Source organism: Camponotus floridanus, unplaced genomic scaffold (assembly GCF_003227725.1).
Source record: "Camponotus floridanus strain SB8 unplaced genomic scaffold, Cflo_v7.5 scaffold158, whole genome shotgun sequence".
Classification (NCBI taxonomy): domain Eukaryota; kingdom Metazoa; phylum Arthropoda; class Insecta; order Hymenoptera; family Formicidae; genus Camponotus; species Camponotus floridanus.
The window spans coordinates 7,046-65,403 of NW_020229279.1; the positions used below are offsets into that span (position 1 = coordinate 7,046).

The 58,358-nt window shown below is 38.8% G+C and overlaps 2 protein-coding genes across 2 annotated transcripts; both read left to right on the forward strand.

Moving 5' to 3' along the window:
• Positions 1-35,654: 35,654 nt before the first annotated feature.
• Positions 35,655-47,253, forward strand: LOC112637357. Its single transcript, XM_025406840.1, has 3 exons — positions 35,655-36,097; positions 36,185-36,407; positions 47,125-47,253. The coding sequence occupies exons 1-3, from the start codon at positions 35,655-35,657 to the stop codon at positions 47,251-47,253; spliced, it is 795 nt and encodes a 264-aa protein (XP_025262625.1).
• A 22-nt stretch (positions 47,254-47,275) lies between these two features.
• On the forward strand, positions 47,276-48,763 carry LOC105253965 (protein ANTAGONIST OF LIKE HETEROCHROMATIN PROTEIN 1-like). Its single transcript, XM_025406841.1, has 5 exons — positions 47,276-47,380; positions 47,484-47,581; positions 47,734-47,946; positions 48,182-48,418; positions 48,511-48,763. Exons 1-5 carry the CDS (start codon positions 47,276-47,278, stop codon positions 48,761-48,763), a joined length of 906 nt encoding a protein of 301 aa, XP_025262626.1.
• Positions 48,764-58,358: the final 9,595 nt, after the last annotated feature.

The following is a 58,358-nucleotide window of genomic DNA, read 5'->3' on the forward strand; positions in this document are numbered from 1 at the left end:
TAGCGTACACGAAGGAACAAAATTCACTCCTTTCGAACTAGTATATGGTAGAATAGCTCGTTTACCTTCGCAATTAGAATCAAATGATTCTTTAGAAACATACAACGACTATGTAACCGAACTCGTTGACAAATTAACAGAATTAAGAAACCTAGCCGTTTCAAATCTTACAAACGCGAAAGATCAATATAAACATTATTACGATAAGAAATTAAAAATACAAGATTATAAAATCGGCGACTTTGTATATTTATTAAAAATGACTAAGAAACATAAGTTTGACAATGAGTATACTGGACCATACAAATAGAATTATTAGACAATAAGAATTATAAGACAATAATATAAAAAATTTTAATTACGCAAAATAAGACAAAAATAACACATAAATCGAACAAAACCTGCTCAAATTACAGACCTGGGATGACCAAGAACGAATACACTATAACGCCGTTAAGAGATAACCCTGGAATATTCTACGAAACCATTGGTGAATTATGCACGACTGAAATCTATTGGAAAATGATTACTTATATAGAATAACTGATATTTTTGGCATCTTAGGAAAAATTCAGAAGAAAATAGAATTAGCCATACAACAATGCGATAATATTTCAGAAATATGCATAGCACAAAAACAACTCGTCCTACTACTTGCGAAATTACATAAAATCGTTCAATATCAAAACCACATTCGCGAGCTTATCGGGGACCATCGAATAAAAAGAACACCTTTTGAATTTATTGGACAAATAAGTAAAATATTATTTGGGACAATGACAATCGAAGACGCTTATCATATCAATTCTGCCATACAGCATATAGAAAACAAAACTAATGATCTTGCTTCATTGATGATTAATCAAACATCTGCAACGCGAATTCATTTCGGAGAACTATACGAAGCTACTTCAAAGATACAAATGAGATTATCTAACCTTAGTCAATATGTAAGGGACAATATCAGCAGCATAAAAGAACAACTCATTCAAAACAATATCCACTGGCAATTCGAAGAAATAATCGAAAGCATTGACCATGCTTTAATAGAACACGAAATAGATTTAAATATTTTAATAGATGGCATCCTTTTTGGAAAACAAGGACTAATACACCCAAGAATGCTATCCCCACAATAATTAATTCAAAATCTCAAACTCATAAGAGAACAAATACCATATGCGGAATTTTCTATCTCAATCGACGAAAGAGAAATAGATAAATTAATAAAAATATCACATTTACAAGTCGCTTATGCTCACAATCGTTTAATTTATATTTTACACATACCATTGCTTACATCAGAAAAATATACTTTATACAAACCGATACCATTACCTGTAAAACAAGAATTTGATGCAACAAAATTCGCTATCATTGAACCTAACACAGAATATATCGGGTTGAACGAAAACGCTGATAATTTTTATCTATTTCAAAGAAAAGAGCTAGAAGAATGCATCATACATGACGCAATATTTATCTGCCCAACAACCTTCCCTTTAAATAAATTACGAGAAACGCCTAATTGCAACATAGAACTTCTTTTAAATCATCAAATAAAGCCGAATTATTGTAAAATAATAATGAAAGAATTAAGAAGCATTTATTGGAAAACTCTTACAACCACCGAATCCTGAATTTATTCAACTCCGACGAAAGAAATTATATCAATAAAATGTTCGAATTATGCAAAGCAAGCCATGATCAGTAATTCTGGAATCATTACACTACAACGTGGCTGTAGAATTAATACGAGGACCACTATTATAACTTATCCATCCGTACAAGAAACAAAAGTCTTGCAATATTATACACCTATCAGCAATCTCAACATATTAAAATTAAATCAATCTACATATGAAAAATATAATGTCGAATTGAAAGAAGCTGCACATGAATTATGGCAATTTAATCATAGTCAAATAGAAGCAACGTTCAACGACATCATTAAGGAAGCTGAACAAATAAAAATTAGAAAAACGCAACGATGGAGAACTACTGTTCATTATACTTTATTTTATGCTACTGGACTTCTTAGTACTTTCTTTATTATCGCTTATTTCTTCCTAGTAAGTCCTTGATGCACGCGTATCACAGAACAGTTGTGCAACAGTTGTGCAAAAGACAAGGGAATAGCTCACCTATGAGGAATCTACGACAAAGAGATATGCACCCTATAAAAACTAGCGAAGACCTGCCCCACGTTCAGTCAAATACGGTCAGCGTTTACGAAAGTAGCTCCATAGACAACAGTAAGAATTTAGTAATTCATATGGGTGAATTTCAATCACGACAGAGACTTGTACGACTCATACAAGCCTCAATGGATACGGCAGAAGGTATTTATGATGGAATATCTTTAATATCCCCTATATTAAGATATCCCTCATGAATTCAGATTTAGACACCACCGAGCCAACGGATCCCGAAGTCTACAATAGATCCGAGCAACCATTCAGGCAAAGAGAACCTATCTACGATTGTCCAAGGCCAACTCCTCATCCCGTGCCTGCGCCGGACGATATCAGAGAAATATTAGATGATCTCGTGGCATACGAGCAACAGAGGCTACGCGATAACAATGCACGGATCACATCACTCTACGACACATTTGGCACGCAACAACAACAACGACAACGGCAACAACCAATATAACGGGTGATCCACTAACAACTGCAAGTGAATCAACCCGCACAGTCACTTCGCAATTTCCATCACCGCCAGCAGCATCAATCCCATCAACAGCATCCGTGCCCGAATCACAAATTCCGGGGACACACCAGCACAGTAACGTAGGAATAGCAGCACCAATTCCCCAAGGTTCACCCCCTGTAACGCTCTTACGAAGTGTGCGACCTCCTCCATATTATCGAGATTATTTAAATCTAGACGTGGCACAAGCGTATCATTTTATTTGTCAATCCGCGTGGTATATCCAAGTGAGTGCAACCACAATCTATTGTGATAGTTGTGCTACAGCTGAACATATCTTTTGCGAACGACAAGTATCACCAGTTTGGCGACATTTACATATAATTTCTCGACACTTTCAAAATACGACATTACACTGCGGGCGATGTTATAATTTATTACTCCGTACTCGTAGAGCCATCGATTGTTTCCATTGCAGACAACATATCATGGACAATATCCATCGTGTAAATCATTTAATAACACAAATTTTGTGCAATGTAACAATTTTCCCATAACTATATATATATATATATATATATATATATATATCCATATACTTTATATACTGCATATTTTATATTCTTTATATGTCTTATTATTATGTATTCTACATATTCTACACATATGATATACTCTATAAACTTTTATTACCTTGCGACTACGATATAACTATATATATATATATATATATATATATATATATATATATATATATATATACAGCGTGTGTCAAAAGTTCCGGGACGGCTGGATAATTTGAAAAATACGCATCACAGAGGAAAATGACCTAGACAAAAGTTGTAGGATTTTTCCTGGGCAATCTGACGGTGACCTTAGATTTGACCTTGGATAGTCATTTGAAGGTCACATAAAGATTACCTTCAATTTCTTAAATGGAACCCCCTATTTTTCATTGCATATTCTTGTAGCTTATCTCGAGAGCTTTCCAAAACACTATAATTAAGTACCTTTTTATTAAGTACTTTTTGAGTTAAGGCTTGAAATAATTTCTTAATTTTACATAAACCATAAAATATCTAGTAAACTATTCATTTTTCGATTATCTTACCTTCATACTTTTATGTACAAAATAATGAGAGGAATCAATTGGTGTAAAGAAAACATACAGTTGTTTTTAAGAAAAAATATGGAATTGTTAATTGCAAATTACATATTTTTTCTTAGAAACAACTGTATGTTTTCTTTACACCAATTGATTCCTCTCATTATTTTGTACATAAAAGTATTAAAGCAAGATAATCGAAAAATGAATTGTAACGGGCTTATTTCCGCGGATAACGGCAGTCGTAGTGATCGGGTTCGATTAGGCAGGCGTAGAAATAAGTGTAACGCGGTGTTCGATTAACAAAACAAAAAAAAGAAAATATATTTAAAAAATAGAGTTTGTACAGATACAGTTGCGTGCGTGTGCGAGTAATTATCGCAAACGAAACTCGGCGCGTATATACAATTGCGTTCGTGTTGATATCGCAAGAACTCGATGCGTTCGAGATATGCCGCGGGCGTTCGTTCGTGGGCTCGCGGCTCGTGTCGGAAATGCGCTAATAATTGCAACGTGTTTTAGCGTGGTTGCAATCGGTGCTTGTGCTTGATGTTGCACGGTCGGATGCACCACGAGTTCGCGCAGCGGGTCGTGAAGACCGGGTGCCGATGCAACGCCGCGTTCGCGAGTAATAAAGAGTTTAAATCGATCAGCTGTTTAATCGTCGGTCGATGGATGCGTGACGTCACGGCGCGCGCCGGCGTTTTTCGACCGCTTTTTCTTACGATGCGAGATTGCTCGTAAAACCGCGTATTTTCGTGGAAATGAAATGACGGGATTTCCCTTCGGGAAGACCGTGCTAGCGAGAACGTCCCGCCGGGGGTAGCTCTCCTCTCTACCTCCGGATGCACTGGTCGGAAAGGTGACGGAAGCGGGTTTCGTGCGTCTGCCGAGAACTCCCGGAGAGATCGGGGAACGCCCCAATTTCTAAATGCACTTTTTTAGAAAGGATTGCGCCTTTGCAAATCCTGAGAGTTCCCAGGTGTGGCGGGGTACTCCCCACCGCTGATTTTGCTGTTTTCGGCGTCTTAGGTGAGTTTGCTCTGGCGACTGGTGCGCTGGAGAAACTCGGAAAAGAGTGAGTCTTCTTCGCTCGACAGGCCCTTTTTATACGGGACTAATTAGCCCGCGCCGGCGTAAAAACAACGTTACCAACGGCCGCAAAACGTGACGGCTCCGTTCGTGGCGCGCGGTGGAGCCGGGCGCGAGGGGACTTAACCCGATCGTTCGGGTTTCGTCGGCCGTTTTTGGCGCGCTTCGTTATTTCGAAGCTCAACCGTACGGCTTCGTTTTTAATGTTTAAAAATGTGGCGCTCGGCGCCCTTGCACGGCGGTTCTTATGCCGGGCGGCAGCTTCCAGCGATCGCCTGCTGGGAATCAGGGGTGCATGGGTGCATTGTTATAGAATATTTTACTAGATATATTACGGTTTATGTTAAATTAAGAAATGATTTCAAGCCTCATAACTCGAAAAGTACTCAATAAAAAAATATTTTATTATAATGTTTTGGAAAGCTCTCGAGATAAGCTATAAGAATATGTAATGAGAAAATGTAGGTTCCATTTATGAAATTGAAGGTAACCTTCATGTTACCTTCAAATAACTCTTCAAGGTCAAACCAATGGTACCATCTTATGTCCCCCTAGAAACCATACAACTTTTGTCTGAAACATTTTTTTGATTTTTCGTTATTTTCCGAAATATTTGGCTGGGGAAGTTAAAATGGGCAACCCTGTATATGTGTGTATATGAATCATCTATACGAGCGAGATAGACTTATGTGTAATACTTAGGAAAGATAAAGACCGATATAAGGAAGTTCTTTTAAATATAAGCTTCTTTTATATAAATATATTATAAGACATGTCCAAAAGATTAGAGAGAATCTATTTATGTAAAAATCATGATAAATGACCAATATTTTAAATAATCAAATAATTATTGTAATTCTTTGAAAAGGGTCATTTATCGTAATTTATGTAAGACACGACCTTGCAAGCAATGCATTCAGAGAATCAACTAATATGTATTCTTAGAAAAACTTTCTCTTAAGGACCACCCAAGAAGTTCGCAAAAATCCGTTTCATAGCTAAAAAATTTGTTCTTAAAACTCCATCATAAATTACCCCTACTATTCAATTTTAAAAGAGTATAAAAACTCTTCCAACAACGGAAGAAGAGCTCTGTTCAACCTCATTCTTGCTCAGTTTTAGATCTGTCAGTCAGTCAGTTCAGATTCACTCTGGACTTAAATCCACTCAGATTCTTATTCGTACTGTAAACTGCTAGAGCAATTCAAGTCAGAATAAAGGGTTTAAATTTTAAACAAAAGTATATTTCTTTAATCATCGTCAGTAAAGAAAACCTAATTCAAAGCAGTTAATTATCCTGAGGTTTCACCCCCTTAACCGCAAGAAAAAGAATCCACAACTAAGACGTTCTGTCGAACTCGGAAAACTGTTGGAAAAGTCTGCCTCACGGAACCAACGGATCGACGTTACCAGAACGTCACAACAAAAATTTGGTGGCAGCGGTGGGATATCTAAAATACGCTGATTCCTTCGAATAAATCGGACTGAGACCTGGATCCTGTCTACATTTCAAGAAAAGAGGAATACCTTGTCCAGAAGGAACACGACAGCGGGGATAAGACTGCAAATAAGGAATCAAGTCTTCATGGATTTGCGTATTCTCATACTTTTCTTCACTGCGTGCTATATGTAAGTGCTACGAGTATCGTACATCATAAAGATACATATGAAAGATACCCCTCTAACAAAAATCTGGACCCTACTGTTTCTTATGCAGTACATATGGCTAGAAAATTCGCGACATGGATAGTCAGCCGACGTACCTCGGATAAAATATCCATTCTTGAGAATAGAGCTCTCGAAGAAAACGTTACTGTGTCATTTGTAAACTTGGGGGAGTTCAGTCGGTTGCAAGTACCTTTGTTTCTCAATTCCTTTATATTTTATTGTATAATATTAGATCCCAATATTATAATATAATATCCCAACTTCCTACGTAATATATATACGTATTACAATGAAATCTTAGAATCTAGTGGCAAGAATGCTTATGATGTTCTATTGAAAAACCTAATTCGTTGTGGCCATTTAAGGATGCTCACCTCTTTACTAAGGGGTCCTGTTGGTGCTTTGGGCGCTGCGAGTGATTATAGAGTCCTACTACATAATATCCTAACCAACTTATGTGACAATATGCGTGAGATATTCCAAACAGCTTATTTGATAACCCCTGAGGACACCTATCTCACACTGCAAGAGCTATGATATCCTGGTTATATGTGTATGATATACAATGTAATATTGAGCCACATGACACAGAGGCCATTATAAACGAGAAACTAAACACACAGTATTCAGGATATCCTCAATTAAAACCTCTTTGCGTTTTATCAGAAGAGGAGGCTATTGCCAATATGAGGGCAATAGATCCAATTACCTTGTCCGTAAAGCAGGGTAGAATATTTACGGTCCATTACCCTCGTTTAAATCCTGAAAGGATCATGTCACCCTGCTTATACAGAAGAGCCACCCACTTTATTGAAAACGATGCATACGCTACAGCTTTAGCAGAGATCAGCCGGGAGAAGACTTTTCTTGACAGAGTACAAGGTAGGAGATTAATAACCTTAAATGATAAACATGGATTGTATTATGCGGTACTTCAACACAGCTGGATGTTTACAGCTGGGTACACTCATTATGCCGAATGCCAGGATTGGACTGCAGATCCCTCATGTATAGCAGGGGTCGAGTGTGGCATACCTTGGTCCAAAGAAGATTATTTGTGTAATGGCCCACGCAAGCGACCACTCATTAAACCTGACGATTTGGCGGTGAGTCCTCTCAGTTGTGTGCCGGAGAATGTTGATTGTCTTTTATTAGTGTGCGCTACTAAAGTATTACCCTATTATCCTATAGAGATATACCGTTGTTATGCTCGTGATGCGGCAAACGAAATTTGGATTTTGTGCAATCCATCGAGGAGACTAACTATAACTGTAGACTATCCTTTAGCTGCTTCTAGCCCTCTTCTGGAAAGTCGTTTGTTCTTGTTACAATCTACAAGAACACAACTCATTGAAGAATTACATAAGCCTAGTTGTTTTTCACCTTACTCGGAAATTGTGCGTACATTGGAATGTTTGCCAAAAACTCCTAATGAACTTATGATAACCTTAAGGACAAGAATAAGACAATTAACCACCATAGCTCTAGGACCCCACCGCATTGAAGAATTTTATCATCGTATCACATTATCAACGTGTGCAATACATTTTATCGAGGAATTTTCAACCACGAATCAATTTTTGTAAAGGTACTGTCCATTAATTTTTTACATTTACGATATATTCAGCGTATAGTAAATGGCATTTTGAATAATTTTTAAATTGAGAGTGGAATAGGCCTATGGGGGAAACCACTATAAAAAAAACGCACCATGCTATCTACCGCAAGATGGTGTGGAAATGATAGCGCATCATTTTCTCGCCATGAAAAGGGAGGACGGGTCATTTTTCGGCGCGGTATTGCGATATATCGCAAACCACCATCATGTCTCGGAGAGCGATCCGCCCACCGTTCGCCGCGTTCGTAGTATCGGATTACGGTGGGACGACTCCCGCGCGCTTTTACTCACGCAGATTGGCCGATCTTTTTTATTTAATATTTCGTTAATTATTGCGACAATCTCAAAGCAATACCGGTCATTTCTTGTTAATTCGAGCCAATCTACTTATTTATTTCATTAAGGTCGAAAATCGACGGACACCCTGTATATATATTCCTATTGTAAAATTTATTGTAATAATAATGGCCTAATGCATCAGAATTTATTAAAATATTATTCATAGACTTATATAATTGAAATTCAACTTTAAAATTTCAAGATACATAAATATAACATTACAAAAATTTCTGATTGTTAAAGCCATTATTAAATGAGTAAAATATATATTGTAAAATGATAAACTTCGACAACTAATCCTACGATAATTATTAAATTTAGATACACTATAGGAAATTATGTGTAATACGCCAGCTTAGGCCATATGAGTGAATTTTAAAGAATAATTCATTAAAATACTACCATTATTAATATGTCTTATAAAAGCAAGGTCAATAGAAAGAATGCGATGAGCAAATCTTAGAATGACATCCAGCATAGCTATTCTTAGAAAAGAGATAAGCCGTCTTCGTATCCGTTGTTTTAAGGCCTGCGAAAGAAAAATCTTTTATAGCAATCCAAGCGCTAAAATCTTCATTATTAATTATTACTAACTTTAACTATATATATATATATATATATATATATATATATATATATAAATAAATATACTAAAAATATATATATATATATATATATATATCATTGTAAAATTATTGTAATAATAATGTTTAATGGTTTAATATAACAGAATTTATCGAAATGTCACTTAGAATTTATACAACTGTTATAACTCGAACTTAAAATTTCAAATGATATAAATATGACATTGTAAAAATTCTGATTGTTAAAAATCATTATTAAAAAAATCTTCTTATAAAATAAGTTAATAAGTCTAAGACCCAAGACTTGTAGTCCCCACCACAGGACTCTCACCACATCGCAATGCCCATAGCAGAGAGGGACAGCTCCAGTAGCTGACCCACCAATCACCGAAGAGGCCCGCCTCTTCTTACCACCACTGAATGTCGAACCAGAGGAGGAGACCGAAGGCACCTCAGGCGTCGAGTCTCAGTCCTCCGAGCCATTAGATCTCCAGCTCTTGAAGAGAAAAAACCTAGAAGCTTACCGGACGTATTAGTATATTCGAAAAAATAACTTAGTCGCAATTTCGACTTTCTTCTTTCGAGACTTAGTCTCAGTTTGTATTGAGAGAGTTGTATCATCACCAACACTTCAATAAAGTGTATCCATCTTGCAACCTCCGAGTCTTTGGCCATTTTCTGCGCTGCCTTGCCACTTCTTCAGGTTCTCACCGAGGTCGAGCAATCCAGAAAAGGAGCAGCGGTGCCTTCATCCACCAACGAATCCCGTCAGCCGATAAGAAAATAATTAAACAACAATTATTTTTAATTAACTTTGACAACAACCTTGTATATTAACTTAATTTATTTTCGATATATTGACAATTTTCCTAGAATCTTACCTGTCTATGTACAGACTTTTAATTTTTCTGAGTTGAATAATTTAAATTTCAACCGATCCTCTGAGAACGCTTGTGGCGTATCCTAGAGCGTAGCGTCGTTCGAGTCAGTCACTCGATGTGCATTGGGTAGCAAATCCTACTCCTCCGCTTTCACGGAGAGCTTCTCTGGAAGAATTTCTCCGTGGACTCTGTGCCGCTGTGACGTGACGTCTTGCACATCGATACTAGACTCTGAATTTAAGACTCGCTCCTAGAGGACCTGTCGAAATAATAGATCTTATGCACTGGCTTATAAATTAATTATCGAAAACACTTAACGAATTTTATACTTACCTGATATAAGCCAGCCGTTTTTTATTCGTATCCAAGTCTGTATTCCTGTACCTCTTATCCTCTCAGTGTCTCCGAATATTCCTGGAGATTCAAAACATAATAAATAAATTGTTATTCGTTATACATTAACAACCTTTATATCACTGAGCCTTTCGGCCATTATATGTGAATGATAGAGACATACTATCATCATCATCATTCATTATATTCTGGCAACACTACCCTCGATTCTTCCTGTTCACAACATCCTATTAACTTGTACCGTCGGTCTTAACTCTACGAATCACATTGTTGTGAATACGTTTACCTCATATGACCATTCATCTTGACAGGTGCCTTTCTACGCATCATCGTAAGTAAAACCCCCTTTTGTCTTAATTTAATTGCATTACACATACTAAATGGTCATATTCCCTCGGTAGATGGTTAATTCCCGCCGAACTTCTTCCGTCGGACGCGAAATTCCCCTCCGTGCCGCGGGTATACGTCGACGTGCCCCCCGGTCGGCGTCTAGGCTTCCGGTGGCCCGTCGATTGTTCGCCGACGAGAACAGTTTAACGAACAGAGTAGTGAGATACTCCGATACCGCCGAGTTTCGCTGTCCCCCGCGTACCCCCTCTTTACCGCCCTCCTCAGAACCCTCGAGCGATTCTCCGCGAAGAACAATTACCAGGAACCAGGCCGCCATCGCCCAATTATTCCCCCGTCCAGGACTCATCCAACCCCAGCTATTCGCCGGTTCGGATACCCGAAAATCTGCCTCCTATACCTGAAGAGCAAGGATCCGTAGAGGAAGGGATCTGGAGCTGGGCTGCGCCATCCAACCAAGGTCAGGCCCAAAATCGTCCTGAACCCCAGGCCAGGAACCCGATTTCTCTCCAGCCGGGGAACCAGAGGGCCTGGTTTTACCAAATAATTTCCAACCCCTTGGAGGATTGACGGACGAAGACTTTAATGAAATATACGAATATTTACAACGAGACAGTTTTTTCAACAATCTCCCCTGAAGGGAACAATATTACGACATTGTAACGAATAATAATCACATTCAAACATTATCTTTGATTTACAAATACACGAAATGTTATAGAGGAAACATTATATACACGCACACACACACACATATATATATATATATATATATATATATATATATATATCAATATACGTTACATATACCTGCCAGATGATAACAATAACAATATTTGTAAAGTTTAATGAAGAAATATAATAAAAGAAAGAAGATTGAAAGAGCAAATCGAGTCAGGTTCAATGCACCTAAAGTTTATTTCCCGTCATTAATCCTTCTCCTGAAAGAAGCGTGAAAGATTCTTAGTCTCTCGGCGTCCCAGGGTATAGCCGGCCTAGCAGGTTGCCCTGAAAAAGAAATAGAGAGAGTAGTTACGATCGAGACGTAACAAGAAAATACATTATTAATTTTTGGTGGCAGCGATGGGATTTGCCTAAAGAATCTAAGCTTCGTGGAGAGGTGTTGACGAATAGAAATAAACTAAAGCATTTTGAAGACATCATGCAGACTCAATCAGGCTCAGCAAGCTCCGTAGCCACTGGTGCTACTAGAAAACAATATACGGCAGAAGAAACCGAAATTTTAATGCAAAAATTAAATGAAAAAGAAAGACAAATGAGAGAACAAGCTGAGTCTCTGCAAGCTCAAAACGAGCATTTGACAAAGATGCAAGAAGAAATGAATCGCAAAGAAAGAGCTGAAGCTCAGGAACAACCCGCTATAGAACAATTAATGGCTTCAATGCAGACAATAACTAGTTGCGTTGAGAGAATTAACTCAAGACTTGCAAATTTAGAACTTGCTCAAAGGGAAGAGAGATATGCCCCACGCGAAGAACGATCATTTTCTCAACAAACTTCCCAACTTCACGACCCTGTAGACCAACCCTCCCCGATACGTCTCAAAGACGTCATCGATACCGTACCAAAATTCGACGGACATAAAATGTCAGTCTTTCACTTTAGCAAAATTTGCGAACGTGCTCTCGACTTGATACCAGTATACCATGAATATCATCTCGTGCAACTTATTATAAATAAATTACAGGGACATGCTTATTCCGCCATAGAAGGAGTAGAATGTCACACCGTACTAGAATTAACCAAACGATTAAAACTCATTTTCGGACCTAACAAATCGGTCGATCAATATAGAGGAGAATTAGCTAACATTTATATGAAGCAGAATGAAAATATTTTTGATTATATTGCGAAAATACAAGAGTTACGCACCGCCATTATAGACGGAGAATCCGATCTATCCGGAAATATCGGCGAACGAAATAAAGATGCTATAGAAGCAACAACAATGAACAGTTTTATTACTGGGCTTCCCTCCGATTTATTAGTACGCATAAAGCTAGAGCGCCCAAGAACCTTTGAGGAAGGAATTAGCACAGCTATACAACTATCCAAAACTATCGAAGCGGAGAATATTTGTAAGCGAACGCTCTTCCGCCCAAATTTCCAACCACGCGCTGACCTTCCTAATAATGCTAATAATCTTGCCCGACGAAATCCTGTAAACAGTAAATGTTAATAATAACACTAACAACGGATATCGACCCGCATATCGTCCTAATAATGGTCAAACGAACTCTCAACCCCCGTACCCCGCCACGCCAGCCAAGGCAATAGTCACTGCACAACCTCAACATAATTATCAAACTAAGATCTGTCGATATTGTAAAACCCCTGGACATCTTATAGAAGAATGTCGTAAGCTTGCCTATAGACGAGCTCAAGAAGCGAATCAACGTAGCACATCGGGAAACGGACAGGGCGTTCCGATGAGAATCGACGTCCGCCGGAACGACCTACAACCAGGACATCCTGCCTATCTTATTCAAAAAAAGATCGACACGACGATCTCCCCGGAAGAGCCCGAACAAACCTCAGAATCTGCCAAATAAATGATACAAGACATTCCATGGAATTACCTACTATTACTCTAACTTCTCCTGATTTAATGAATTATTGTAAATTTATGGTTGACTCCGGATCAGGGCTCAATCTCATTAAACAAAAATGTTTGGGACCACATGTCATTCTTGATAAAACCAACTCCTTGTCCCTACAAGAAATAGCATCTGAAATCATTATCACTTTGGGAGCAGTTTCAATATTTATACTCGGAGAGCTAACTGAATTTTATGTCATATCCGATTTAATCGGATTCGCTCAAGATGGAATCCTAGGTAACAGATTCCTGAGGGAACGATCTGTTATACTAAATTATAAAGACAATTGTCTACAGTACGAGGAAGCAAGAATTCCTTTTTCCAACGTAAATACCATATGTTTAAAGAAAAGAACGGTTACCCCCTGCTCCTTCTATATCTCAAATCCTGAAAAACAAAATGGATACGTACCCCGACATGACCTCGCCAAAGGCATATATTTTGGCGAAGCCCTCGTCACTAATAACAATGGAAAGGCTTATATGCTTGTTTTTGATACTTCTGAGGAAGAAATAATTCTCAACATTCCATCTATAGAATTACAAGACTTCGATATTTGTAATACAAATAATAATTCCTCCGGAACCTTAGGGTCTTCCGAAGGATCTATTCAAACTCTTAATCTCAATAATTCTATTTCTCTATATCAGCCCTTAGGGGACCTTCCTAAAAATATAAATAATCCTCTATATTTCAATCAAATACAATTCTCATATATTGATAGAACATCAGATATTTTACAACTTCTCCGCTTCGAGCATCTGAATTCCGAGGAATCAGAGAATGTTCGATTATTAGTTCTTAAACACTCCGATAGATTTCACCTTCCCAGTGAAATCCTTCAAGCAACTAACGCCGCTCAACATTTCATTCCCACTCTTAATGACATATCCGTTCACACAAAACAGTACAGGTTCCCCCCTGTACACAAAGAAGAAATTAATAGACAAGTGAACGAATTATTGTCTTCAAATTTAATCGAACCATCAACATCTCCTTATAATTCACCATTGTGGATAGTTTCAAAGAAACCAGACTCCCTGGGGAATAAAAGATGGCGAATAGTAATCGACTACCGAAATCTTAATGAAAAAACAATAGGAGATGCCTACCCCTTACCTAATATAACTGACATATTGGACCAACTTGGATCCGCTAAATATTTTTCTATACTGGATTTAGCTTCTGGTTTTCATCAAATACCCATGGCAGTTAAAGACGCCCATAAAACCGCTTTTTCTACACCATACGGGCACTATCAGTTCAAAAGAATGCCATTCGGACTGAAGAATGCCCCAGCGACCTTTCAAAGATTGATGGATAATGTCCTCTCCGAACTCCAAGGAAACGAATTGTTCGTTTATATGGATGAAATTGTCATATATGCGAGATCCCTGAAAGAACACGAAATTAAATTTGAAAGACTAATGCAGAGATTAAAAGCCGCGAATTTGAAATTACAGCCAGACAAATGCGAATTCTTAAGACGTGAAGTAATGTACCTGGGACATATAATTGGATCAGGTGGAGTAAACCTGACCCCGCTAAAGTAAAAGCGATCATGAATTTTCCCACTCCAAGGAATCCAAAAAACATTAAACAATTTTTAGGATTAGTCGGATATTACAGAAGATTTATACCCAATTTTTCAAAAGTCGCAAAACCACTAACGGATCTTTTGAAGAAAGACCGGAAATTTGAATGGACTATAAAGCAAGTAGAAGCCTTTGACATCCTAAGGAATTCGCTATGTTCTGAACCTATTTTACAATATCCTGACTTTACCAAACCATTTATATTGACCACTGACGCATTCGGATATGCAGTAGGAGGAGTCCTCAGCCAAGGATCGATAAAGATCTTCCCGTTGCCTATACTTCCCGCATCCTGAATCCTGCCGAGCAAAATTATTCGACAATAGAAAAGGAATGCCTAGCCATTATTTATTGTGTAACTCATTTTCGACCATATCTGTACGGAAGATTATTCACCATAGTGACCGATCATAAACCATTAGTTTGGTTACATTCTGTTAAAGATACTTCGTCCAGACTATGGAAATAAAGAACAAAGATATCAGAATATCAATATGAGATACAATATAAGAAGGAAACATTAAATAATAATGCTGATGCATTATCTAGAAACCCACCTGTTAATCCAGCTGCTCCATTATTCCTTATCGACGACGTTGAATATTCATCTGACGTATTATATACTAACAAAAATCCAATCACCTCTAAATAATTAAACATGATAATTAAATATTTTAACATTGTTAATAATCTAATAATGTAAGATTAAGGAGTATAAAGTTAAAAGACGCTTTACAACAGTACTATTAAAAATGCTCATATAATCAAAAGTCATTATAATACCGATGTCCTAATAAAATACATATATATATATCGAAAATATGTAGTAAAACAACCCCTATAATTTTTGACATAGAAATGTTGATCCATCGACCCTCTTCTCTCCCATGTATATGTATACGCATACGCTTCCCTCCGGTAACCCGTAAAAGAAATAAAACAATTAACAAAAAATAAGATTAATAAACTTAGTACAAACTTTACCAAAATAATTCATTAATCAAATAAAAAAGTCAACAACAAAATTTCTAATAACTTTCTAGTAACTTTCTAGTAACTTTTCTAGTGACAAAATTTTGAATGCAAATTTATGAATAGAAAGTCAAAATATTTGTAACTAAAATTTAGTAACAAAAAATTTAGTGACAAATTTTTAGTAATAATTTTTTCAATAACAAACTCGATAAATAATTGGAAAAATCTCGACTAAATCGATCAAAATAATTAATATAAATAATATATGATATAAAATCCTCAATACGCAATGGTCAAATCAATATAATACACTCGTCCACAAAAAAAACGCATCACTTAAATAAAAAAATAGCCTAAATTCAAAAGTGCAAAACTTCAAGAAGAATGATCCGATCAAAGCGTTCTTGGTCTCATTTTAACGCTTGAAATCACTAGTTTAAGATGCTTCGATGCCGATATCCGTGCATTTCCCCCCGTCCCGGGATTCTGAAGAAAACGGACATGCCTCAAGCATCAAAAAAATTGGTCGAGTTTGACAATGCCCACGGACTGAGATAAATTTTTTCAGCATGTCTCATGTCAGCCATGTTAAACCTTGCACTTTTCCCTACAAAATGAAAAAAAAAAGAAGTCGCTACGATTTTTTCACGCCGAGTTACCCGGCCGTTTGAAAAAAAAGTTGCATTTTCGCTTTATTGTCGCATAACTCAGTCAAATGTCATCTGATCGAAGCGTTTCTTTTTTCATTTTAAAGCTTGAAATCTGTACTTTAGGAAGCATTAGAAACATTTTATTCATCGGTTCATCCCAATTTATTGCAATTGTTTAACAAACATGATGTTTTTAAAGAAAACATGCCAAACTTTTCATGACCCCATGGCATGCAGAACAATTTTTTTGCTTAACCTCGTCCACAGCACTTTAAAATACGCATTCTTCCGAACAAAATGAGAAAAAAAACATATTTGTACGATTTTTTTTAGCGAAGTTACAGCTGTTTAAATTCAACGTGATTTTCTCACATTACTCCAGTATGCACGAAATGAAACTGAAAAATGCGAAAAACGGTGTTAACTTTAAAAAGCTGTAACTTGGCCAAAAATGTTCCGATTAAGATGTTTTTTTTTCATTTTGAAGCTCCGAATGTGTACTTTAAGATGCATTTAAGACATTTTCAACACATCCTTTGTTCTGTCCGCCTTTTTTATGAAACGAAGGTCAGAATTGTAGAAACTTTGCATTACTCTACGACATGCAATAATTTTTTTTCGCTGAACCACGTCTGCAGCGTTGCAATGCACGCACTTTTTCGTACAAAATGAACGAATAACGATCTTCCTACATTTTTTACATCTAAATTTAAATAAAGTCACTAGGATTCTTTCTGACAAATTTGCGGCACATCAACGATATGTATGCATTTTGTTCATTTACCGCCAGCATTAGAATTACCCGGTACGCACCGCGAGGAGGTTGCTGGTCGGATTTTGCGTACCATTTCGCCCTGAAAAGGGCGGATTTTGCGTACCATTTCGCCTTGAAAAGGGCGCGCAATATCCGGCCGGCGAAGGCAAGATAAGCGCGCGGCTCATCCGGCCAGTGAAGGCAAGATGAGCGCGCGATTGATCCGGCCGGTGAAGGCAAGATTAGCTCTTAATAACGCGTATTACCGCCACGTCTACGAGTCACTTCTCGCAGACGGTTCGACATGCTGTTAACGCAAGCTCGAATAAGATCTTGCGGTATCTCGCGCCAAAGCCTTCGCAGAGTTTCTACCAATTCCTGCATGTTTCTGGGAGGCCTTTGTAATCTCCGAAGTCTTCTTCCCATGAAGTCCCACACGTGTTCTATTGGATTCAAGTCGGGACTTATTGCTGGATGTTGAAGAACTTCAATGTCATTATCCCGTAAAAAATTGCGCGTAATTACGGCAGAATGAGCGCGAGCGTTATCTTGTATTAGTACGAATCTTGGTCCCATGAGTTGACGCATCGGCAACACTTCGGGAATCAAACACTTATTTATGTAGCGTTCTGCTGTTAGGCCGCCTCTATTGCCTCGATTGTCGGGAAGACGTTAAACAATTGCAATAAATTGGGATCAACCGATGAATAAAATGTTTCTAATGCTTCCTAAAGTACAGATTTCAAGCTTTAAAATGAAAAAAGAAACGCTTCGATCAGATGACATTTGACTGAGTTATGCGACAATAAAGCGAAAATGCAACTTTTTTTTCAAACGGCCGTAACTCGGCGTGAAAAAATCGTAGCGACTTCTTTTTTTTTTCATTTTGTAGGGAAAAGTGCAAGGTTTAACATGGCTGACATGAGACATGCTGAAAAAATTTATCTCAGTCCGTGGGCATTGTCAAACTCGACCAATTTTTTTGATGCTTGAGGCATGTCCGTTTTCTTGAGGATCCCGGGACGGGGGGAAATGCACGGATATCGGCATCGAAGCATCTTAAACTAGAGGTTTCAAGCGTTAAAATGAGACCAAGAACGCTTTGATCGGATCATTCTTCTTGAAGTTTTGCACTTTTGAATTTAGGCTATTTTTTTATTTAAGTGATGCGTTTTTTTTGTGGACGAGTGTATTATATTATACCGCGCTGAGTTGCATGGGACCGGGTGTACTTTTGTCTTACGACGCGTTTTTGGCATGGTGATAATGCAGCATCTCTACTATAAAACCTCGTGCCGGGACCTCGTTGCCGCTTCATAAAGTTCTAACTGGTGCGCGAGTAAAGGTGAAAGCAAGTTGGAATACATATAAAAATGGAATATATCTACGAAAATTGCCCGGGGTGGAAGCAGGCTTTCTCGGACCTGCTTGCGGTCCTGCTAGTGAAGCTGACCTTCCATTGGAACGTGAGTATTGATTTTGCGAATATTTTATAAATTATTTTATATTTATATTTGTATTACTTATATTTTTTATATTTTTTATTTTCTAGTCCCTATCTGAAGTTGAAATACCAGGATTTGTAAATATAGAACATCGACAATGGGTGCGGGCAGAGTGGCGGGGGAGGAGAAACGAGCTCTCCTTCATGTGGGGCGACGCCCCGGAGAGTCCTCCAGATGAGGAGGACGTTTTCGACCTTCCGCGGCTCTTCCGAGAAGAGCCCTATATGGAGGAGGAGATTTGGGTGCCCGGGGAGATTCGGGCACCCAATGGTGTACAGAATGGGGAACACAGATGTAAGTATTTTTATAAATATTGTAACTATAGTATTTTATAAATATTGTAACTATAGTTTTATATTAACGCGCATCTTTTTTTTGTTACAGGAGCGGCCCCCTCACCTGGCTCCCCTGCCCCCCCCCGCACCCTTAATTATATTTTAAATTTTATTATTATTTCTTATATTTTATTATTCTTATTATATTCTTAATTTTAAGTACATACACACACACACAATTGTAAATACACACATTTTTAATAAATTTATATTTTATATTTTGATTTAAAACAAAAAAAAATCTAATTATTTATATGCCTCTCCATGCGTTCCCATCCTTGCGTCTCTCTTGCGTCTCTTTCGCGCTAATTTTAAGTATCGCTATATCTATCATACTCGTTAGTCTCGCGATATTATCGTTCTCTCTTGCACGCGTTGTCTTCGCGCTATCGTTCTCTCTCGCCCGCGCTAGTTGTAAGTCTTCGCGCTATTATCGTTCTCTCTCTTGTACACGTCGTCTTGGCGCTATCGTTCTCTCTTTCATATGCGTTCTCTCTCACTCGCATTGTTCTTGCGCTATTGTTCTCTCTCGCACGCGTTATTCTCGATATTATCGTTCTCTCTCTTTCGCTTAGAATATACTCGTTGTTCACTTACCTTTGCGTCGTCCTTCTCCCACCTATACGTCGTCCTTGTCCCACGTTAACGCCATCCTTGTCGCACTGTCCTCTTCACACTTTGCACTGTCCTTTTCCCATACGTACCGCTGTCCTTCTCACACCACCATCCATCGGTCGCGCCGCGGATCCCCCTTCACCGCGCGGACCCCCTCACCCATCGCTCGCGCCGCGGATCCCCCTTCACCGCGCGGACCCCCTCGTCCATCGCTCGCGCCGCGGATCCCCCTTCCCCGCGCAGACCCCCTCGTCCATCGCTCGCGCCGCGGATCCCCCTTCACCGCGTGGACCCCTCGTCCATCGCTCGCGCCGCGGATCCCCCTTCACCTCGCGGACCCCATTGTCCATCGCTCGCGCCGCGGATCCCCTTTCCTCGCGGATGACGTCACCCACCGCGCGTCGCGGTTCCTCCTTCCCCGCGCGTGACGTCACTTCCCCCCGCACCGCAGTTTCCCTCGCGCCTCACCCCCCGTGAGAGGTCCTGGGTTAGAACTGACATAGTCCTCCTACTAATATCCAATAGTGCTCCGCGTCAATCACAGTACGATAAAGAGCGAAATCAAATGCGCCTACAGAATAAACTTTACCAAACCCGACAATGTAGGATCCTTGCTTGGATTCTCGTCGAATCGTATATTGCAACCTCGCAAGTGATATGAATCGGACGAACCTGATAATATTATAAACGTAAATATTATTCGTATAGAATGCAACGTGACTACTGGTGCGTACAGCAACGACATGCGCGTACACACGATACATGAATTTTCACCGAGCATACCGCCAGGATATAAGATATCGGAAACGCCGGCAGATTGCATATACGGCGGCGACAAACATAGTATGCTTGTACTGAACGAAACAGAGCACGCGAGAGACAATACTTTTACGCGGGACAATACTATTGCAGTAAGGCGAGCGGTATCGGGTGACAATAATAAGATTGCCGTTAAAAAGAAGCTAAGCGCGTTGAATCGTGAATTTTTGAAATCATTGGGATTCATCGTATGAAAAGAATGATTGATATTTTGAATATCGGAGGTGAGCCAGTCTTTGACGATCGCATCATCAAGATTGAGACTCATACGTACAATCCGTACGCCAATACGACGCTTGGATACAGCGATGAGATATGAATACCTATACAACATCAGGATTTGTACACGTTACCGTGCGAAAGTTTTCTTTACATCGAGGGAAGGTTTAATGTGCGTAAAGCGAATGATGAAATGAAAGTCGTATTGGGAAACAATTGCGTCGCATTCATGTTTGATGAGCTTCGATACGAACTCGACGGAATAGAGATTGATCGCAACAGAAATGTTGGAATAACATCGACGCTCAAAAATTATGTCTCTCTAACGCACCAGAAAAGTATAAACTTGAAGAATGCATCGTGGGATTTGACGTACAACGGTGACAAAAATTATTTCAACTTTTGCGTGCCGCTCAACATGTTGCTGGGATTTTGCGAAGATTATAAACGCGTTGTGATTAACGCTTGTCACGAATTGATTTTGATACGTTCGCGCAACGATAATAATTGTCTATTCGGACATCCGTCATCGGAAGCTGAGATTGAATTACTCAAGATACAGTGGCGTATGCCTCATGTAATATTGAACGGGATTAATAAATTATCAATGTTGCGAATGTTGGAAAGCGGACGATATTTGAATTGAACATGAGTTTCCGATCTTGGGATTTGTACGAATTTCCTCTGCTACATAGCACGACCAAACATTCGTGGACCGTGAAAGTCGCCTCCCAGCTAGAGAAACCGCGATACGTGATCTTTGCACTGCAAATTGGTAAAAAGAATTCGGTGCCGCAAGATGTTACATTGTTCGATAACTGCAAATTGACCAACGTTAAACTCTATTTAAACTCGGAATTTTATCTCTACGATGATTTAAATTTAGATTTTGAAAAAAATAGATTCGCCGTCCTATTCGACATGTACTCTCGTTTTCGCAAATCTTATTACGGATGCGATAACAGCATCGCGCTATTAACCATTCCAAATTTCTACATTGCGGTCCTCTAGCGGTCATTGATTGCTCGCGACAAAACGAGTCTGTCAAAACTGCTACGTGGACGTGAGAATAGTTTGAGTGCAGGGAAAATATACCGGCGAATACTACCGCCTATTGTCTCATCTTGCGATCGGGTTGTCGAATATAATCTATTGACTAATGTAGTCCGCAAAATTACATAGGTCAGCAAATATCCCCTCCATTGCACATGAAGAAAAATATAAAAGATTGAGATGTTTGACGATCAACATCAGTCTGCGATCGGATATCATCATGGCTGCGCCAACGTTTGTGGATCTGCAAGGATTTATCGTTGGGAAAAATTTTGTCGTGAAGGAAGCTGCGGTTTTGAGAAAAGGATCCGTACTTTCTCATTACATTTTTACATGCCCGGTACCATGGTACATGCTCACAAAATCTGAGAGATGCCAGGTTTTATGGCTGATTAAAAACCACCATGGATTATCGTGGAATGATGGACACGTTTCATATTGGAAGTCGAAACGCTTAATCACGACGGTGGTGATGAGTGCAACGAAGGAGGATGATGCGTCACCTCTCGTGTACGTTAAAGGACACGAAAAACGGCAATGGCTAGCCGATATACTGGACAATGATGCGAGGAACGATGTCATTATCGAAACTTTGGATGCAGACTATGAGGATGTAGCTTCTTTAAATAAGTTAGATGTTAAGAATACTATGCGTTGTGAAAAACGGCAATGGCTAGCCGATATACTGGACAATGATGCGAGGAACGATGTCATTATCGAAACTTTGGATGCAGACTATGAGGATGTAGCTTCTTTAAATAAGTTAGATGTTAAGAATACTATGCGTTGTGAAAATCATGTAAAAAATTGCACTTTACAAAATGTATTTAAGATTTATAATTGGTGGTTGAAACATCATGATGATGATTCTTCGAATCCATACTTATAATAAATTGATGATGCGATATATTTTTATTGTCTTTCTTATTCTCTCCTTTCTTTCCTCATCCCTATCTATGTACGTGCGCAGTATCGTGTTTCCGTACGTGACATAGCTGTTACAGATATTGTATTTCGATACTACATGGTGATACATTGTAATACATTTAAATAATTGAATATAGTTTTGCGTTTGATTTTCGTTTAACGGGTGTTGATTTACGTTCGTTTCCGTTCGTTTCCGTTCAATTACCTTTCATTTCCGTTCGATAACCGTTCAACGGACGTTCGATGACCGTTCGATGATCATTCGATGACCGTTTATTTTTGTTCGATGACCGTTTATTACCGTTCGATGACCGTTCGATGGGCGTTCATTTCCGTTTAATGGGCGTTTCCGTTCGACGGGCGTTTGACGACCGTTCGACGAGCGTTCGTTTCCGTTCAATTACCATTTGATCAGGGTTGACACATTTGATCAGGGTTGACACATTATATCGTGCTAATTTGCATGGAAACATGCATATTTTTGTCTTACGACGCATTTTTGGTAAAGCGATAATGATATGTCCCTATTCTAAAGTTTCGTACCGTTTGTCTGCTCGCAAAGTCGCGATATGATAATATTATATTATACCGCGCTGAGTTGCGTGGGACCGCGCGTACTTTTGTCTTACGACGTGTTTTTGACATGGTGATAATGTGGCATCTCTATTATAAAATCCCGTACTGAGACCTCGTTGCCGCATCAGAAAGTTTCAGAGAGTCAAGAGTATAGTCGAGAAGAGAGTAGATAAAATCAGAAAAATGGACAGTATTCTTGAAAATTGTGCCGAGTGGAAAAAAAACTTCTACGATCTATACTGTGCGTCCTATTAGTGAAGCTGGCCTTCCATTGGGAGGTATGTATCGATTTTGTTAATATTTTATAAAAATTGTATATCTATATTAATTATATTTTTTATATTTTTATACAGTCCCAGAACGATATAGAAATTCCCGGATTCATTAATATACGTCGCCGGTAGTGGGTGCGGGCAGAGCGGCGGTGGAGGAGGGAAAATCTCTCCTTCATGTGGGATGACGCTCCGGAGAGTCCGCAAGACGAGGAGGACATCTTCGACCTGCGGCGGCTCTTCGGGGAAAAGCCCTACATGGAGGAGGAGATTTGGATGCCCGGGGAGATTTGGGCACCCAATGACATGTGGTGAGCACAAATGTAAGTTTTTTTTTATAAATCTTAACTCTCTAACTACGCTTGTATTAATCCAATATTTTTTTTCTGTTATAGGAGCGGCCATCCCCCTGACCCGGCTCCCCCCTGACTCCCCACTCCCGCACCCCCGCGCTATTTTTATACTTTATATTTTATATTTTATATATTTTAAATTTTATTTTATTATAATCTTAATTTTAAATACATACACACACACACACTCACAAAATTGTATAAAACACACTTAATAAATTTATATTATATATTTTAATTTAAAAAAATCTACTTATTTGCATGCCTCCCCTCGCGTTCCCATCCTTGCGCTAGTTATAAGTATCGTTCTCTCTCTATCGTGCGTTAATCTTAAGTCTATCTATTTCTCTCGTGCTTAGAATGAGTAATCTCTCTCGCTATGACACAGAAAAAATGTATATATTTTTAATAAATAAATGTTATGTTTCAATTAAAAAAAGAATGTGATTATTTACGCGCCTCTCCTTGCGTCTCCATCCCTACATCTCTCTTACGATAGTTATAAATATTGCGTTAATCTCGATATTATCGTTCCCTCTTTCGCGCGCGCTAATTGTAAGTCTCGCGGTATTATCGTTCTCTCTCGCACGCGTTGTTCTTGCGCTATCGTTCTCTCTTTCGCGCGCGCTAATTGTATGTCACGCGGTATTATCGTTCTCTCTCTCGCACGCGTTGTCTTTGCGCTATTCTCTCTCTTTCATATACTCGTTGCTCACTTACATTTGCGTCGTCCTTCTCCCACCTATGCGTCGTCCTTGTCCCACTCGTAGCGCTGTCCTTCTCATACCACCGTCTTCTTTTCGCGGATCCCCCTTCACTACGCGAACCCCCTCGTCCATCGGTCGCGCCGCGGATCCCCCCTCACTGCGCGGACTCCCTCGTCCATCGCTCGCGCCGCGGTTCCCCCTTCACCTCGCGGGTGACGTCACCCACCGCGCGCTGCAATTCCTCCTTCCCCGCGCATGACGTCACTCCACCGCACCGCGGTTCCCCTCGCACCTCACCCCCCTGAGAGGACCTGGATTAGAACTGACATAGTATATCTACTATCGTTGATCATCCATTTAAATTCCAGCATTCGTCGCGGCTGTGTCCGGATTTTTTGCAATATTTGCAAAATTTATTTATAGTATTTATTCGCATAGATTTTTCCGGTTTTGGTAATGTATATTTATTATTGCTACAATCGTGTCCGTAGTGTCCAGATTTTCCGCATTTATAACATTGTATGTTGGTGTCTCGAGTTGGTCGCGTGTGTTTAGCGTCGAATTTATTTTTATTAGAGAAGCCGGATGCTCTTGTTACGGACGGTCCGATGAGCTTCTCCTCCGCGCTCGCGCCGTTTATCTCTTCTTGGAGCGAAGTATATCGTTGTGATCGCACGAGAATTTTTAGTTCATCGCGTAATCCAATTTAAAAATTTATTAGAGCTTGTTTTTTAATGGTTTCTTGTATGCTTGTTTAAATTAAGGAGATCGTTCTTCCCCTTCCACCATGGACTCATACAGTTTCATAACTAGTATCGACACGTTGGCTGAATGCATGGACGGTTTCGCTCGATTTTTGTTTTAAAGAATTAAATTCTATCTGTAAGTGTGTTGTGCTTTGTTTTGCTTGATAGCACGTTTCGAGCGGCTGCTTTAAATCTTCGAACGTTTGTATATTGCGCGTCTCGAAGTCTTACATGGCTTTACCCTTTAATTTAGTATATAGGATCGCTTGCATTCTTCGTCTGCGGAATTAATATTTTGTACCGCATATGTACTTGCGTTTAAAAATTTTTGTAATTTTTGTCGCGATGTTCCGTCAAATTCGGGAATCATTGTTCGCGCTTCTTTTAAAGGTAGATAGTGCGGGGCTGTACGACTGTTTCTAATATCGCGTTCGGGACGTCCGTACGTCACGTCCTGTGGATCATCGTTTATATTTGTTCGTGACTCATTAGAGTTTCCTTGCTTAATATGTACGTTTCGCACTTGTTCTTGTAAATCTCGTATTTCATCTTGCATTTCTCGGAAACTATGTATGAGTTCGGCTAATAATATGTTACTGGTGCTTTAGACCGGGCGGCCGGCGTCCTCATAGTTCGCGACTACATTTTGTCCGGCCTGTTGTTCTCTCGCAAATATTCGATTTCTCTATCGACGGCTTCGTTCCATATTTATTTGCGGCTCGAATAAACTAATATCAACGGATATCGGCGAATAATTTCTTCTGTAACGCGACTTGTTCTGTCTTGTACTGAATTATCGTTATTATTCGGTTCGTGTCCCTCGGATGAATCGGAACTTGAATAATGTTCTTCTAAATTTTTTCGCACGTTTCCACGAATATCGCGAGCTGCTTCTTCTGCTACTCGTATCGAAGTTACAAGTCCGAATCTATTTGCCAATCGCGCTGGCACGCTCAGAAATCGCGGACTTTTAAATTTTACTTGTTTTAACGGTGCTGACATTTAAATAAAGTTCGACTTACAGTAATAGTACGGTGATTCGCATGGTCGCTTATCAGGTCGCTTATCGGATCGTTCGATTGCTGACGCTGCTGGGTCATTGTCCCGCGTTGGTGCGTTGTCTGTCGGCGAAACGTTGTCCGTTGGCGATGCATTATCCGTTTGCGTTGCGTTGCCTTGGCGAAGGTCATGGATGGACGTTGGTCCTTGAGCGCTGGTGTTTCCTTTCGGCTTTCAGCTGCTTGACCATGATTTCCTTATCGCTGTCGTCCGTATGGGTTGCGTGTGGATGTGTTTGAATCCGTCTGCTTCAATATAGCACTTGTTCATCCAATTTATTAATTTTATATTTTCTTTTTGTTGCAGACGTTAAAGGTCCAGGATTTTCAGGTCCTTGATCGCGACTATCTCACCGCTGCCACCAATAATGTTGTGCCAGGCGCGGCATAGGGTGTGGGGTAGCCGGGAGATTCCAACTCAAACCTTTGGACCGTGTTGTCTGTAACTTCTTTGTTATTTTTGTATGATCCTTTTTCTTACAAATATATTCACTTGTTCCATTGTAATCGGTTTCTTTCAAGCTCTCTCTCTCTCTCTCTCCCCCCCCCTTAATATCGTTTTCTCTTGAATCGCCTTGTAATTAAATTACAAGTGTTAACAATTTTTTCGGATGATTTAGTGTAACTTATAACGGTTAACCCTCGGTTTCGCACTATTTATCGATTGATTTATAATTAACTGTCCGCCGTGGATTCGCGGTGGACGATTTTTATTCCCTCGATTTTGGGAGTGTTTTGGAGGGAATCGCCTAGCGACATGACCATGTATGGTCATGGAAATTTTCGTGGCGTCCAAAATCCAAGTGCAAGCGAAGGAGGTTCAAAGTCAAATCCCTTCGTTACCGTTTTCGCGTTTCCGGCGAACGTTCTTGCGCGTGGTTCACTGAGGTAGCGGCACTTTTGCGTGGTTCACGAATGTTCTATTATCAGTAAAATAAAATAATAAGTTATAGTCTCTTGGACTACAACAATGAAGATAAAAATCATCAACATAATCCTATTATTATAGGAGCACTGAATGAAAACAAAGAAGAAATTAAAAATAAAAGCAACAACGAGAGGAAAAATAAAGAAAACAGATTCAAAAATCCTAGAAGAGGCACGTTATCAAACCTCTCCAAAGGACATTAATCCTAGAATTTCAGAGGGAAATTTCCAAACTTCGACAGAAAATCCTAGCTCCGTCAATTGTGAGGAGGGAAGTTACCAAACCTTGCTACACAATTCGACACCTTTTTATTTTAAAAAGGGGAACGATTCCTTATCCCCCTTAGATATCGAATTCTCAGAAATTGAATTGTTTTCAAAACCTAACGACGATGGATTACAAATTTCTTTAAAAAATCTCTTCAATAAAGCTCCAAAACGGATTCGAAAAAACAAAAAATTAAAAATTAAAGGTCTTAAAAAATACAGACCGTCTTCAAAAATTTCCACATCCTTATTAAACAGATTTCAAGAGATCATAGATAAACTTATGCGAAAACATAAATCAAAACATGAAAGAATTCAGCAAATTAACGTTGCAAATTCTAAATATCTGATGGTCACTGATAGAAAAATGAATGATCGACTCGTTGAAATAATAGATGCTTTACGACTAGAACATCTGAATGGAACGGAGAGAGACAGCATAATAAAATTAATAACAAGTAGTCAGGACCGATTTCATATTCCCGGAGAAAAACTGACCGCGACAAACGTATTATTACATCAAATTCCGACTACAGATGACCATCCAATAAATACTCGACAATATCGTTTCCCGCAAATACACAAAGACGAAATAAATAGACAAATAGAAGAACTGCTGAAAGGAGGAATCGTGAAACATTCACAATCACCTTACAATACGCCTATATGGATTATGCTGAAAAAAGAAGATTCGAAGGGTAATAAACGAGAATGGTCTTAGATTTTCGCGCGTTGAATGAAAAAACTATAAGAGATGCATATCCTCTCCCGAATATCGTCGATATTTTAGATCAATTAAGAGGAGCTTGTTATTTTTCAGTATGCGATTTAGCATCCGGTTTTCACCAAATAAAAATGGATCCTGCGGATAGTCATAAAACCGCGTTTACAACGCCTTTTAGACATTATGAATTTGAGCGAATGCCTTTCGGTCTTAAGAACGCTCCAGCAACCTTTCAGCGTCTGATGGATTTAGTGCTGACTAGATTACAAAGTGAAGAATTATTTGTTTACATTTGGATATCGTCATTTACGCATCTTCGTTAGAAGAACACGAAAGGAAATACAATGCATTAACTGAACGCCTTCGCAAGGCTAATCTGAAATTACAACTTGACAAATGTGAGTTCTTAAAATCTGAAGTGACATATCTGGGACATGTAATCGGCAAAGATGGAGTAAAACCGGATCCGAAAAAATTAGAAACAGTGCAACATTTTCCAAGACCGAAAACGCCAAGAAATATTAAATAATTTTTGGGACTTGCCGGATATTATAGAAGATTCATACCAAACTTTTCTAAATTAGCAAAACCGCTAACATTATTACTAAAGAACGATGTACGATTTGAGTGGACGACCACTCAACAAGAGTCATTCGAAATATGCGAAGAACCAGTATACTTAGATTTCTCTAAATCATTTATTTTAACTACTGATGCTTCTGGCATAGCCGTAGGAGGAATTCTATCGCAAGGACAAGTAAACAAAGATAGACCGATAGCTTACGCTTCACGAACTCTGACTGACAATGAATTAAAATATGATACCCACGAAAAGGAAGCGCTTGCAATAGTATATTGCGTTAAGCATTTCCGACCATACTTGTATGGAAGAAAATTCACTTTAGTCACAGATCATAAACCATTAATGTGGTTTAAACATGCTCAAGATGCAAATATGCGAATATTAAGATGCAGATTGAAATTAGCCGAGTATGATTACGAAATAGTGTACAAGGTAGGAAAAACTAATGTAAATGCGGATGCATTATCTAGGAATCCCGCAAATACCGAAGAAGGTGATTGCGAGATTATAAGAAGTAAAAGACCTCTAAACCCTGATAATCCCGAAGATGCACAAGTAATATCTGAAATGTTAGAAGAAACTGAAGAAGATAAGGAAGAAGAAAAAAGCGACTATTTTCATTTACATCTCTCCGACAGCGAAGATAATGAGGAAATAATAACGGAAGATAATCCTTCACTTCCATTTACGTTAGAAGAATTAAATGAACCGGTTGAGACACAGATAACGGAGAAAACATTAATACATGATCCTCCTAAATAGAACAGAATATTAACAAGAAGTCAGACAGCTAAATTAAAAATTGATACCGAGAAAACTAATGAACGAAACGATCCTCCTGACAAAATTCATAAGACAATAAATAAATCAAAAACGGAAGAAGAGAAAGAAGAGGAAGAAAAAATAGAGGAAGAAGATACAGAAGATGAAGATACGGAAGAAGATGACATTAATAAAAATCTGAAATCCAGAAAAATAAAACCCTTTATAATTAGAGATAAATTCTTAAAAAATAATATTGTCGACTCACGTGAACTACTATTTTTACGAAAAAACAATATTTTGTTGATACAGAAGGAAATCCTCTAGACTCTGGATCTAAAAAATTATTTGAGCAAAATAAATTACCTCATCTAAATTCTCTTGTGTTGGGTAAAGCTAACGCCATAAAATATAAGAACTATTACAACGTGGCACTGCCTGTCAGCGAGGGACAACGAAAAGGTCCTACAGTAATTCTTAACCAAATCGTTACAGTGTTAAAAGATTTACGAGACATACTTGAAACTTTGAAATTATAAACACTTAGCATAACAAAAACTGATTACGTTAACAACGTTCCTTGGGATAATATTAAAATACAGCTTCGACTAATACTCCTCGATGTACCCACTAAAATAATATGTAATGGATTAATTAAATATCCTCCTAAAGATTTACGCCCTGTTATAATTGGCGAGAGGCATTGTGCACCAACAGGGAGGCATCGTGGCGTTACTAAAACATACCATAGAATAAAACATAATTATTATTGGGAGAATTTAAAAACTGATATTCAAAAATATATACAATAATGTTTACGATATCAATTAAAAAAATTAATCAGAGTAAAAACTAAACAACCCATGATAATCACTGACACTCCAAGATCTACCTTCGATAAGGTAGCAATGGATATCGTTGGACTCGATTTACCAAGGACCGAGAGAGGCATGAATATATATTAACGATGCAAGATCAATTAACAAAATTCTGCATGGGAATACCATTACCAGACCAGACCTCTGAAACAATTGCAGAAGTATTCGTAGACCGTTTTATTTGCGTACTTGGATCCCCCAAAGCTATATTAAGAGATCAAGGCAGAAATTTTATTAGCGATCTAATGAAGAAAATAACTAAATTATTTAAAATTCGTAAATTTTGTACTACCGCCTTCTATCCACAATCGAACGGATCTTTAGAAAGATCACATCATGCACTAGAAGAATATCTTAAACAATATGCTAGTGAACAAAAACAATGGGACCGATGGATAGGACTTGCAATGTTTAATTACAACACAAACGTGCATGAAGCAACGAAACACACTCCATATGAGCTAGTATTTGGGAAAATAGCAAGAGTTCCTTCGAGTGAATTCCCAGCGCCAGAAGACAGATTAGCGAATTATGACGAATATCTGATAAATCTTGTAACGCAACTACATACCATTCAGGGAAATGCAAGAAAAAATGTAATCGACGCTAAACATAAACCAAAGAAATATTATGATAGAAAAATCAATCCTCAGACATTTAAACCTGGAGATCAGGTATTTTTTATTAAAGAGCCCGAAACCGGGAAAGTTCGGCGATTATTACATAGACCTTCATAAAATCTTGGAAATTTTAAATAAAAATAATGTAAGAATAAAAATAAAAAAGAACAACCGAATACTACATCCAAATCGGTTGCGAATTTCTTATATTAAATCCATGGATAAATCATTGAATCATCAAGAGGATAAAGTAATAATACAATATCAATAGTCATATTACCAACAACAACCCTCAATAAAAAAGGGGGGGAGAGAGAAAGAGTACATATATGTGTATGCATGAAATATTCCGTTGTTAAGTAAAAACTAAATAATAAATATAACAGCTAAGTTAGCGATGTAAATAAATGATAAATAGATAGGTTAGTTATATCAATACATATATAAGGAAAAATTTCAGATGGATCCCAAGGGAATAGCTACGTTAATATTCTTCTTTGTGGATTTATGATTCACCCATGGAATAATAGGCTACGATTGCGATTTAGTGTCTGCTAATCTCATCACTTTATCGTTATTAAACATCAAAGAATGCGATATTCCCCAGAAAAGTGTGAATTCAAGCCGAATTTATATTCAACTGCTCCAAATTAACGAATTTGACTCCGTAAAAGTGATACAATGTAAAATCGAAGTCGACAGATTAATTAAGAAATGCGGGATATTTTCTCACACCATGAATGTCTTCAACGGCAAAAATATTTTTTTATACAAGAAACCACTCGTGAAGCATGCCGTCGTATGCACACTTATGGCACTTATGAATTAGCAGGAACTTATATAACTGGATTAAAATCAAATCAAATTCTGACACGTCCTATAATGTTAGCAGGTCACGTTGACTCAGAAGGATCGTGCTCCGGAGGCGCGTATTCTGATCCATATGGAACATGGATGGACGTCATTGTAATGGATAGTATTAAAATTATAAGATTATATCGATGATGTAAAAATAAACACTAACAAGGTATATCTCAGATCAGGAGTGGTGTGTGAGCTTAGCGCTACAAGTTGCTTAAATATTGAAGGAGGAGATACTTTCTGGGATCCCGTACCAGCTGATACTTGCAAATTTTCTAGCTATGGCGTATTGTATGAAGGATATGCTGACAGAATAATTGATAGCATGAATCAGCAGTCACAAGTAGCTTATTCGTTAACTGCACAAAACACTATATTCACATTAACCAGCAACGGAAAATATATTACTTGTGGATATACTTTAACTTGTACTGAACATTCGAAATTAATAATATTTGAAACATCACCCGGCGTTGAAATCTTCAAAAAACAATCTAAAGTATCAAATCTGGATATTTTCACATACATGAATTCTAAATTCGTGTATGTAGAAAAACATATACGCAAATAAGTGAACTATACAGAAATATATTTTTACAACAATGTAATTTGGAGCAATAATTATTGCATAACGCCTTAGCCATAGCAACACAATCACCTGATATATTCGCGTATTATTTGATGAAAGGACCAGGATATATGGCGCTGTTAGCCGACGAGGTAATTCACATAGTAAAATGCGTACCTGTCGAGGTGAGAATAGCACAAACGGAACATTGTTACAATCAACTCCCTGTATTGAGGGAAAATCGAACATTCTTTTTGACACTACAGACGCATGTACTATTACGTCAGGGGATACAAACTGTATGCAATGCATTTGCACCTGCTGGGAGACTCCTGGTATAAACTTATGCCTAAACCAGTAGATACAGTACCCTCTGCCATTATGAAACCTTTAACCAAGCCCACCTGGAAGTATGTCAGCCTTGGATCGCTAGCCACCAGTGGCATATATAGCGAAAACGATCTAGAAGATCTAAAGGATCATATTATGTTCCCTGTCGAAAGGCCTGCGGTACTTAACACCATCGCCAGGGGAATAATGGGAAGACCTATATCTCTACAGGGAGGTTCAATTACGAATCTTTTAGACAAAGACGCAAAAGAAAAAAATCGCCGTCTCTCCCTGGGAAAAATTTTGGAACAGATTTTTAATTTTCGGTAACATCAGCGCCGAAATAATGGGAATATATCTATCTATCAGAATTTTTTAATTAATATTAGATACTCTAGTTCATGGCTACGCCTTACATACAGTGTACGGATGGTCCATATACCTGCTAGGAGCTATCTGGGATTCCCTTACTCAACTTTTGTTACATCTGAAACTGAAACAACCGTCTATTAACCAGCCAATCACACCAACCGCTGAAGATTCACACAAAAATAAACATCCTATTGATACCGAAGTCTATACAGGAGTCTCTGACCGCGTTTACCCATCTCTCTCTCAAAAAGAGAATTGTAATTTCACGCTACAATTTAAGGAGTAAAGGTTCAAGCATACCGCTAGAAACCTCTTCCCACTCCCTCTCTTCAATTTTCTGCCGTCGTTTTATCCTTCTTCAAAGACAATTAAATAAGGACAACTAACTTTTTTTATAGAAAAATGGAACCAGCGCCTATCAATACAGAAGATCTTACGCGTTCTCGTCTGGAGGTCTTTATCCTCCGGATCGTGTCCCTCTTGCTATTTTGGGTCCGATTAAAAAATGGCGACCAGGCCCTGCAAGAAATGAAGGAGGAACTTGCTTTCCGTATGTCACGGAAGAACGCGTTCTTAATCTGTTACTCGAACGACATGACATTACACATGGATGTCGCTGTCAAGGAGGATAATGGCTGGCGACGAGGATGGATGGAAAAAATCAGTCGACCATCCGGCATGGTTGAAGTACGCTTAGGAGATCATGGCTGGTCAATCTGGCGACCAATGAATAAGATCTACCGCAGTAAGATATATAGGAGAGTTCTAACCCAGGTCCTCTCAGGGGGGGGTGAGGCGTGCGGGGGATTACGATGGCGCGGGAGAATGACGTCACGCGGGACGGAAGGGATTTCGGCGGCGGCGCGTGTTAGATGTTTTATCGCAATATTATATTACATGCCCGACTGATAAACAGTATTGCGTACGAACATGTTCAGTTCATAAATAATATAAATAATATAATATAAATAATATAAATAATATAAACATCAGCATTTCTTTGAATTGAGATTATGATCGTATAATAGAGATGTGGCATTATCGCCATATCGTCGTAAACGCCTCGTAAAAAGTATGCGCGGTCCCATATATTTATCAAAAGTATAAGCAATATTATCGCATGCCTGGTTGATAAACAATATAAACAAATAGTACCTCAGAATCATCTTTCACGATTTTTTTCTCGGAAGAATTTTTTAACGTATCAGCGCCGATGTTTGGCTGCTTTGTACCCTTGCTTCCACCGTTCGTATATCAGCGCTTTCGCGGTACACCCCTCACCCCCGATATAAGTAATTCTAGATTTTTTCCGTTCGACGTATCCTTATCTCTCTCATTGAATTACACAGCACGTGAATTTATAAACAATATAAACAAACGGCACCTCCCAGAATCGTCTTTCACGATTTTTTCTCGGAAGAATTTTTAACGTATCAGCGCCGATGTTTGGCTGCTTTGTTTTCTCCTTCATATAAGGATTGAAGCGCATCAAATCATCATAGTATGTGATTTGAACGCCCATCGACGCGTCGGTTGTAAAAAAGTATAGCGGTGTCCCATTAGAAAGATTTTGCGCCTATTTCACGTTCAAGATAGCGAACGGTATTGTTTATCGCGTGCAAAAGTCATCCGTAGAAAACTGTGACATAGTGTTTTAAAAGTGTGAATGTGAAAAAGACAGGAAAATGGAAAACATCGAGCAGACCGAACGCGATCTGGTGGACGGATCTCGCCAAATTGCCACCTTGGGCGAGTATTTCGCGTGGTTGCAGCGTTGCGAGGAATTGATCAAAGAGCTCGAAGAACGCAGTCGTGCCAAGCGTCCGCGGCTCTCGATCGGAAATAGACAATCTCTGGTGGCTAAAATCGCGCGACTAGAAAGTGCGAAGACTCGATTGCAGAGACGGTTTATTCTCAGTGATGATGATTACAGCGGTGACAATAACGCGGAAAGACTTGGCGAGAGATCGATACCGCGTTCGACAGCCGTATTCTGACCGGTGCCGTGATTAACGCAAACTATATCGAACCTCGTCAATTTCTCGAGGATGCCGAAGACATTGTGCTCGAGCAAGTGCAAGACGTTCTAAAAAGACACAACAGTGTAAAAGTAAATACTATATTCAACGGTGAATTTGTGTCGGGTGATAAGCGCGCGAATGAAAGTATAAATACGAGAAACTGTGAACTCTTTCGCACATCGGATTTACGCGAGTGGTTCGAGCGCTGCGTTATCGAGCCCACTTTAGCGTCTCTGGAAGAGTTTCAGGAACGCGATAGTGGCTGGGCATTGTCGCGAATACAGAATTTGACTGTTAATGTAATTAAATATAATCCAATGCGCGCGGGATGCCACATTAAATTGTCGCGGGAGATTATGATGAAAAGAGCGGTGATTAACGTACAGTCTAAAGACAATGCGTGTTTCGCGTGGGCAGTGGTCGCCGCTCTATATCCCGCAGAAAGAAAGGTGGAACGAGAATCATCGTACCCGCATTACGCGACAGTGCTGAATCTCCTAGATATTGAGTTTCCTGTAACTTTAAATCAAATTAAAAAGTTTGAACTCGCAAACAATATCTCGATCAACGTGTACGGCATCGAAGACAAGAACAGTATTGTCTCGATATGTCTTTCGGAGCAAAAGCGAGATAAGCATGTGAATCTGCTATACGTGGAAGACGGCAACGGCGTCGGACATTTCGCGTGGATAAAAAATTTATCCAGGCTCGTGAGCTCGCAACTGAGCAAACACACCGGTGAAAGATATATCTGCGATCGGTATGTATATATTAATATAAAATAATTATATCAAATAATTTATATAAAAATTGTACTAATTTTAATTAAAAAATTTTTCTTTTACAGATGCCTGCATTATTTTAGTTCAGACGTCAAGTTGCAGTTACATGCCGTCGACTGCGGGGAGATGAACGACTGCGCTATCCGGTTGCCGAGCGATAAGGACAAGTGGCTCGAGTTCAACAATTACAATAGGAAAGAGCGGCTTCCATTCGTCGTGTATGCCGATCTGGAATGCGTTCTGACCAAAACGGAGGAAGAACAACAAAAATTGTATCAACATCACCAAGTATTTAGCATAGCTTACTATGTACATTGTTCGTACGACGAATCTTTATCGGCGTATCATTCGCGTCGTAGCGCCGATTGTATAGCATGGTTCGTCGAAGATCTTAAAAATTTAGCGATTCGCGTTAAGAATATTTTAACGATGTCCCTATGGTAAATTTAACATCGAAAGAGTGTGAAAAATTTTACAACGCCACTCAATGTCACATATGCGAAAAACCGTTCGCGGAAGACGATACACGCGTTCGCGATCATTGTCATTTGACCGAGCGGTACAGAGGCCCCGCGCATTCAAATTGTAATTTAAATTACAAATAATCTTTTTGTATTCCGATAGTTTTCCAAAATTTATCCGGTTACGATTCGCATTTTATTATCGAGGAAATAGCCACAGCATTCGAAGGGAGAGTCGAGTTACTTCCGATAACGAAAGAGAAATATATTTCTTTTACAAAAAATGTCGACCTTAAGGAAGGCGATTGGAAACATCATGTAAAATTACGCTTCATCGATTTGTACAAATTTCTTACATCGAGTCCCGACAAATTGGCATCTTATCTAGACAGAGATAAGCTCAAAATTTTAAAATCGGAATTTCAAAATTTATCCGCGGAAAATTTCAATTTATTAACACGGAAAGGCGTCTTTCCGTACGAATACGTCGACTCGATAGGTTGCGAGATACGCGTTTACCACCGCGCGAATCGTTTTACAGTTCCTTGACCGGTGCAACTATATCCGAGAGTGATTACGCGCACGCCGAGAACATCTAGACGCGATTCTCCATTCGAACGCTGGGCGAATATAGCGACATGTATCTCAAAATCGACGTCTTGTTATTAGCAGATATTTTCGAAAATTTTCGCGATAGCTGCATCAAAAGTTACGGATTCGACCCCGCGTATTACTATACTCTCCCCGGATACACGTGGGACGCCATGTTAAAGCATACAAAGATCACGTTCGAATTGCTTACAGATATCGACATGGTCATGTTTATAGAACGCGGTATACGCGGTGATCTGAGTCAATGTTCCAACAGATACGCGCGCGCTAATAACAAGTACATGCGATAATCGTACGATCCATCGAAACCATCGTCGTACTTGATGTATTTTGACGTTAATAATTTATACGGATGGGCAATGTGTCAACCGTTGCCTTACGCCGATTTTCGATGGGTCGACGACACGTCGAATTTTAACGTATCATCTATAGCGTTAGATTCGCCTACGGGATATATCCTCGAAGTCGATCTCGAATACCCGCAACATCTTCACGATACGCACACCGACCTACCGTTTTGCCCGACACGCGACAAGCCGCCCGGTAAGCGAGAATTCAAATTGCTTGCAACGTTATACGATAAGAAGCGTTACGTGATACACTACCATAACCTACAGCAGTGTACGCGTCACGGCCTTCATGTGACAAAAATACATAGAATTTTACAGTTTTCTCAATCTCCGTGGCTTCGAAATTACATAGAATTAAATACACATTTCAGAACACTCGCGAAAAACGATTTCGAGAAAAATTTATACAAATTAATGAATAATACTGTGTTTGGCAAAACGATGGAAAATGTGCGGAATCGTGTCGATGTAAAATTATTAACAAAATGGGACGGTCGGTTCGGCGCGGAAGCGATGATCGCGAAACCGAATTTCCACAGCAGAAGCGTTTTTTCGGAAAATCTGATTGCGGTAGAATTGCATAAACTCGAGGTGAAATTTTACAAACCGATTTACGTGGATATGTGCATACTTGACATATCCAAGACGTGTCTGTACGAATTTCATCATGAGTGCATATTTCCTCTGTATCGCGACAAATGTAAGATCATGTACACCGATACGGACAGTCTCGTATATCACATTGAGTGCGCGGATGTCTATGAGAACATGAAGCGCGATATCGCCAGATTTGACACGAGCGATTATGCGATGGACAATGCGTACGATATACCGCTTGTAAATAAAAAAGTGCAGGGTTTGATGAAGGATGAAAATAACGGCGCGATAATGACCGAATTCGTCGGACTCAGGGCAAAGATGTACGCGTTACGAGTGAACGGAAAGAAAGACACGAAGAAAGTTAAAGGCGTCAAAAGTAATGTCGTAGCGCGTAATATAACCTTCGAAGATTACACGCGGTGTTTAAACGAAGAGATCGAAATGACGCGACAGTAGTCGTGTATAAGATCGAAATTGCACAAAGTGTATACCGTCCGCGAGAGGAAAATTGCTCTGAGTCCGTACGATGACAAGCGATATATCGTACCTGATTCGACTGACACGTTACCATGGGGACATTATAGGATACCTTTGTAAATAGATGTATATATTTTATTTATTACTGTATATATTTTGTACTTCATATAGTTTTATATAATACACATCTTACACATTTATATTTCATATATTTTATGTAACGCATATCTTACATACTTATATTAAGAATATATATATATAGTATTATTGAAAGAAATATTAATAAACACTGTATAAATTAAATCATATTGTCCTTATGTATCCAAGAGTTGTGCGAATTGTCAAATCCCAACCATTTCACGTAAACCTCGTCACCTCTCCTGCGCAGCACTTTCTCCACGAGATACACATCAGGATAATTCGCGCGATGCAACTCGTGCTCGTAGAACGCTCCAGCGATAGGTTTTTTGCGATAATTCTCGAGTAGATAACTTACGGGATTAGTATGCTGCACTTTTACAATTTTAAACACCTCGGTTGTCCAATTTGGCGTGTAACCCTTCTCGAAAACTGTCTTGTACTTGCTAACGCGTACCGAGTCACCTACTTTGAATTTCGCCGGACCCGCGATATTTACACGGTTGTATACAGTAGCCAAGAGTCTTTCGGCGATCGCGGGGGTAACGTCGACGGGTCGCATACCGATCATTCGATGCTTGCGCGCGTTGTAATCCGATACGAGTCCCGGCAACGCGTTAACCCACTTGTAAGATCCGTTCAGCGTAAACATCTTCCACATGTCGTCTTTTAGCGTGCGATTGAATCGCTCGACGATCGATGCCTTCAATACCGAATAATGATTTATGCCGTGTTTTCGCATGAGCCGTTGCACGTCGGCGTTATAAAATTCCTTCCCCATGTCGGTCTATATGTTTTTCGGACACCTCTCGCTATCTCGAATTATCTCGGCGATAGCGTCAGCTGTCTCGCTTCCGCCTTTACTCTTGAGCGGTACGGCCCACGCGTGCTTGCTCAACGCATCGATGACTGTGAGTATGTAGTTGTAACCTCTGTTGAAACGAGAGTACGGACGCATCTCGACAATGTCGGCTTGCCACAGATCATCGTATCCCCGCACTATTACGTGTCTTCGGGAGAAATTTTTTCTCGCCGGTGCGTGCAGTTCGTTCATCAACTGCCGTTTCTCTAAACTATGTTGTTTCTTCGCTTCCTCGGTTATTCCCGATCATCGACTCGTCGTTGTTTCGATTCGTCGATCGAATGATGCGTGTATCACCGTGCGTTTTATTATTCGTTGTCACTCTTTAGCCGTTGCTGACCCGTTCGATTGCCGTTTATAGCCGTTCAATAGCCGTTCGATTGGCATTGCTGACCCGTTCGATTGCCGTTTATAGCCGTTCAATAGCCGTTCGATTGGCATTGCTGACCCGTTCGATTGCCGTTTATAGCCGTTCAATAGCCGTTCGTAGCTGTTGCTGATCCGTTCGATTGTCGTTCCTTAGCCGTTCAATAGCCGTTCCCTAGCTGTTCACTGCCGTTCTTGATCCCTTTGTTGACGTGATTGACCCTGTTGATAGTCGTTTTTAAGTAGTCCGTAGCCTCGTTTGTAGTCGTTTCTGACCCGTTCGTAGCCTCTTTGACAATCGTTTTTGACTCGTTCGTAGCCGTTCCGGACTTGTATACCGCTTCGTATGTAGCCGTTCCTGACGTGTTCATAGCCTTGTTCGCAGCCGTCCTTGAGGTGCCCGTAGCCTCGTTCGCAGCTGTTCTTGAATTGTTCGTAGCCTCGTTTGAGACCGTTTCCTCTTCGATCACTGCCACTCATTATAGCTCGATAATCGTCGGATAATCGTTCGTAGCCGTTCGGTAAACTTTTCTAGATGTTTAATAATTGTACAATAGCCGCTCCTAAGCCGTTCACTACAGCACATTACAGGTTGATAGCCGTTTCTGAATTAGTATTAATCATACGACGAAGCTCGTTTATCGCAATCTGTAAAGCTCGCACGTCCTTCTCAAACGCAGTCAGCTTCTCGTCTGATTCTTTCTGTCGATTCTTCAACGTTTTAACGCATTCTTCCACGTACAGTTTGTTGACTGCATCGGTATCAGCCACAGGTTGCGCTACACGGCGAATCTTGCGCGACCTCGCGTCATAGTCCGTTGCGACGTGACACAGAGCGTTTTGACGCAAGTAACTCATCACCAATTTACCCCAATGATCGCTCGTGCTGATTTCTTCGTTTCTCCGTTCGAATAATCCAAATTTGTTGATAGGCATTGTTTCTCGATGCTAGTGACGTCGATCGACTGATTAGTTTCGTCGAGACACCGTTTAATTTATAATAAGGTCGGCTTCGCGAAGTTCCTCTATGATCGACATGATCTCGTTGTCGTGAGCGTTGTGGCCAGCTCGACGCGAAGCGTCAAGCAATCGTAGGCGATCCACTAGCTCGTTGGGATCATGCACGTAATCGATCTTATTGTCGGTTAGCGTCATCGCGCGAGGCGTGAATACTCCCGTTCCCGTTTTTTTCTTTTTCGATTCGATCGACATCAACGGCGCGATTATTTGTTTATACTTGTATCCCTTGTTGCTCTTTAATTGGCCTTGCGCATCATATTGACGTTTATGCGCACTCGTCGCCATCAATATGCTCTTATATTTTTGCACATCGTTCTCAGTGTATACGACGTCGTCGGGAATTCTCTTGAAGATCAACTCGTATAATCCTGGTGTACCAATGTATCTCACATTGTCTATGATTATAGAGTCATCTTTGTCAATGTCGAATCGTTACCCAGACGCATTCCATTCTCGTCGAAATAGACGCCGTACACGTGATCGATCGCGTTTTTTCTTTCGTCGCCGCTAAGAAGAGCACCCATGTATTTTTGTCCCAGTGATCCCAAGTGCTCTCGTAACACTTCTTGACCTTCCGACGTTTGTAATCTGTTTCGAACGGATGTTTCGAGCGGGTTGCCCGTGGTTTCGAAAACTTCCGTTTGAAACAGGTTTTTTTGGGATTTTTCGAGAACTTCTTCGATCTCATCAAGTAATTTGGGTATCCTGGATTGTACAGTTCTCGTTATCCCGGACGGTGTAGAGGTTATCAGCGGTGTAGAGGTTAGCAGTTCATCCAATGTACGCGGCGTCAATAAACGTTTAGCCTTCAATCGTTTCCTCTTTTTCGGTGTCGCATCCTCTTCCTCCTCCTCCTCCTCCTCCTCCTTCTCCTCTTTCTCCTTATACTGCTTGATGGGTAACGTTTTAATTATAGCGTCACCGTTACTCTCCGGCTCTTTTTTCACCGCGATTGCGCTAGAGTTGTCGACGATCTTTTGCAGTGGCTCGATAATAGGTCTAAAATGAGTTGTGACCGCGATATCTTCATCGATCTTACCGATCTTCAAAGCGCGATGTTTCTTGCGGATCGATTCGCTCGTTTTCTCAATCTCCCGCGCAATCTTTTCACACTCGCGAATATTATCGTTTCCAGCCATGTTGACGGAACGTTGAGCGTTTCACCCTTCTCGACGGAATGTCGACAGCGACTAATCGTTTCGCGGTATCGCGAACACGTTAAATCCTTTTCTGTATCGCCCGTTCGTAAGCGCGCTGTCCTTATCAATCACTAGGAATCCATACTTTTACTGCCAACAAGTACGGCATAATTCACTGAAATCCTCGTATGACATGTCGGTATTTACGTGATCGTTGTACACGTGTTTCAAATTTGTACCGGCCTGTTTGAACAAGATCAGCAGGTTCGCGTTGTCGCGTATAAGATGTTTTGGTATTCTCGCGTACGTCTGACAAAGATAGAAGCAGTCGACGTTCGAGTGACGACCCATTGAGAAGTACTCTCTTATCGTATCTTGCTTGTCGCACGCCACGTCATCGAAGACAAAAATCGAGTTTGGACGTGCCTCGCTCGGTGGAATGACATCACTGTTATTCGAGAACGTAAAGTAGCCGATTTCGTCGATCGGCGTCAATAAATTCTCCAGATATCGATATTTCGACTGTTGCAGCGACTTCGAGTACACGTACATGTTCTCGAAACGTACACCGTGTGGACTTTCCAGTAGACTTATCAAAACGTTGGTTTTACCACAATTCGAGGGACCGCAAACGATCGCGCGAATAGTAGTCGGTAGCATCGTACCGTGTCTGCGCATCTCCGCGTTGTCCCCCATTGATCGTAATCTGTCGTCGTAATTCGTCACGCGTATCGTCAAAGGCTTTCATACGAACCGCATGTTTTCTGTTTTGAAGACGTTGTCTTCGCTCTGCAGACAGGTCGGAAGAATTTCATGTCTAAGGATGCGAGTGAATTCGACCACTGCAAATTGATCAACGTTAAACTTTATCTGAATTCGGAATATTATCCGTACGACGATATGAATCTGGATTTCGATAAAAACAGATATTCTATTCTGTACGACACGTATATGCGCTTCTGCAAGAATTATTACGGATACGAGTATCTCGAGCCAAGTCTCTCCATCGGGATGTTTCAACTTTACGGTCCGTTCGTGATTATCGATTGTTCTCGACAAAACGAATCGGTCAAGAGCGCAACCGTGGATGTGAGATTGGAATTCGAGTGTAAGGAGAACGTACCGCCGAATACCACTGCGTACTGTCTCATCATACACGATCGCGTGATCCAGTACAATCCGTTGACCAACGTTGTACGCAAAATCACCTAAGTGTTTGCGACAACATCGACGCAAGAGAGAGGGAGAAGAGGAGCATGATATAAATCAAAGTCTTGCGAGATGGTTTTAGAGTTTTGTCGTTCCTCTCGACTGGCGTATCGAAGAGAGAGAGAGATCTCGTCATGTCCGTACCAACATTTGTGGATCTGCAAGGATTTATCGTTGGGAAAAATTTTGTCGTGAAGGAAGCGGCAGTCTTGAGAAAGGGATACGTTCTATCGCATTACTTTTTCGCAAGTCCCGTACCGTGGAGCGTGCTTACAAAATCTGAGCGATGTCAAGTCTCATGGTTGATTAGAAATCATCACGGATTACAATGGGAAGACGGAAACGTTCCGTATGGCTTGGCTCAGTGTGCGATTACAACAGCTGTCGTTGGTTCGATACACGAAGAAGAAGAAGAAGAATCATCTCTCGTGTACGTCAAAGGACTTGAAAAGCGAAAATGGCTGGCCGATATACTAGACGATGCGGGGAACGGCTATATTATTGAAACCTTGGATGCGGATTACGAAGATATCGATGCTCTAAATAAATTAGATGATACGAATAGTATGCGATGCGGAAAACATGTTAAGAATTGCGCATTACAAAATGTATTCAAAATATTTAACTGGTGGTCGCGACGCCAGAAAGAATTGCGAGAAAAATAAAATATGTAAACATTAATATGCGTTATCTCTTATTTCCCCACCCTAATCTTTTACTTGCGTTTCTAAGAATTCTTTTGTTCGAGCGCCGCCTCCCTCTTATCCTAAATTCCTAAATTCCAATGCGTTAGAAGCATTGATCCCCCACCACTACATTATACTTTTAGTAGATGAGCATCGGATATAACCGATTAATTCCTGTACGACCAGTGTCGCGTTAACCGCTCGTGGATTCACTTTTCATAACCTCCCAGAGAAATGTACTACGTTGAAAGAAGCAGCAGCGGCATCGGAAGACACGTGAATAATTACGTGCCGAGTCGTGATAAAACTCCATCGTTTGAGAACAAATACGACGAGTAAGTTTCGTTTAACATTTTTTTTTCTATTTTTCTATTTTTCTATTTTTACAAATTGTATTATTAGTATTACTTAAAATTAATATAATAACTTTATGTCGCTAGTCAGATAATCACAAGGATCGTTGAAAAAAATGTAGTCGACCAATCTAGCCAGAAATTTGTTTATTAATACGACGTTTCGACCATATGGTTGTGGTCCTTATCAAGTATATATTGGAAAGATTTATAAATAAATAAATTAATTAATTAAACAATTAATTTACGGTTTGAATAATATAACAAGCACAACGAAATAAAGTGTGATCAATTTTACCGATGCAATAATAATCAGGAAACAGGCATATACGATAATCTTGCAAAACTTCACAAGTCATATTCATATTAACAAAAAACGTTATTTAACTGGATTTGAATTTGAGAGAAAACTGATGCGTCCGTTTGAGATTTCGTCAAAAAACTAAACACAACCAGAGGAAAAACGAAACTACGTGACCTTTATTATTTTGTCATAAATGTTGTTTAAATTATCCGTGTCTTTCTGTAAGTTGATTAGGTTATTAAATCTCTTGATAAAGAACATCTCAGCGATCTCTCTCTTTCGAACATACTTTTCGCTATGCAAAATATTGGGTTTCGACCAGTCAAAATCATGTCCCGATTCTAATCTATGTTTGCTAATGACTGAATGATTAGTTTCATGTAACTTTATATTATTGCAATGTTCTTTCATTCGCATACGTAAATGTCTTTTTGTTTGCCCAATGTATGATAAGTTACAATCTTTACAATTTAATTTGTATACAACACTTGTCTTGTCATTATTATGTAAGCTATCTTTACCGCGTCTAATTAAATTATTTAGTTTTTTTGTTATTTTGTAGACGACGTTAAAACCACTATTTCGTAAAAGACGGTGCAGATCATGACTCGTATTCTCTACGTATGATATTGTAATAAAATGAGTCTTGTTTAAATGAGTAGGATTCACATCAATAGTATCATTGTGATCGCGATTATTTAAAAAATTAATTCTTTTTTGAATATGCCTATGGATGATATGTTCTGGAAAACAGTTATTGATTAAAGTGTCATATACTAGCTTAATGTTTTCTTGTTTGAAGCAGTCATTAGATAATAAAATAGCAGTATTACTTAATTTTAATTTTTCCTGTAGCATTTCGTCGGAGCGTCGTGCGGTTCGTATGCTAGGCAGACGATACGCATTGACAGCTACGGAAAAAAAAATTCTTCGAAATCGGTATCAACGGGGGTCCGCCGAGTTACGTGGAGATTGTCATAGGAGATCATCGGGGAAAGGGACTGATATTATCTCTCGAAACGTGGAAGGGACTCTGCGAGCAACGTCGCAATATTCTAAATCTCCTTCGGAACGACATGTATAATTTTATAAGCGTTGGACCGCTAACAGTGCGAGTTCGTACGATTAACGATGCCAAACTCATAAGTCTCGAATCTTCGAACGTATGCATGATGATGGTAGAATCGACGTTATATCGTATGTTCGATCTCGATGATTGCATAGATGTAACTTTTGATCGATTGAATAAAGTGACCGAGACAGTCGAATGACAGACCGAACATGTCAAATTTACGCAATTCTCTAATATCGCGTCCACTGTAACGGATCCTAAAGAAGTATCAAATGTAATACGCGCGAGTGACGCTTTCAACAAGCATCAACTCGTCGATTGTGAGCTGGCGGCTTTAGCTTTTAGCCCATATAATATGTAAGACAAAAAAATATATAAAAACTTGAATAAAGAGTTTTAAGTTTACTATATCATGGTGTACTTTCTTTGCGTTTGACCATCCCAGCTTTCATGCATAGGTCCTTGCGAGAGAGTTATCATGAGAGAGCAAACACTAGGAAAAAAAGAGAGATAAGGATACGTCGAACGAAAAAATCTAGAATTACTTATATCGGGGGTGAGGGGTGTACCGCGAAAGCGCTGATATACGAGCGGTGGAAGCAAGAGTACAAAGCAGCCAAACATCGGCGCTGATACGTTAAAAAATTCTTCCGAGAAAAAAATCGTGAAAGATCATTCTGAGGTACTATTTGTTTATATTGTTTATCAACCAGGCATGCGATACAATATTGCTTATACTTTCGATAAATATATGGGACCGCGCATACTTTTTACGAGGCGTTTACAACGATATGGCGATAATGCCACATCTCTATTATACAATCATAATCTCAATTCAAAGAAATGCTGATGTTTATATTATTTATAAACCGAACATGTTCGTACGCAATACTGTTTATCAGCCGGGCATGTAATATAATATTGCGATAAAACATCTAACACGCGCCGCCGCCGAAATCCCTTCCGTCCCGCGTGACGTCATTACCCCGCGCCACCGTAATCCCCCGCGCGCCTCACCCCCCCCCCTGAGAGGACCTGGGTTAGAACTCTCCTATATATCCTACTTACCGCCTAGAAGACCGATTTCGAGAACTCTCGTGGCAAGCTTTTGCGTGCGGGCTTGCCTACACTGATTCGCTCACTAACGCTACCACATGGCTTGAAAAAACCCGAGAACTCTATCGACTCTTGGCCGAAGGTCATACCGGTTGGATTAACATAGTATTGCCCTTGGGGCAAGGATCCACCCTCGTCAAACTTACACCCCATACAGGGGTGCGTTCAGATTTCTTAACCGGTGGGTGAGGGTAGGATGGATTGGGAGTAGGCGGAACTACTATTGGGTGATCTTTGTAGACTAAAAATCTGAACGCACCCGGGGACCGTGTAATTGGCGCCAAAAACAACACGTCAAATATCAACACATCTAATCTTGAAGATGGATCATCGTCGCCAAGTAATTGTAGCGTTAGCTGTGACTATTAGTAATAATTTTTAACGAGAAATAATGGAAAGTGAGAGTGACAATAGCGATAGTGACACTTCTGATGAAGAGTTAGATATGAGGATACATTTGCAATTGCGAGGGCCTCAACGCAAACCTACAAGAATTGTAGGTTATATGGAACATACAATCTCACAACTTCATCGTGAACAGTTCAGGAAACATTTTCGTGTGACTTCTACAACATACAATCTGTTTGAACAGAAATTAGCATCAGCTTTACAAGAATATCAGTGTAAAATCTCACATACCAGTTAGAAAACAATTGCTTGCAACTCTTTGGTTGTTAGCTACACCAGATTCTTACAGGTAAATTTCTCTTAAGATATTTAAAAAAAAAAACAATTAAAATTATGCAGTCATAAATTTTAAAATATGTGCTTATTGTGCTTATGTGATTTATAATCATAAAAATTAGAAAGTCTGTGAATCTTGCCTATGAATAAGTTTATTTGTTTCAGATCTGTAGGAGAAAGGTTCGATATGAGCAAAAGCTCATTAAGTGTCAGTTTCATGAGAGTTATACAAGCCTTGAATAATATCGCTGGAGATGTCATACGATGGCCAAGAGGGAAAAGATTAACAATAGTGAAACAGAAATTTCAGAAGTTGTCAGTGCTACCTGACATAATTGGAGCTATAGATGGTATTCACATTTCTATAAAAAATCACATGTAAGTTTTTTGGTTTAAAAAACAATGCAAGTTCTTCTTTTTCTGATTTATACACTATTTTTATCAATTTTGAAATGATTTTATCTAGTAAAATAAATATTATATTTATAATAATTGAGCTAGTTTTAAATTAAAATAAACGTATGATATTTCTGAATATCAGATTTACAATGTTAAAATTTAACATGTTTTTTTTGTAGAAAGATTGTCTATCTTATAAGACGTATAAGAAAAATTATGCTATTATACTGCAAGCTATATGTGACTCTGAGTTGGTATTTCTGGATTGCTTTACAAGTTATCCAGGATCTGTTGGTGATATAAGGGTGTTCAGAAATTCTGATCTTTGGTCGGAAGTGCAAAGAAATAGACAGTTGTATTTTCCTAATGAGAAATACATCATTGGTGACAAGGCTTACCCTGTATTATGTTGGTGTATTTCTGGTTTTCGTGATCGTGGTAATCTACAGCGGTGAGTCATAGTTTTTCATTTTTAAGTTTTCCTTACATTAAACATTTTCTTAATTTTCTGCTGTATACTTGATCTTGATAAAATAATCAGAGCATTTTTCTTTTGCAGGCTCAAAAGAGATTTAATGACATACTGTCAAAAGTTAGGCAAGTCATTGAACGAGCGTTTGCATTGTTGAAAGGACGATTTCGGAGGCTAAAATATTTAGATATGAATAGAATGGACATGATCCCCTTTGTGATAATTGCTTGCACAGTTCTTCACAATATCTGCCTTGAAGGACTTGATGAAGGCATAGAAGAATATATTTTAGAAGGTTGGGAAAATGAAGTCCATGTTGTTTGAGATCCAGTATTAGAAGCAGATGAAGATGATGCTGGTGTGGCAAAAAGAAATTATCTAGTAACTCTTGTTTGATAATAATGTAATACTTCTTACTACATATTGTTTAATCAATAAATAGTCATGTAAAATTTTCTGATGAAGAATAAGGTAATTGAATCAAAATAAATAAATATTTGTAGTAGAATTTTGTATTTATTAAGTCATTTTCATTAAATGTAATTTTAATCAATTCTATATATTCTCTATATTTTTATTATCCTTACTATTATGTAATCATTATATTTATTATATTAAATCAATAATATATAATGTATAAATATAAATATATCTGACAAAAATATAATATCTTAGATCTTTATATCTTATAGATATTTTTAATATATAAAAATATAAATATCTGAAATAGAAACAAATCCTGAAAAAAAAAAAACTTAAACTCTTATACACATTATATACAGTTTTAGAATCTATACTTAAAACTCTCATTGACAAATAAAAAGAATATGAGAACTATTTCACATTTAAACTATTAGGTTGAGTTTTCATTTGACACTCGATACTCATTTTTAGTGTCAAAAGACGTCACGTGATCAGAAAATGGTAAATGTATATTTATTTTTAGTGTGATGTTTTTTGACGCTGTAAAATGAGTGTCGAGCGGCAAGTGACAACATAACTTCAAGCATTAATATTTCATGCTTTTCCTTTAGCGACTGAAATCGACACAAGTATCATTCTATCTTTGTTATTCGTGATGTTGAAAAAAGACAGAATGATGCTCATATCAATTTGTGTTGCTAAAGGGAAAGCACCAATTGTCAAATAGAAACAAAACAAAAAACACGTACACAATTAACTAACTTGGGAATTGCAATAAATAAACGAAATAATACATCATGAATTTCTTTAACCATAGATCTCCGATATCTAACGAAAGTGTTAACAGTGTTCGAATAAAATAATAGAAACTCAAAAAAATGAAACAATTTTAAAAAGAATTAGTTAAAAACAGAAAAAAATGCATATTACTTATAATTCTACAATTTTTCTAACAGTTGATTCATTGCATTCTGATACACTTCAATTGCACGATCCTGCCGCTGCATACGTTCAGTGTGCCTCTTCTGTCGAGTCTCTTCCTTTTTTTCAGATTGCTGTGTTCTTATAGCAAGTAGTCGAGTAGTCGAGTAGTCGTTTCGAGATTTCTTTCAGTAATACTTTTCTTTTTCTTCTTAGATTTAACTGAATTACAACGATCACTATCGTCTTCACTGTTACTGCCTACAAGTACAGAAATTGCACTTAAAGAATCTTGGGAATCAGGTTGATGACGTCTTTTTAATGTTGACGCTATGGATATAGGTTTCACAGCTGGCTTGTCACCAAGATCATCATCCATTTCTTTGTAAAATTTGCATGTAGCAACTGGAAGACCACTGCCTTTCTCATTTTGATCCCTAGCTTTTACATATTGTTTCCTAAGATCCTTGAATTTATCTTCACATTGCTGACCAGTGTAGTTCCAGAGTGAGTTTTCTTTCTTTAATTTACTGGCTATCATTTCCCAGACTTTTTTGTTGGTAATAGTAGTGCTTTTAAAATAGTGCTCATGTCCTCTCCATTCATCAATGAGGGTTTTAACAGCATATTCATCCTTCCATGACGCTGTACCTGTGACAAGGAATAAGAATTATTAATAAATGAAATAATATATAAGAAAGTGGAATTACAAAGAAGAATTTAAAAAGATACCGTACTTTTCTTGCCAGAGATGTCAGTAAGTTGTCGACTTCGTAAGCTTTGATTCTCAGAGTTTACAGCGAGCTGTTCATTAGATAATGTTTCTATTTCTGGGGTTTCACCTATTCAACAATAAATATTTTATCTTTAAAGATTCATAGCAAATAAAATAATCTCATACAACTTTTAATAAAATAGAGATTAATAAAACAAGAAAAATTTACTAGAAAAAGAGGAATTTATTTTAACCTGCAGATTGAAAGGCGCTAGATTTTCAGGTGTTATTTCAAGATGCACTGGACAATTAGCTATGTTGAAATAAAAAAATTGTAGGGAACCGCAGGGAATGATAGGTTCGTTACTCAGTAATCACACGGTAGCAATGGTAAAAATAACATTTATTCAATCTTCATATATTAATGAATATATGATCTGTGATGGTGTTTATAGGGGGAAATACGCCTGATGTATATGTGTCGCTCCGGGGATCGGGTTTGTGTCCCGGCGTTCCGGACCCGGTAGCGGACGGACTCCTCTCGGATTGCATCTGTTTGCGTCGACACGTCCTTCGTGTTTTCCGTAGTCTGCGTGGCCGTAGACTGGAGAACCTCCTCTCGCCGCGATAGCCGTGGGTCCCGTAGAGATGATGGTTCCGGTGAAATCCGTGGTGGAGTATACCAGGGTATTGCAGGGACTTGCACTGACCCTGACGAGACCGGAGACGGAAGCTGTGTGATTTGCCTCGGCCTGAGGACTGCCTTGGGCCTTTCACAGGTCCTTTTCACGCCCCGAGGGTGGAAGGCGATTATACGGCTCGTCCGGGTTCGTCCTCCTGGTTACTTTGATTTTATTAGAGTAGGGTCGTAAATGACCTTTCTCCTTTCCTCCTTTAGAGAGGCCGGAATGCGGACCCCGAGGATGACGTTTCGAGGCCTAAACTCCAGGGAGTGGGGGTTCCTGCTAGCCGAGGTTCCTCGTAGCGGCGAGAGTGCCGCGGGTGGTCCTGCCGTCGCCTCGTTGCTCCGCCGGCCAGAGAGCACTGGAGCTGGACGCGTCCTCTTCCGGACGGTGATCTCCTCCGAGAGAGGAGGCGCGTTCTCCTTTGCCGCTGTGATGTCGTCCAGGTCGCTGCTTCTTCTTGAATATCTTCGATCTTCTCGATGCGCATTAAAAGCGATTGTCGTAAGAAAGGTGTCTTGGCTCTGCGGGGGTCCTCCTTATATCCGCCGCTTGCTGTTTCCGAATTGCGGGAAAAGCACAGTTGGCGTGCGCCGCTTGGCGGAAGTGCCCGGTACTAGGCGCGCAGCTTATAAGTAGCCGCCGCGTGCCTGCGCGCTTGCGAGAAAGCCGGGTCGCAGCGTGCCCGCGTGCTTGCGAGAAAGCAGAGTCGCCGCGTGCCCGCGCGCTTGCGAGAAAGCAAAGCCGCCGCGCGCCGAGTCAGTGCGTTATCGCGAAACGTCTTGTGTGGCGTGTACCGCCACAAAAATAATAAATCATGTAAAGATTGACGAAGGAGAATTTCATATGAAGTTCCATCCACCATAACCTCCTGTTTTATTTAGCATTAATAAAATTACATCAATAAACAACTTACCATCACGTCCCATACAACCAATTTGTTGTTTTCAATGACTGGAGAACCATACTCCGTAACCACAAGTTTAAAGTTTATTTTGCGTTAAAAAAACACTTCTTCACTTATTATTGTAATTCGTGTGTACTTAGCGCGAAATAATATTCAAACTCTACCCGCTAACACCCTATATCAAGAGCAGGGTGCTTTCTCCCTTCACCCAAATGTGTTCATATGGAATCTGAACGATACTATGCGCGCCACCTGGGTAGGAGCAAGAGAAATCTGAACGGCGTTTGGGTGGCTCGGAGCACCTGGGTAGGGAATCTGAACGCAGCCCAAGGAGAGCACAACGGGGGAAATTATAATTTTAGGGATATGTTAATTAAGCTAGGACGCAAAATTAAGTACTAAAGTAACGAGGGATGTGTTCCCCGCTGTATAAAATAAATATATATATATATATATATATATATATATAGAGTTAAAAAAAATAATAATAATAAATAAAATTATAATAAATATAATAATAAATATATAAATATATAATATAATATAATAAATATATAATAAAATTTTTTTTATTAAAAAAAATATACAAAGAAATAACGTGAGTCAATTTAGAAAACTTAAGTGCAATTATATCATTAAATAAGTATGTCTCAACTATACATATATTTTGAGATAGATATACCTTAAAACTATATATATTAATTTATATGCTCATCACTCATTTTTTATTATTAGTATTTTTATTATTAAGGCGTTATTATTAAATTACTCAGTTACGCGTATATCTTACATTAATAAGGTAATATATATATATATATATATATATATATATATATATATATACTAACACCGTAGGATAATAACGCATTGTATGAATCCATTAATTCATAAAAAAATTTTTTTTTTTCAAATACACTTCAATAATGTTTTCTTTTTCCTTCCTTCCCTCCTTCCTCTTCCTGTTTATGGCACCTATATGCCATCACTTTATAATTAGTACGTAGTACTGCGCTATATATATATATATATATATATATATATATATATATATATATATTAACTAGAATAATAATAGTAATAAGATAATGATAACGCTATTAATAACGATAGTAACAATAGTAATGATAATACTAATAACGATAAAATAACCACGGTTTCCATCGTCTAATAAAATACCGGAGGAAATAACTGTTCATTCGACATTATCACTCTTTATAGAAAATGGAAATCGAAGCCATCGACACCACACATTTACGCCCAGAACATCAAGAAGTAAAAGTTGTATGCGTGGAATCGCCGTTACTCTTCTGAGTACAATTCCGAAACGACGAAAAGTTTACGAAAAATTACAAAATAAATTGCAAATTAAAATGGCTGCTAATAAAAAACTTATGACAAATATACAGGAAGATCAAGCCGTTAGTGTAATGTATAACAGGCTCTGGTGTCGAGGCATAATAACCAGAGTGAGCAGAATAATTGGAACAGCCGAAATCTTTCTAAAGGATATTGGCCGGAAAGTATGTCTGCCTCATAATGAACTATATGAATTTAACAACGAGTTCAGAAAATTACCGTGGCGAGCCATTACGTGCGGTTTAGCATACACAGGATCAGAACCCCATTTCCACCTGGCCAGAAGTTAATAAAAATCTTGCTCGCATAGTCGCTGAGGGAAACAAAGGATGGATAAATATAGTACAACTTCTTTGGAAAGGAGCTGCTTTAGTCAATCTTCGATTATAATCAATAAATTTCGATGTGTCGTACGACTTTAAGGAAGCCCTAATTAAACTAGGAATCGCCCGTCACAGCAAAAACATTATGGAACACGTCTTCTTGCAGTGCAATAAAACCAATATAATAAAAAAATGTATATTTTATTTAAAAAAACGGATAGATATATAAATAAAATAATAAAAATATACATATAAAATAAAAATATATATATAAAAGATACATATAAAATATATATATAACAAAACATGTAGGATAACAGCTATATATAGCAAGAGCTATTTAGTTAATTATATATATCGGTTATTCCACGTCAACTGGAACACCTGTCTGCCCAAAATTTAGCGCTGTTTCCAAGAACATGACAGCTTAAAAAATTCGTCTACTCAAGAGCTTTCAAAAGATGTGTAGCACTTTGTAAAAATTAAAAATGGCGGATCTACTATAGCACCTGGAACTGCCGAAAATTGCATGAATTTCCCGAAAAATCTTAGACATTTCCTTTTAGAAGATGAATTTAGGCTAAAAAGACGAAGATAATCGAGATCACTGTTCATGAATCTGAAGTCAGGTTAACGAAATTTAAAATGGCGGATCCAAATGGCGCCTAAAACTGCTGTAATCCTATGAATTTTTCGAATAATCTTAGTTATTATCTTCTGAATGTTTGAATCAAACTCGAAATAACTTAATCAGAAGTATTCGGAATCACGAATCTGAAGTAAGATCATTGAAATTTAAAATGACGAATCCAATATGGTCCCTGAAACTGCTGACCGCGTGAATTCAAAATCGCATGAATTTCTCGAAAATCCCTTATTATTACTTTTTTAATAATCAAATCAGGTTCGAGAAGACCTAATTCAAAGTATTTGAGCTCATTATTTACTAACAAAGAGATAATCAAAATTTAAGATGGCGAATCCAGTCTGTAAAAAATCGCATAAGTTCACCTAAAATCAAGTGAGTTTTGAGATCATTTGTTGTATCTGATGTCATTCTATATAATGTCCACGTGAATTCATATCATCAGTAGGATTTCTCGCTACAGCTGATGTTAACTATTCTGAACTGAGACCACAATTACTCAAACTGGTTTTTTAATCACAAATAATAAATGTTAATGAATTGCCACGTTCAGACAAATATATGTGCTCAAATGACCGAATTTAAATTGACTGAATCTGACTTCAGGTTCATGAACAGTGATTTCGATTACCTTCAAAAAAAGTCTTTTTAGCCTGAATTCATCTTCTAAAAGGAAATGTCTAAGATTTTTCGGGAAATTCATGCAATTTTCGATAGTTCCAGGCGCTATAGTAGATCCGCCATTTTTAATTTTTACAAAGTGCCACACATCTTTTGAAAGCTCTTGAGTAGACAAATTTTTTAAGCTGTCATACGTTCTTGGAAATAACGCTTTTTGGGCAGACAAGTGTTCCAGTTGACGTGGAATGACCGATATATGTATATATATATATATATATATATACAGGGTGTCAATTAAGTCCCGGGACGGCTGAATATTTTCTCATGTAAGGTATTTTTGAAAAAGGTCAAGGTCATTTCTGAAGTAATTTTCAACGAGGAATTTAACGGTGACCTTCAATTTGACCTTGAGCTTGACCTTCAAGGTTATTTGAAGGTCAAAGTGTTTTTTTTTAATGGGAACCCCTATTTTTGATTGTATATTCTTATAGCTGACCTCGAGAGCTTTCCAAAACACTATAATAAAATATTTTTCCCTCAAGCATTTATCGAGTTATGAGGCTTCAAATCATTTCTTAATTTTACATAAACCGTAAAATATCTTGTAAAATATTCACTTTTCGATTATTTTACCTTAATACTTTTATGTACAAAATAATGAGAGGAATCAATTGGTGTAAAGAAAACATACAGTTGTTTTTAAGAAAAAATATGTAATTGTTAATTGCAAATTACATATTTTTTCTTCGGAACAATTGTGTTTTTTTTTAGACCAATTGATTCCTCTCATTATTTTGTACATAAAAGTATTAAGGTAAAATAATCAAAAAGTGAATATTTTACAAGATATTTTACGGTTTATGTAAAATTAAGAAATGATTTGAAGCCTCATAACTCGATAAATGCTTGAGGGAAAAATATTTTATTATAGTGTTTTGGAAAGCTCTCGAGGTCAGCTATAAGAATATACAATCAAAAATAGGGGTTCCCATTAAAAAAAAACACTTTGACCTTCAAATAACCTTGAAGGTCAAGCTCAAGGTCAAATTGAAGGTCACCGTTAAATTCCTCGTTGAAAATTACCCTGTATATATATTGTATATATATATATACATGTATATATATATATATATATATATATATATATATATATTTGCAAGAAGGACGAAAGAATAGAAGGAAGAGGTTATGGAGGTCACCTTTTCTTTCCTCCTTCTTACAAAAAAAGAAGAAGAATATTGAATGAAAAAAAAGGGGGAACTAGCGTATACTATTATAATACGCTTATACTATACTCTCACACATTACCTTAAGTATATCATATGCGCACAAAGTTTCTTTTCTCGTTTCTCCGAAAGAAAAGAATCTAATATTTTTACTATTTGCAAATGTCGAGCTCACCACTATTGTCCGCGTCACCCCAGAGATCTCCTACCCCGATTTTACTCGAACCTTCTCCTCCCCCTCCTACTCCATCCACTCTCCCTTTCGAACCCTCTCCTTCCCCTTCTCTCGCACCTTTATTAGAATCTCAGTCTCCCATACCTGTAATTACCCTCGATTCCGATCCTCCATCCCCTTCCACCCCCTCGGAGTCCTCAGAATTCCTCGAGGATCTGGAGGATTTCGCAAGAGGTCTTCTCGACCTTGACGAGAGCTCCCATGACTTTGACTTCCTCCCAGAGTTCCCGTCGAAACATCCTCTCCCCAATGCGACACCTGAACCTTCCCATCCTGACCGTCTAAGCTACTTTATATCCCAGTTTCTCCTCCTCGATTTCCCCATTCCTGAAGGATCTTTTTGCGTGGGTCCCGGTTATGTGGACTACGAAGAATTCCTTCATTATTTAATTACTACCCCTGCAGACTCAATAATTCCTTGGTACCTCCCTGGGTCACACCTATCGTTAGGCGTTCCCATCCAAGCCCTGTTGAGAAAATTCCCTCCACCATCCAGTTCGACGACCCTTGACCTTTATTCCCTCCTTAATCTCTTTTTCTAGATCCTTTCCTTACAGATTTAAATAGGAAAATTCCAAAATTTAGCAAAGAATTGTCCAGGATTTAGTAACCTTAGAACTCCTATTATTTATCCTGGCTGATGTCCCCCGTACTTTTGTAACACCCGCGGAATTACACATTCACACCAATACAACACACACTAAAAACATTCTTTTGTAAAATCCCTCATAATCACTGAATAAATTTTGATTTATAGGAAAGGATAAATTTATTTACATTTTCCCCGCTCACTTCCATTGATTTTCGAAATCACACAGGGTCCCGTCCCGAGTAAAAGAGATTCTCTTATCAAAAAGGGACCAACGAGCGTAACGGCCTAAGACACTCACAGAGTTAAAGAGACCATTATGGTCACTGACCTATGTCAGGCCCCTGACAGTGCGCTCGACCCCATCCGTACGCACGTCCGAAAGTGTGTCACCGGGTAAGTAGGTTGCGTCCTTCCAGATGGCCCGACCTTTCAAGGGTCTGGACGTAACACGATGAAAGCAAATTCAATTTAGTGTCATCTGATGGAATTAAGTATATTCGACGCCCTAAAAACAAAAAATATGATATTGAATACCAAATACCCACGGTTAAACATGGAGACGGCAATGTGATGATTTGGGGATGTTTTTCATGCCATGGAGTTGGGCCTATAGTTCGAACTGAAGGCAATATGAATCGATTCATATATGATATATTGACAACTCATATGCTACCATACGCTAAACAAAACATGTCAGTTAAGTGGTATTTTCAGCAAGATAACGACCCCAAACACAAATCCAAGCACGTTAGTGATATTTTGAAACGTAAAAAAATCAAGGTTCTGGAGTAGCCAAGTCAAAGTCCGGATTTAAACCCCATAGAGCATCTGTGGGAGGAATTAGATTGCAAAGTAAGATACCAAAATTATTCAAATAAGGAGAAATTATACAAAGCTCTTAAAAATGAATATGATAGAATTCATTTAGATCGAATACAAAAATTAGTTGATTTAATGTCGGCGCATTGTGAGGCTGCCATAAAGGCCAAAGGATATGCCACTAAATATTGATTAATTCATTACTATAGTTCAGAGCTCGGCAAGAACTGCACATTTCGGCCGATTTTCAGCTGGCTCCGCCTATCGCGTTCCCCCTTACCTCGCCGTCCCGCGCGAAGCCTACGAGCCGCTCGGCGCTCAGTAACGGGCATATGGCAATAGCTTTCCGCGTCACCCATGAGGTACTATTGTTGACGCGTTTTTTTTAAAGTGGTATCCCCAGTAGGCCTAATCCACTGATGACTAAAATGAACTAATTGCACAGAATTATA

Bases quoted from the DNA above. Each gene is read 5' to 3' on its own strand.
- LOC105253965 (XM_025406841.1), top strand. From the start codon at position 47,276: ATGGAAAGTGAGAGTGACAATAGCGATAGTGACACTTCTGATGAAGAG. The intron at 47,381-47,483 runs GTAGGTTATATG...AACAGAAATTAG, and splicing joins AACGCAAACCTACAAGAATT to CATCAGCTTTACAAGAATAT. The intron at 47,947-48,181 runs GTAAGTTTTTTG...GTATAAGAAAAA, and splicing joins ATTTCTATAAAAAATCACAT to TTATGCTATTATACTGCAAG.
- LOC112637357 (XM_025406840.1), top strand. From the start codon at position 35,655: ATGCGCGCGGGATGCCACATTAAATTGTCGCGGGAGATTATGATGAAA. The intron at 36,098-36,184 runs GTATGTATATAT...TTTCTTTTACAG, and splicing joins GAAAGATATATCTGCGATCG to ATGCCTGCATTATTTTAGTT. The intron at 36,408-47,124 runs GTATTTAGCATA...TGATCTTTGTAG, and splicing joins AATTGTATCAACATCACCAA to ACTAAAAATCTGAACGCACC.